Source organism: Kogia breviceps, chromosome 3 (genome assembly GCF_026419965.1).
Source record: "Kogia breviceps isolate mKogBre1 chromosome 3, mKogBre1 haplotype 1, whole genome shotgun sequence".
Lineage (NCBI taxonomy): Eukaryota > Metazoa > Chordata > Mammalia > Artiodactyla > Physeteridae > Kogia > Kogia breviceps.
The window spans coordinates 28754052-28815377 of record NC_081312.1 but is presented as its reverse complement, the minus strand read 5'-3'; the positions used below and the strand labels follow the sequence as shown (position 1 = coordinate 28815377).

General features: G+C 38.9%; 2 protein-coding genes across 3 annotated transcripts; both read left to right on the top strand.

Annotated features, from left to right (window-relative positions):
- Positions 1-1253: 1253 nt before the first annotated feature.
- On the top strand, positions 1254-9332 carry ACOT6 (acyl-CoA thioesterase 6). Of its 2 annotated transcripts, XM_059055889.2 has the most exons (4): positions 1345-1878; positions 4060-4262; positions 6103-6679; positions 9197-9332. In XM_059055889.2, exons 1-4 carry the CDS (start codon positions 1422-1424, stop codon positions 9265-9267), a joined length of 1308 nt encoding a protein of 435 aa, XP_058911872.1. In that variant the 5' UTR covers positions 1345-1421; the 3' UTR covers positions 9268-9332. The 2 variants fall into 2 exon arrangements, with proteins under 2 accessions (XP_058911864.1, XP_058911872.1); XM_059055881.2 differs by lacking the exon at positions 9197-9332 and having other exon boundaries at positions 1254-1878; positions 6103-8086.
- An 11433-nt stretch (positions 9333-20765) lies between these two features.
- On the top strand, positions 20766-60469 carry DNAL1 (dynein axonemal light chain 1). The gene is made up of 8 exons (XM_059055917.2): positions 20766-20832; positions 29571-29609; positions 33871-33980; positions 37452-37507; positions 43745-43800; positions 53689-53815; positions 54689-54829; positions 57922-60469. The coding sequence occupies exons 1-8, from the start codon at positions 20830-20832 to the stop codon at positions 57960-57962; spliced, it is 573 nt and encodes a 190-aa protein (XP_058911900.1). The 5' UTR covers positions 20766-20829; the 3' UTR covers positions 57963-60469.
- Positions 60470-61326: the final 857 nt, after the last annotated feature.

Sequence of the window (61326 nt, the reverse complement as noted above, 5' to 3'; positions counted from 1 at the left end):
CCGCAATGAGAAGCCCGCACACCGCGACGAAGAGTAGCCCCTGATTGCTGCAACTAGAGAAAGCCCACACGCTGCAACGAAGACCCGACGCAGCCAAAAGTAAATTAATTAATTTTAAAAAGACGAAAACAAAACAAAACAAAAAACCACTGACACTGCCAGTGACCAGATTTGTGAGTTGAAGAACAAAACTCTTACTGAGCACCTACTACAGTATCAGTGCACTGTCAGGCCATATGTTTGCCCATTTAACCATCACAATAAATCCTTTACAGATAAGGAAACTGGATTCAGAGGCTTAATTAGTACCTTGCTAAGGATCACCACGCTATTAAGCAGCAGGATCAGACTGGAACCCAGGAAGTTCTCTCTCCAGAAACATCTCCCTGCTCTGGAAGCCATTGTAGGTACCCTCAGCTCTAGGAAAAAGGCTCAGTAAAGGATTGAGGGTTAAGGGTAGGATTGGGACTATGTTTCCAGTGATCCCCTGAATTACAATCACCTGGGATGCTTTTTAATACTGATAAATCAAATATTTATAAATCGAATGGAATATTTATAAATGGAATATTTCCTGCCATATCAATAAACAAAGGATGTCGCAGTCATCAACGATTGCAACCCTCCAACGTGAGCCGGTGAGCCCTGAGGAAACCCAGGGCTGAAAAGAATACCTGCCATCTAGCAGCCATCAGACTGCAGCCACTTCCTGCAATGAGCCCTGAGGAAACTCAGGATGTGAAAACACAGGGTACTGGCCCCAGATAGCTGAGGTGCATATCAAAGGAATGAGTTCAGTGAGCCCAGACTCTTGCATCTTCCCATGCATGGAAAAGCGCTAAATTCCTTAACTTGCGATGTCTGGTTTTCTTTAATTAACAATAATCTTTTGACTTCCCGACTACCTTCCCTTGGTTGCAAACTCATATATCCGGGCTCCTCACCACCACCACCCCGCCCCGCCTCCTTGGAGCAGTTTCCAGAGTTATCTGAAATGCTGTCTCCCCGGCTGCAGTCCTCATTTTGCCCCAAATAAACCCCCAATAAAACTTAACTCATAACTCTTCACGCTGTGCATTTTTTTAAGTCAACAATACTCAAGCTTCTTGGAACTGCCCGGTATCTTTCCCAATCCTTTAGCTGTCCGCAATCTTTGTACTTCTATTTCGACACTCGCCAAATTGGACCGCAGGATTAATAATTACCATAAAACTCTTATTTTAGCAGATATTCTTCCAGGCAGGCAGTAGTGGATTGCACAAACTCCAGGAGACCTCACAAAGCGGTTTAGCAAGTGTCCCTTCGGCCGCCCAACGGGAGTAGCGCAAACGTTCCAATTGCGACTGCCTCCCAGGGAGGTGGAGAGACGCCAGGCCCTGCCCTTGACTCCGCCGGGCCGCCCCTTCTCCGCTGGGATCCGGATGGCGGTGACGGTGACGCTGGAGCCTGCGGGCCTCTGCCGCTGGGACGAGCCGGTGCGCATCGCCGTGCGCGGCCTGGCCCCGGGGCAGCCGGTCACGCTGCGCGCGTCCCTGCGCGACGAGAAGGGCGCGCTCTTTCGAGCCCACGCGTGCTACTCCGCCGACGCCCACGGCCAGCTGGACCTAGAGCGCGCGCCCGCGCTGGGCGGCAGCTTCACAGGGCTCGAGCCCATGGGGCTCCTCTGGGCTCTAGAGCCCGAGAAGCCCTTGCTGCGGCTGGTGAAGCGGGACGTGCAGACGCCCTTCGTCGTGGAGCTGGAGGTGCTCGATGGCCACGGCCCGGAGGCCGGAGGGCTCTTGGGCCGCGCGGTGCACGAGCGCGACTTCCTGGCGCCGGGAGTGCGGCGCGAGCCCGTGCGCGTGGGCCGGGTGCGCGCCACGCTCTTCCTGCCGCCAGGTGAGCAGCCCACTTTCCAGGCTGTTGTGGAAAGCCAGGTAGAGTCCTGAGACCCTGGGCGGCCCCTTGCCTGGCTAGGGAACCCCGTGGTTGTGGAGCTTCCCTAAATTCATCCCCAAGCTCCAAAGTCTGTCATGAATTCTGGGTGGAAGTTTCTCCTCTAAATTTCAGGGCACTTCCTGGAGGTACTGCCATTCCCTTAGCTATATGCTAAAAGTTCATTCAGAGTACTCGAAAAGGGTATTTATGCTGCTATGTGCCTGCCATGCAACTGTGTCTCCGATACTGATATTAGCCAGTGACTTCTGCTGCTGTGCAGGAGTGATTTTGGCCTTCTTTCACATCAAACTTCTAAGGAAACTAAAACCCAGAGATAGAGGCAGTGCCCCATAATACTAAAAAACAAACAAAAAACTCCCTGAAGGTCCCCTCCCCCATAATAAACAGTCTGGCAGTGGCTCTCAACCTGGGATGATTCTCCCCCACTCCAGGGGCATTTGGTAATATCTGGAGACATTTTTGTTTGTCACAACTGGAGAGGGTGCTATTGGCATCTAGTGGGTAGTTGCTAAACATCCACAATCCATGAGACAGCCCCACAACAAAGAAATATCTTACTCAAAATGTCTATAGTGCTAACGTTGAGAAACCCTAGTCTAAGTAAAAACAAGGTGCTTGGTAGGTAAAAGTGGTCTGTAAACAAGACAACTGACCCACCCCTTCCAACCAAATTCCTGACTGAGACCCCTGCTATATAGAAATGCTGGAGTTGCCACTGCTCACAGAATTCCTAAACTGAATTCTGTGATTATTCTCCAAAACAGGAGGCCCTGCTTTATTCTTACAGCTCTTCAGCAATTCACAGCTTTAACTAGCACTGCCCACTCAACTGTGAACTCCTGGGTCTGGAATTGGGACTTATACATCTCCATATCTCTGTATGCCTAGAGGCTTACACAGGGATTTAATAAGAGCTCAATAAATCATACTGACTGATTCAATAAGAATCTCCTAAAGACTTTTTTTTTTTTTTTTTTTTTTGCCGTACTCAGGCCTCTCACTGCAGTGGCCTCTCCCGCCGGAGAGCACAGGCTCCGGACGCGCAGGCCCAGCGGCCATGGCACACGGGCCCAGCCGCTCCGCGGCATGCGGGATCCTCCCGGACCGGGGCACGAACCCGTGTCCCCTGCATCGGCAGGCGGACTCCCAACCACTGCGCCACCAGGGAAGCCCAAGACTTTAATTTTTAAAAAAATCTTTGAAAAAAAAAACACCTTTCACTGCCCAGTTGCGATATTTCAATCAAGTCAGTTGTTAACTATTTTAGTATCTACTCTGTGGCCCATTTAAAATTTGTTTTCTGACTCAAAGACTTTTTGTAAATAATGCAGAAAAGTTCAATTATTTAACAAATATGTGTTAAATCAAGGACTATGCTACATACAGTAGCTAGCAAATTCAGACATGGGCCTCACTGTACCTATTGCCTAATAGAGGATGCCGGCAACTATACTTGGATCTGTAAGTGTGGTAAGTGCTATGATAGGGGAGGTACAGGCTCAGGGTGCTGGTGAGAACATATAAAAGGCTATGTAATTCAACTCAGCCTTGGAGGGCATCTGGGAAGTCTTCCAGGAAGGGAGATCTAAACTTAGATTTGAAGACTGATGAGTCAACCAGTTCAGAAATGGTGGAGAGGGGAGGAGAATAGTGTACACCATTTTCAGGGCCAAAGAGAGCATAGCACATTTAGGAAAGGCGTTCTTTAAGACTGGAGCAGAGGGTGTAAAGGTGGTGGGGAGTATATTCTAATAATCCCCTGTATATGTGGAGTGCTTTACAGCTGTCAAAGCATTCTCAGTTTTTGGGGGGTTTTTTGAGGAAAATTTGGTGGAAAATGTACATTTCATCTTATGTTATTTCTAATTTGGTTTATATTATCATTGTTGTTTTTTGCAAATATGTGGAAACTTATGGAGAAAATAAGGCATTTTGTTCCCCCTCCCTTCTCCCCAAAGTTTATTTAAAAAAAAAAAGACAAAGTAAAAAGGGTCCTTTTCCACCAAACTCCCACCCACAACCTTCCTTGCTTTAAAACCTTCTCTTTGCTGACTGCCAAAATCTGAAACCCAAGAATGTCTTTTGTTTCTAAAACTCCTTATGATTTGTGGTGCTCTCCAGGCACAGGACCATTCCCTGGAATCCTTGATCTTTTTGGAAGTGGTGGTGGCCTTTGTGAATACAGGGCCAGCCTCCTGGCTGGACATGGTTTTGCTGTGCTTGCTCTGGCTTATTTCAGATTTGAAGACCTCCCGGAATATTTGAATAACATGTGCCTGGAGTACTTTGAAGAAGCTGTGGACTTCATGCTGCAACATCCAAAGGTGGGTTCTGGTGCTCACCTGAATGCAGAGGAGAGGGGGTAGAGCAGACACAGGGCTGGATCCAAAAGCTCTACCAGGACACCCAGGGCTGGAAATATGCCATGAGACACAAAGGCTCCTTCAAAAGTTGTTAGGATTATTATTTTCATTTCTGCCCATCTCCCTCCAATCCCTTAAGACTCAACTGTTCAGTTCCCTTTAGTTCTTGACCAGAATTCAAAGAGCTAGACTAAAAAGTTACTAACCTTAAGTTCTGGTTCTGTGTCTACCACCAAGTGGCATTATAATCCTGAATAAGGCAGTTTCCCTCTCTGGAATTCAGTTTGTCTCATTTGTAAGATTAAGGTAGGGACTTCCCTGGTAGTCCAGTGGTTAAGACTCCACGCTTCCGCTGCAGGGGATGGGGGTTTGATCCCTGGTTGGGGAACTAAGATCCCGCATGCTGTGCAGCATGCCCCCCCCAAAAAAAAGATTAATGTAAATGTATAGAGAAAAAAGTTTGACTGTAAAGAGGTTTTTGAGACAATTGGTGACATTTGAATAGGGGTTGTGTATTCGATGATATTAAGGAACCATTAATTTTGTTAAGTGTGTTAATGGTATTGTGGTTTTGTAGAGAAAGTTCTTATAAGAGACTGGAAAAATTAATTAAAACATTTTGGTGTGATTATCAATGGAATACATAGTCTTTGCTACTATCTAGACCTAAAGAAACCCAAACATTCTAATGTTAAGGAGTAAGATGTACTGCAAGGTCTAACTCAGTTAGAATTCAGGGACTGGTCTCAATAGAGCTGCTAAAACCTAGATGATCATGAACTGTGACGACTGGTTTATATATGGGATATAAGCCCCCAGGAACAAGAAGAGACCAATATATACTATCAGTTCTGCTCTTAGACCTAGGCAAGGGGGGCTTCTGCTCTGGACCTTTTGTTTTAGATGACCACTCTCTGGCCTTCCTTTGGTTGCATCCCTGACCACAGGGTGCGGAGTTTGAGGGACCAAGGGAATGTGTCTACCTGGAACCCATGTGCCCCTCACACCATGCCCTTTGGATCTGGAACCCCAGAATTATCTGCCAACCAGCTGTGATCCTGCTTCCAAGCCCTATGCCTCTTCTCTGGATCCATTAATGTGAATACACCTAGGCCTTAAACATACAGGCTGGGGTGTCCAAACACATGTGTGAGAGGGCCCTTATGGTACATGATGGAGCCAGGCAGGGATGGGAAGAGAAAGAGAGTTGGCCGAGGACCAGGGACTAGGGCCAGGGGCTGGCACTCCCCCAATGCCATGTTCTAGTACATGTTCTACTACAGAACTCCAGGAAGTTCCAAGATATAAAATTTGAACCTGACCTTATAAGTTGTTATGGAGGTATATTTATCAAGGTAGCAGAAAAGAGTAGATTTTATTTAATTTTCAAATATTTATAACTTTTAAGTATTTAAGTATAGGGTATATGGGCCTCTGTGTGTACTCTTGACCTAGTTGCCATAAATGTTAGTGGAGGGCCTGTGTACCAGGAAATTAATTGATGTGTTTGGGACTTCCATGTCAGTCCAGTGGTTAAGATTCTGTGCTCCCAGTGGAGGGGACACGGGTTCAATCCCTGGTCAGGGAACTAAGATCCCGCATGCCATACCAGCGCAGCCAAAAAAAAAAAAATTGATTTGCTTATTAGAAGATACACTTGAACTTTGTGGATTGTTGCATAAGAAAGGAAAGCAAATGACATTTGAGAAAGCTGCCTAGACAATGTAAAATCACAGTTTAAGTTCTCCATTTATGAATTCTACACTTGTTCTCTCTCTCTTTCTTTCTTTCTTTTCATCAGGTGAAAGGCCCTAGTGTTGGGCTTCTTGGCTTCTCCAAAGGAGGTGACCTGTGTCTCTCAATGGCCTCTTTCTTGAAGGGCATCACAGCTACTGTAGTTATTAATGCCTGTGTGGCCAACACAATAGCTCCTCTGCATTACAAGGATATGATTATTCCTAATCTCAGCAGTGACCCAGGAAAATATAAAATCACTGAGTCAGGCCTTTTGAATTTGGTGGATATTTGGAACGACCCACTGGAGAAACCCAACCACCGAAGTCTTATTCCATTGGAAAAGGCCCAGGGACCCTTCCTGTTTATCGTTGGCATGGATGATCATAACTGGAAGAGTGAGATCTATGCTCAGATAGCCTCTGAACGGTTACAAGCCCATGGGAAAGACAGACCCCAGATAATCTACTACCCAGGAACTGGCCATTGTATTGATCCGCCTTATTTTCCTCCTTGTAGAGCCTCTGTGCATGCAGTCTTGGACCAACCAGTATTCTATGGAGGTGAGCCAAAGGCTCACTCAAGGGCACAGGTAGATGCCTGGCAGCAAATCCAAACTTTCTTCCATAAACACCTCAATGGTAAAAAATCTGTCAAGCCCAGCAAATTGTAACATTGTAATCATAGACCATATACTATTAATAAAAATCCTAGTCATACAACATGTATTAGGTTTTCCAGAGCACCTAGGAACTTTTTGTAACAAAGCAACCATCTCAGCTTTCTTGTCAGGTCCTACTGGATTCTGAGCCTTAGCAACACTACTCTCTTCACTGCTGGGTCCATCCCTTTCTCCCCTGAACTTTTCCCAGTGTATAGGCTTAACTCTGATCTTATCTGTAGGACCAGTCTTAACCTTAAGCAGGAAAAATATAAGAAGTGCCTGCCCAAGTCTCAATTGCTGGCCTAGATTTGGCCTTGTGTTCTAGTTCTGAGGACTGAGCTTTTGTACTGCTAAGAGTCCCATATACTCTTTGGGTCCTAACTGACCATGTTTGAACCTTGGGAACCTGTGCACTTGAGTCCCTTAAGGAATGGACTCTGCTTTATTCTTGTTTCTGAACCCCACTCTGAAGATTGGGGGCATTGACATACTTAGTATCCTAAGCTTTGCTTTTATTTTATGAATGAGGCCCTAGACTTCGATTTCTTCCTTACTGATAAAGTATCCTTTATAAGTTTTGAATTTAAAATTCAAAGGATACTTTACAAAGTAAAATTGAATCCTTTACCAAAAAAATTGCTGTAAGCAAAACAGTTTATTGATATATACTGTTGATATACTTCCTCTGTATTTACTGTCTGAATTCTCAATCTTGGTACTTGGCTACCTAGAGGAATGCCTTGATGCCAATAGATTTTCAGGACTTAATCTTTGGATGTCAGGTTATACCTGACAAATTAGACTTCCTCCTGGCACCATCTGTTCCTATTACCTTCCAACTGGGAAGGACTGGGATCAGTCTATCTCAATCCATTGCCTTATACTGGCCACTACCTAGAGTCATGAGACCAGAGCAGAGGGTCTTCCCTGAGTGCAAGAATATTTTTCTGAGACACATCACTTGGCTTGCTGGGCATATACTGTCTGTCACCAATTTGAGTCTATTCAAGCAAATGCCCATTAGATCTTAATCTAATGAGGAGAAGGATTCCTTAGAGATAACTTAATTTTGACCAATTGTTAAAAATACGTGTTGAGTGTATTTATTCACTATGAGTATAATTTTCTGTGATTTGAATCCTTAGAGCCTGTGCTTTAACTCACTCCGAGGTGGTCCTGCTACTCTAGAGATGCCTTTGGGATGGGGTATCATAGGAAGAAGTTATAAGGAGAATGGCTGGGAGGGTGAGAGAAGTGAAGGGCGGAAAGGTAACACCAGAAGCTTAAACATGAGGGTGATGACTAAACATATCTGTGTACTAAAGCACTAGGTGTAGGGATGGCCCTAATTTCTAGCTTACTAATAAAATAGCCTTGGAATGCCCTATACTGACTAAGTTATTTGGTCACTTTCCCCTCAGAGTTGATTATATATGGCCCCCTGTCTCTAAGATTTCAAAAAGAATTTCAGGTTGTTACAGAGCTACCTAAAATATGGTAAATGTGAATTAAAAGGGAGAAAGAGCAAAGGTATCCATAAAATGGAGCCAGAAATGAGGACAATACAATAGTGCTTATTAAGAGGCCTATATACTTGCTTTGATTGGGCCACTCATTCAGTCATTTGTTTTCTAGTGGTTTATGCAGAGAAGGAAACCTAATCAGTTACACAAAATTTACAGCCTTCATAAAATAAAATCAAAGCTTAGAAATCGGTTTCTCCCAAAGGCTGTCTTACTAAGAAACATTAAATGATGTAAAGGGTAGTATAGTACCCTCAAGGTTGCCTCTACAGTAGATATAAATCCCAGGCTCCATCGCTTACTCTGTGACCTTGGGTAAGTTATTAACCTCTCTAAGCCTTGATTTCCTCATCTATAAAGTGGGGATAATTATAGTGATAATAATAGAAACTACTTCATTGGGCTGCTATGATTAAATTAGGTCATCCAAGTAAAGCATGTAACATATTTAAACTCTCAAATATTAGCTCTTATTATTTCAGATGAGGAAATTGAGACCCAGGAGGGTTAAGAAATATATCTGAAAAAAAAAAAAAAAAGAAAATATCTGGTTGATGGGAGAACTGGGCCAGTCCAACTCCAAAGTCCATGGCCCTCATTGACCATTTGGCTCTACAGCCTTCCAACCTGAGGAGATAAGCTCAGATGGTGCAGAGCTGACTGATGAGGATTACTTAACTGGAAAGTCAAGGGTAAATTAGGGTCACATAATGGAGGCTCCATAAGCCAAATTGGAGAGTTCAGATTTATGTATTTATTTTGGAAACCACCATTTTATTGAGCTCTCCTCACCCGCAGAGACCTATTCCAGCAGAGTGTTTTTGCCACAGGCATCACAGACACGGGGGTGTGACCAGCGCTCCCCCAACTGCCCACTATTTGACCCACCATGAGAGGAAGATGAAGAGTTCAGACTTAATAAGAAATAAGAAACCATTTTTTAACATACTGATTTTTATTTTTCAATAACAGTCGTAATTTTTCCTTGATGCTTAGTGGCTCAAAGAAGTTGAAGCCTAAAAGAAACTTAGTTGGAGACACTTAAAAACACTAACAGCAACAAAAAACAAATCAGGGGCTTCCCTGGTGGCGCAGTGGTTGAGAATCTGCCTGCCAATGCAGGAGACACGGGCTTGAGCCCTGGTCTGGGAAGATCCCACATGCTGTGGAGCAACTAGGCCCATGTGCCACAACTACTGAGCCTGCGTGTCTGGAGCTTGTGCTCCACAACAAGAGAGGCTGCAACAGTGAGAGGCCCGTGCACCGCGATGAAGAGTGGCCCCCGCTCTCCGCAACTAGAGAAAGCCCTTGCACAGAAATGAAGACCCAACCCAGCCAAAAATCAATCAATAAATAAAATTTTTTAAAAATTGGATCATATTTTTTAAAAAAAATCAGAAAATATAACCAACTTCAGCCCATTGTTCTGCTTTTGTTTGTACACCTAATGCCCTTGAATATACTTCCATCAGGATGAAAGAGGCCAATGAACCATTTTGAAAGCAAATATTGACACATGTTTTTGTCAACCACTGATCCTTTAAGAAGTATTTGTATAAACCTGTTACAAATTTCAGCAAACTGAAAACCACAAACACTTCTTAATTCTTTCAGAGTATCATGGTTAAGCTATTGTGTACATTCATTTTAAATGGTCTTTGCACACTGGGAAGATAAAAGCTTGTGGAAAGTATGCTGTTTTTTCAAGTGGTACATGCAGAGATGCACAAAATCCAATATTCGTGGCCACTATAATGATGTATGTGGGGGGCAGAAGTCAAAATTATTTGAGTTAGGGACTTCCCTGGTGGCGCAGTCGTTAAGAATCTGCCTGCCAGTGCAAGAGACATGGGTTCAAGCCCTGGTCCGGGAAGATCCCACATGCCACGGAACGGCTAAGCCCATGAGCCACTACTGAGCCCACGTGCTGCAACTACTAAAGCCGGCGTGCCTAGAGCCCGTGCTACGCAACAAGAGAAGCCACTGCGATGAGAAGCCCACACATCGCAACGAAGAGTAGCCCCGGCTCGCTGCAGCTAGAGAAAGTGCTCGTGCAGCAAGGAAGACCCAACGCAGGCATAAATAAATAAATTTATTTTTTAAAAAATTACTTGAGTTGTTTTCTAAAACTGGGAGTCAGCCATGTATTCTCCAAAGACAGAGAGACTTTAAACAAGTACTTTTCAAAAAGACAGGGTTGTTGGTCCAGTAACCATGTGCTTTCACTGGCAAATATTTTCCATCCATAAATCAGAATACATGATAATTACAATCTTATTTATGGGGTAAGAGGGATAAATATATATCTGAAAATGAGATTGTTCCAAAGGGAATTCAAGATTACATATCCACACATCTTACTTGACACAGCAGTTTAATAGAATGGTTTTACCTGGGTTAATTAACCTCATTTTACATGTACATTTTAAGATAGAATTCTATACTGGAAAACAAATTTTAAATTACATATATAAGTACATTCTTCATTGTAAAAGGTTCAAGTAATACAGATAAAATTTAAAAACCTCTTAACTCATTACTCAATCGCAGTCTTCTCCCAGAGGTATTTACTGTTACCAACTTGAAGTGTAGTCTTCCAGAACCATTTTGTATACATGGACGGTTTTATTTTGTGAGTTCTATGCCTTTTTCTTTAAAAAAACAAACAAATCATAAATGTCATATAATATAAGTTTTTTTCCCTGCATGTAAAAATATACATTTTTAATAATTATGCCAGGCCACAGGACAATATAGATTATTTCCACAGTGTATACATCTATACTCTGCCTCATCTGAAACGTTTAAACTTTAATCTCGACAGTACTTTTTTCTTTTTTTCTTTTTTAACAGTCTTTATTAATCCAGGCAAAAATAACCTCAAGCAAGAAAAGGAATTTGGCGGGAGCCTAGTACTTGTAGCCTCCAACTAAGTTTAGGGAACAGTGTCCCCTGATGGCCAGAGAAGGATTTTAGAGAAGGCGACCGGAGGCATTTTCTGTCAGTAATCATTAATTTCTCATTCTCGACACGTCGAAGGGTAGGCTAGGGATAAGCTCCTGCCTCTTCCGGACGGTCCCACTTCGGGATCTCCAAAAGCACAACCGACCCCGGGCCCTCCTAAGTCGCCCCTTTTTGCAGCTCTTTACTGAGTGACGCCCCAGGAACCAGCCCAGGTCCTCTTGCGCCCCGGCCTGCTTTCTCCCCGCCAGGCCACGCCCCTCCGGGCCTCGCCCCTCCTGCTGCACTCCGGCCGGCCCCGCCCCTGCTCCTCCCGGCCCCGCCCTTCCGACTGAGCCCGGTTCCCCTTGCGCCCAAGCCAAGTCTGTGTGCCTGTGCTCAAAGCCGCGAAGATCCCCGCACCCAGTGACTGGTGGCCCAGGCCGTGCTCCGAACTCCCAGGACTCCCGTCCAGCTTCGGAAGTCTGTGTCCACATCACCCCTTTCCTCCCAAAAGGCCGCGACCCCGGCCGTCAAGCCCAAGACTGGACTAACCAATAAGCTCCTGGGTATTAAAGTGGAAGGCTTAGGCCCCAGGGAGCGGGGCCCTTTGGGGGTCAGTGATCGAGGCCGCCTCTTCCTCTCTCCGGCCGACAATGAGGCGGACGGCAGTGGGGCGGGAGGTGTTGAACCCGGCCAGGGACCGATCTCCGAGCTCTGGGCGGCGACTTCAGGGGCGTGGAGCTCATGGCGCTCCTGTGGAGCCTAACGCCGGTCGGCTCGGAGGATGCCTCCTCCGCAGGATGCCGAGGGGAGCGATGAAAACCCCCTCAAAGTGGAGGTGACCGTCCACCACGCGCCGTGTCGGCTGGCGGTGCAGCTGAGCCCGGCGCCCGCCTCCGCCCAGGTGATGCAGTCCCGTTCTCTCCGCGCCGAGCTCGGCAGCGAGCTGGCCGCCTGCGCGGCTTCCTGCTGCCCGCTAGTGCGTGAGGCCTTTTATGCAGAGGGCCTTGCAGTGGATTTAGGGACTGGACTTAAGAAACTGGCTTGCTTTGCTAGTTAATTTGTCGTCTGAGAATAACGCGAGTGTCTTTTTTTCTTTTTTAACACATGATATCGTTTATTCTGGAAGCATTTCCCCCCAAAAAGACACAGTATTTTAAAGAAAATTAGCTTTTCATAGGCACTTGTATTTCAATAATCTGGTGAAGTTTTGCATGGTTTTCTATCACATGAGAGTTATTTCTCTGAAGTGCCAGTTATGTTATTCAATAAGATACTATTTTTTTGAATTTTATTTTATTTATATTTTTATACAGCAAGTTCTTATTAGTTATCCATTTTATACATATTACTATATATGTCATTCCCAATCTTCCAATTCATCACACCTCCCCCCACGCCCACCCCATGCCTCTTTCCCCCCTTGGTGTCCATATGTTTGTTCTCTACATCTGTGTCTCAGTTCCTGCCCTGCAAACTGGTTCATCTATACCATTTTTCCACGTTCCACATATATGCGTTAATATACGATATTTGTTTTTCTCTTTCTGACTTACTTCACTCTGTATGACAGTCTCTGGATTCATCCACATCTCTACAAATGACCCAATTTCGTTCCTTTTTATGGCTGAGTAATATTCCATTGTATATATGTACCACATCTTCTTTAACCATTCATCTGTCGATGGGCGTTTAGGTTGCTTCCATGATCTGGCTATTGTAAATAGTGCTGCAATGAACATTGGGGTGAATGTGTCTTTTTGAATTGTGGTTTTATCTGGCTATATGCCCAGTAGTGGGATTGCTGGATCATAATGTAATTCTATTTTTAGTTTTTTAAGGAACCTCCATACTGTTCTCCAGAGTGGCTGTATCAATTTACATTCCCACCAACAGTGCAAGAGGGTTCCCTTTTCTCCACACCCTCTCCAACATTAGTTGTTTGTAGATTTTCTGATGATGCCCATTCTAACTGGTGTGAGGTGATACCTCATTGTAGTTTTGATTTGCATTTCTCTAATAATTAGTGATGTTGAGCAGCTTTTCATGTGCTTCTTGGCCATCTGTATGTCCTCCTTGGAGAAATGTCTATTTAGGTCTTCTACCCATTTTTGGATCGGGTTGTTTGTTTTTTTAATATTGAGCTGCATGAGCTGTTTATATATTTTGGAGATTAATCCTTTGTCCATTGATTCGTTTGGAAATATTTTCTCCCATTCTGGGGGTTGTCTTTTCATCTTGTTTGTAGTTTCCTTTGCTTTGCAAAAGCTTTTAAGTTTCATTAGGTCCCATTTGTTTTCCATTACTCTAGGAGGTGGATCAAAAAAGATCTTGCTGTTATATATGTCAAAGAGTGTTCTTCCTATGTTTTCCTCTAAGAGTTTGATAGTGTCTGGTCTTACATTTAGGTCTCTTATCCATTTTGAGTTTATTTTTGTGTATGGTGTTAGGGAGTGTTCTAATTTCATTCTTTTACATGTAACTGTCCAGTTTTCCCAGCACCACTTATTGAAGAGACTGTCTCTTCTCCATTGTATATTCTTGCCTCCTTTATCAAAGGTAAGGTGACCATATGTGTGTGGGTTTATCATGTTAAGATAAAGATGACCTTTTTGTTGTTATCTGACATATTCTAATACCTTGGAGACCTCCACCATGATGAGAAAACTGTTGTGTTGCTCATTTCACAGATCAAAGAACAGCTTCTTTATAATATAAATGAGGAAACCAAGGACCAAAGTGTTTTAACCAAATTACACAGCTAGGTGATGCTAAAATCAGGGTGCAGTCAACTCTTTGAGCTCTAACTCTGACCTTTATAAACACAGGCTGAATGAGTGAATCAGTGAGTGAAATAATTGGGTTTTTAAAAGCCCAGTCTGGCTTATCCCCTACTCTCACCCTCAGGATCCTCAGGAAAAACTAACTAATCTTTTCTTTTTTTAGTATTTTGGCTGTGCCTTGCAGCTTGCGGGATCTCAGTTCCCCAGCCAGGGATCAAACCCAGGCCACGACAGTGACAGCACTGTATCCTAACCACTTAGGCCACTGGGGAACTCCCTAAGAATCTTTTAAATGAGAGATTTAACATTTTCATGGCTGGAGTTTGAGGGCGAGTAGGTAAGATTTTTTGGAAATAGCCTATAAGGTCCTAGCAAATTTTCATACTGGGGATTAAATTAATGAATTGAAACAAAATAAACAAAATTCTGAGTTATTTTAATGTGATAAGCAGGTTAGTATTTTGAAGCCTATGGTTGGAAAAATCTATTGCCAGAAAGATTTGAGGGTCTGTACATTATGTCTTTTTCATGGTTTGCTTTAGGCTTTCTGGAACTAATCTTGAATCTAGAAATGCTTGAGATTTATCTAATTTTAAAAAGAGCAGTTCAAGATATGCTGAGATATCTAAATGTTAAGAAAACCGCCTTGTAAAGATCACTACCTCAATATGTACACCCTAGATTACATTTTGGTAGCTAGATGTGCCTAACTTGTTTCTAGATATGAGAACTTAGAAATGGCCTCTGGCACAGGAATTTTAGGCCTCTTAGTTTGGTTTCTATCCTCATGTTCTTGCCTCTTCTTCTGTACTTATATAGATTTATCTAACACTTTTAATTGGAATAACACAGAGGTATACATCAGAAAAATACTAGGAGGTAATTGGCTGGGAAATTCCTCACTTGGAGTGGTGAATGAATAACATAATCTCCGGTAGAGTTTTTTTTTAATTAATTAATTAATTTATTTTTGGCTCTGTTGGGTCTTCGTTGCTGCGTGCAGGCTTTTCTCTAGTTGTGGCGAGTGGGGGCTACTCTTTGTTGCAGTGCTCGGGCCTCTCATTGCGGTGGCTTCTCTTGTTGCGGAGCACGGGCTCTAGGCACGTGGGCTTCAGTAGTTGTGGCTCATGGGCTCTAGAGTGCAGGCTCAGTAGTTGTGGCGCACAGGCTTAGTTGCTCCGCGGCATGTGGGATCTTCCCGGACCAGGGCTCAAACCTGTGTCCCCTGCATTGGCAGGCGGATTCTCAACCACTGCGCCACCAGGGAAGCCCCAGTAGTGGTGTTGAGAGAGAAATAACAGACAAATGTTAGGGGGACTATTAGTTTGACATTTTACTACCTTTCCACACATACTGTTCACTTTATATTACACCTTTGTTAGATCCTTAAAATAGTTTAAACCTTGTTTAATTACAGATTTTGGTCACTCTGTTTCTTGTTTGTTGAGAAGTCAAAGGGCCTTTTAAAGCTGGATATTTTTAAATGAGTTATTATATTTTCATAACTCAAAGTCTGCAGAACTATTTACTTAGATTTACCAGGACTTACACTTCAAACCAAAACACTTTCCATTTCTTTGGTGCTAATTTTCATAATTTTTTCCATTTCCCAGTGATTTTCTCATGGGGGAAAAATATAAAAGCATTTGTACATTTACAGCTTCAAAATAGTCTATTTGTCTATTTCAACCACAACAATAATCCTATTTCAACCAAAACGGATGTTTTCTTTTCCAAGCAGATAGGCAAATATTTAAAAAAGAAAAAGAAAAGAATACATCATACAATTAGACTCTGATTTGGAAAATGTTAGCTGGGTATCATAGTTCATTAAATGTTCTGTCATCTAATCCAAGATTAATCCCCTTTCCTGGCTTATAGGAGATGGTCCTTTACCTGGGTTGATTGACATGGTTGGTGATGGAGGGTTAAATGAATCTTAAGAGAGTCTCCTGGCTTGTCAAGGATTTGCCGTGTTTTGGTTATAAAGATCTACCTCCAATCATGAAAGATTTAAATTTAGATTACTTTGAGGAGGCAGCTACATTTGTGCAACGTCACCCAAAGGTGAGTGGAATGGTGGAGAGAAATGTGTTTAAAATGAACTCATTAGGCAAATCAAAACCATCTCACACCTGTCGGAATGGCTGTCATCAAAAAGATAAGAAACAATAAGTGTTGTCGAGAATGTGGAGAAAAAGGAACCCTCATGCTCTTTTGGTGGGAATGTAAATTGGTACAGCCACTATGGAAAACAGTATAGAGGTTCCTTAAAAAACTGAAAATAGAACTACCATATGATCCAGCAACTTCACTTCTATATATTTTTCTGAAGAAAATAAAAACACTAATTTGAAAAAATATATGGACAACTATGTTCATTGCAACACTGTTTACAATAGACAAGATGGAGAAGTGACCATGTATTTATCCATCCATCAATAGATGAATGGATAAAGAAGATGTGGTATAAATATACAGTGGAATATTAACTATAAAAAAGAATGAAATTGTGGGACTTCCCTGGTGGTCCAGTGGTTAAGACTCCATGCTCCCAGTGCAGGAAGCCCAGGTTCGATCCCTGGTCTGGGACCAAGATCCTGCATACGCAACTAAGGGTCCATGTGCTGCAGCTAAAAGATACCACATGCCACAACTGAAGATCCCACAGGTCACAACAAAGATCCCGCATGTGGCAAAGAAGATCCCACATGATGCAACTAAGACCTGGCGCAGTCAAATAAATAAATAAATAATTTAAAAAAAAGAATGAAATTACCATTTTTAATGACATAGATGGACCTAGAGGGTATTATGCTAAATGAAATAAATCAGAGAAAGACAAATACTGTGTGATTTCACTTATACATGGAATCTAAAAAACAAAACAAATGAACAAACATAACAAAACAGAAACACAGTCATAGATACAGAGAACAAATAGGTGGTTGCCAAAAGGAAGAGGTGTTGGGGTAGGAGAGAAATAGGTGAGGAAGATTAAAAGGTAAAAATGTCCAGTTGCAAAATAAATGAGTCACAGTTGTGAAATGTACAGTGTGGGAAATATAGTCAATAATTACACCTTTGTATGATGACAGATCATAACTATACTTATTGTGATGATCATTTTGAAATGTATGGAAATACTGAATCAGTATGATGTGTGACAGTATGATGTGCAACGATGTGTAACATAGTGTTGTAGGTAAACTATACTTCAAAAACAAACAAACTCATAGAAAAAGAGATCAGATTTTTGGTTACCAGAGGCAGGGAGTGGGGTGGAAGAGAATTGGATGAAGGTGGTCGATAGGTACAAACTTGCAGTTCTAAGATAAGTAAGTACTAGGGATGTAATGTACAACATGATCAATATAATGAACACTGCTGAATGTTATATATGAAAGTTAAGACAGTAAATCTTAAGAATTTTCATCACAGGAAAAATTTTTTTGTTTAATTTTGTATATATATGAGATGATAGATGTTCACTAAACTTACTGTGATAATCATTTCATGATGTATGTTAGTCAAATCCTTATGCTGTAAACCTTAAACTTATACAGTGCTGTATGTCAGTTATATCTCCTTAAAACTGGAAAAAAAAAGACAGAAACAAGCTCATAGATATAGAGAACAAACTGGTAGTTGCCAGAGGGGGGAGGGGACAGGGGACAGGTGAAATGAGGGAAGCAGATTAAGAGGTACAAACTTTCAGTTATAAAATAAACAAGTCATGGGGATGTAATGTACAGCATAGGGAAAGTAGTCAATAATATCGTAATAACTCTGTATGGTGAACATTTCATAATATATAAAAATATCAACAAATCACTGTGTTATATACCTGAAGCTAATATTATATTTCACTTATAATTCATTTAAACATTGTTAATAAAATAAAATGAACTCATTAGGGTTCTGTTTTATATACAGTAGTGTGTATATGTTAATCCCATACTCCTGATTTATCCCTCTCCCCCTTTCCCCTTTGGTGAACATAAGTTTGTTTTCTAAGTCTATGAGTCTATTTGTTTTGTAAATAAGTTCATATGTATTTTTTTAGATTCCACATATGTGACATTATATGATATTTGTCTTTGACTTATTTCATTTAGTATGATAAATAATCTTTAGGTCCATCCATGTTGCTGAAAATGGCACTATTTCATTCTTTTTATGGCTGAGTAATATTCCCTTGTATGTATGTATCACATCTTTATCCACTCATCTGGCAATGGACATTTACGTTGCTTCCATGTCTTGGCTATTGTAATTAGTGCTGCTATGAACATTGGGGTGCATGTATCTTTTTGATTTAGAGCTTTTGTCTTTTCCAGATATATGCCCAGGAGTGGGATTGCAAGACCATATAGTAACTCTATTTTTGGTTTCTTTAGGAACCTCCATACTGTTCTCCATAGTGGTTGCACCAATTTACATTCCCACCAACAGTAGAGGAGGGGTCCCTTTTCTCCAGAGATTTTCTGAGTTTGGGGAAATGGTTTCAACAAGATTTTTAACCTTTCTCTCAACTGTCTTTTACCTAGGCCTGCAACAAGAGCAAGTGGACCCAAAGCTACATTCTCTGGTGAATAGCTTTTTGAATCTATTTTGTCATTTTGCAGGATTTAAAAAAACAAAGGAAAGATCCCAGTTACATAATTCTTTTTTCTTGTGTGACTGTTTTTAACCTTTGGGTATCTGAAACTCAAAATGTACTTGATGGAAAATGTATCAAGATATTGTGAGTTCATTTGCAGAGACAAGCAGATTTCTGTTTATATAGTGGTAAATAGTTTACATGGTATTAAATAAAACATATTTATGGTCAAAGTTTACCGCTGCAATGACAAAAAGGAAGTAGAAGTAATGTTCTGAGCAAGCATGAAGATAAAATTGATTCATTAATGATATTTCATTATTAATACCAACTCCTTATGGTATAGTCCATAGTTTTGAGTAAAAGGACTACTCTGCTGGGTTATAAGATATGTTTAAGGATTAGATGCCCATTACAGTCACATCAGCAAAACTGGTAGAGACTGTGGCAGGTGAAGAAGAATCCTAGTTTGCAGAGCTGTGGAGATCTGAAAAAAATGAAAAAAACCTACAAGAACAAAAGTTGGATATGTTATGAATATACATTTTTTTCTTCAGTAAAATTTTACTTTTTCATATTTTTAGGAATTGATTAAATTACCTTTTTCAAAGTGAAATTTATTTATTTCAAAATTTAAAACAGGCACATTATAGAACAATCAGAAAACAGACAAGCAAAATGAACCTTGTATTAGTCGGCTCAGGTTGCAAGTAATAAAATACCATAGACTGGATGCTTAACAGAAGTTTGTTTTCTTACAGTTCTGAAGGCTGGAAATCCAAGATCAAGGAGCAGACAGGGTTGGTTTTTGGTGAGGCCTCTGTTCTTGGCTTGCAGATGACCATTTCTCACTGTGTTCTCACATGGCCTTTCCTTTCTGCACACCAGTCCTGGTGTCTGTTCCTATAGGACACCAGTCCCATTGGGTTAGGGCCGCCCTCTTATGGCCTCATTTAACCTTAATTACCTCCTTGAAGGCCCTGTCTCCAAATACAGTCACACTGGGGCTTAGGGCTTCAACATATGAAATTTGAGGGGACACAATTCAGTCCATAACAAACATTAAAACCTCTTAATATCCTTTTTTAAAAAATTGCATGTAACTTTTATATATTTATTTATTATAAATTTGTTTATTTCTGGCTGCGTTGGGTCTTGGTTGCTGCATGCAGGTTCTCTCTAGTTACAGCGAGCGGGGGCTACTTTCTGTTGCGGTGCGCGGGCTTCTCATTGTGGTGGCTTCTCATTGTGGAGCACGGGCTCTAGGCCCATGGGCTCAGTAGTTGTGGCTCGCGGGCTCTAGAGCTCAGGTTCGGTAGTTGTGGCGCATGGGCTTAGTTGCTCTGCGGCATGTGGGATCTTCCCAGACCAGGGCTCGAACCACTGCACCACCAGGGAACCCCCTCATAATATCCTTAATATTACCAATTCTCTGTTGTTGACATTTGGGTTTTCTTATTGCTGTTAAAACTTTGAACATATATCTCTGTGCATTTGCCTGATTATTTCTTCAGGATGAAGTCCTAGAAGTGGAACTGCTGGGTCACAGAGGTGCAAACGTTTTTAAAGCTTTAAAAACATATTGCCAACAGCCTGAGGAAAGGCTGTATAAATTACAAACAGCAGTGTATGTATGCGTCCCCACTTCTCCATACCCCTAGCTACTCTGGACATTTTTACAGTTTTTGGCTAATTTGATAGTTGGGGGTAAAAAGACACCTCGGTTATGTAAAACCAGCATTTCATGCTTCAGCCGCCTCAGGCTGCCTGAAGGGGTTGGGAGAAGCTAACTGAAGAAATGCAGCCGTGTCTGGGTATCCTCAGTCGGACAACTAGGTAAATTACAGCAGGGAGTCAAGAGAACAGGAAGGGCAATCTGCAAAGGAAGGGAATTTTTGAAGTTCCTTTATGGGGTATGGCAGTTGTTACAGGAAGGTTTCAAAGTTTTAAACTTTAAGCCGCTACGTCACTCCAGATTAGCTGAAATTACTTTCACAATGGAAAAAGACATCTCCCAACCACTCCGCGAGCTTATGCTCTCGACTCCTCTGCGCCACCCGTTGCTGCGCTTGCAGTCCCTGGGTAGCTAGCGACCGCGGAGCAGCAAGACCCGGGCGTACGCCGCACGGTCCCACAATGCCCTGCTTGCGCCACACTGAGGGCGGAGAGAAAAGACCGCTGCCGGGGTAGGGATTCAAGGAGAGGTCCAAAAGGTGCGCATGCGCACTGACCCCGGCGGGCCCTAGCAACCAGAGCAGTGACAGTAGCAACCGCCGGAATGGTGAGTACCCTCCAGGCCTCGTAGCCAAAGCTGAGAGAAGATTGGAAGTGGAAAAGGGTAACTGGAGGGTTGAGGATGGCGGAGGTCCTCAAACAGCGGAAGGGAGTCGGTAGCGGATGCTGGCTCGGTAGATTCTGAGGCCTGAGGCGAAAGAGAAGCCCTGGCACCGGGTGGTCTGGGGCTGATTGGAGGTTGGGTTAATCTCTGCCAGAGACTCTGGCAGAGAAAAGGGAGGGCAAAGAGCAGAGGGCAAAAAGTAAAGAGCGGAGTAGAGTGGGAAAGGTGATGGAAGGGGAGTGTGAATAAGGATATCTTTTTACATGGAAGTAATCCTCCCCCGCCCCGCCCCGGCGAGATAGCGAGTGGGGTTGGTTACCAGAGGAAAGTGTGTTAACACTGATTGCTGCAGTATTTGTAACCTGTGATACGCCTAGATTGCCCTCTGAATGACTGTCAGTTCAGTTATTAGTAACATTGTAACATTATAAAACCCTCTCTAACACAGCGTATTAGGGTAGTGTTTCTCAAATTTCAGTATGCATGAGTATGATTTTGGCCTAAGTTGGAGTGCAGATTATGAATGTTTAATTGGGGGGGGGGATTCAGGAATGTGCATTTCAAGTGATTCTAAAATTGGAGGGCTCCCACAACACTTTGAGGAATACTGCTATCTTAGACTTGAAATCTGTCGGCGGGCTATCTAATCAAAGCTCTTTATGAAGTAATGGTTTTACCTAGTGATGCTCCTCAACTCCTACGTAAAGTGAGCACTCTCTTGCTTACATACTTGGTAGATCCAACTAGTAGTTGAAAAAGGGATGTTGTTGGTTAGTTACAGACCCAGCCAAAGCTATTTAGCAAATATGTGATTGTCCTGCTTGATGGAAATATTTATAAAGAATAAGTTTAACTGGTTTTCTTCTTTTTGTGATTCCATTGCTATATAAGTGGGCAGAAATTGAGCCCAGGAGATTGAAATGATGAGGAAATCATGCCTGACCTCAACCATGAAATTAAATGCTACTCTTTTTAAAAGATAAATTTGTTTTATAGTTTTTCTCTAGTTGTGGGGAGCGGGAGCTTTCTCTTCCTTACGGTGTGCAGGCTTCTCATTGCGGTGGCTTATCTTGTTGTGGAACACGGGCTCTAGGTGCGCGGGCTTCAGTAGTTGTGGCTCGCTGGCTCAGTAGTTGTGGTGCATGGGCTTAGTTGCTCTGCGGCATGTGGGATCTTCCCAGACCAGGGCTCAAACCCATGTCCCCTGCATTGGCACGGATTCTTAACCACTGTGCCACCAGGGAAGTCCCTAAATTCTACTCTTTTAAAAGCAGTTTTCCCCTCTGCCTTCCTTACTTTATTCCACAGGCATTTAGCTGAAAACCAAGGAAAGTAAAAAATTCTTGAACCTAAATTTATATTTAGGTGAAGAAATAACTAGCCCTAAATAATGCTGAAAGTATGAACCATAAGAATTATTGAAAATCTTCAAATAGAGAATCAGAACTAGTAATTAGATGAAGCTAGCTGAGGCTGCAAACTCGTAGTTCTGGGGCCCTCTAGAAATACAGTCCCACTTTTATTTTTTTTGGCTGTATTGGGTCTTCGTTTTTGTGCGAGGGCTTTCTCTAATTGTGGCAAGCGGGGGCCACTCTTCATTGCGGTGCGCTGGCCTCTCACTATCGTGGCCTCTCTTGTTGCGGAGCACAGGCTCCAGACACGCAGGCTCTGTAGTTGTGGCTCATGGGCCTAGTTGCTCCGTGGCATATGGGATCTTCCCAGACCAGGGCTCGAACCCGTGTCCCCTGCATTGGCAGGCAGATTCTCAACCACTGCGCAACCAGGGAAGCCCCCCCACATAGTTTTTTAACTTAAAAAAATTAGCTTCCAGTGTCTTAAAAATGATCATATTTTACATCAAAACGCAGATTTCTGGCTTCTCTGAAAAATCAGAAATACCATATTTCACTATTGGACACATCTTTTTCATATTTTTGTACCACTGAAATATGATGGTGTGATATAATTGGCAGCATCTTTTCTTTCTTAATGGTACATAAAATAAGGGTGTTACTTTCAATTAACAGAGGTTTCATATTTGGAGAAACGTGATATTAGGGTAACTCTTGTCCCAAGTCCACCTGCCAACAGTTTTCTAGAACCAAGTAGAGGTTATCTTCTTTACATGGCCAGCTTTACACATTAATGATGTCTATTGGTCCTTTAGGCATTTCAGGTTTTGACTCCCACTATCTGTAGGGGAACTAGTGACCTTATAAACCAATTTATAGATAACTAGATTGCTTCCAACTTGAAAGTGTTCTTATAGGTGTCTTTTTTTGGACCCATGCAAGGATTTCTCTGGGAAGTATACCCAGGAATGACACTGCAGAGTCCTAGAGTCTATGCATACTTAATTTCTCTAGGCACTGTCAGATTGCTTTCCAGAATGGCTATACTAGTTCTTACTTACTTCAGTAATGCATGAGAGTTCCTGTTTCTTTACATTCTCACTAACTTTCTAACTTTTGCCAATTTGAGGATGTATTTTAGTATCCCATTGCTTTACTCAGCATTTCTCTGATTTTCATTGAGTTCAAATACCTCACTATTAGTCATCTGGCTTTCAGTTTCTGTGAATTTTCTGTTTACATTTTTTCCTAACTTTTCCCTTTTTTGGTTGTCTGGTTTTGAATTTTAGGAGTTCCTTGGATATTCTAGATAGTAGTCCTTTGTTGGTTTTACATTGAAAATATCATCTCTTGGGCTTCCCTGGTGGCGCGGTGGTTGGGAGTCCGTCCGCCGATGCAGGGGGCGCCGGTTCGTGCCCCGGTCCGGGACACATGCCGCGGAGCGGCTGGGCCCGTGAGCCATGGCCGCTGAGCCTGCGCGTCTGGAGACTGTGCCCCGCAACGGGAGAGGCCACGACAGTGAGAGACCCAAGTACCGCAAAAAAAAAAAGAAAATATCATCTCTTAATTTTTCTAACTTGTCAACAGAGTTCTTCATTTGCTATACTCTATCTGTTCTAGTATTTGTTAGTTTATTCTATTGTGTTTTCTACACAGATGATCATCTGCACATAGCGAGTTTTATTTCCTCCTTTAATCATTCCAATTTTCACTTCTTTTTATTGTAATATTGATAAAGATCTCTTGTACTATGTTAAACAGTAGCAGTGATAGTAGCTAGGCATCCTTGATGTGTTTGGGATCTTAGAGAGAATACTTTTTTCTTTTTTATTGAAGTATAGTTGATTTACAATGTTGTGCTTTCTGGTGTATAGCAAAGTGATTCAGTTATACATATTTAAATATATATATTCTTTTTCATATTCTTTTCCATTATAGCTTATTACAAAATATTGAATATAGTTCCCTGTGCTATACAGTAGGACCTTGTTTATCTATTTTTTTTTTTTTGCTATTTTAAAAAATTTATTTATTATTTAAAAACAATTTTTTTTTTTTTTTAATGGTACGCGGGCCTCTCACTGTTGTGGCCTCTCCCGTTGCGGAGCACAGGCTCTGGACACACAGGCTCAGCGGCCATGGCTCACAGGCCTAGCTGCTCAGCGGCATGTGGGATTTTCCCGGACCGGGGCACGAACCCGTGTTCCCTGCATCGGCAGGCGGACTCTCAACCACTGCGCCACCAGGGAAGCCCCTAAAATTTATTTTTTTATTGAAGTATAATTGATTCACAATGTTGGGTTGGTTTCAGGTGTACAGCAAAGTGATTCAGCATATATATATTTATTTATTTTCTTGTTCATATTCTTTCCCATTATAGCTTATTACAAAATATTGAATATAGTTCCCTGTGCTATACAGTAGGTCCTTGTTGTTTGTCTGTTTTATATGTAGTAGTATATATATGTTACTCCCAAATTCCTAATTTATTCCTCCTTCCACCTTTCCCCTTTGGTAACCACAAGTTTGTTTTCTATGTCTGTGAGTCTGCCTCTGTTTTGTAAATAAGTTCATTTGTATCATTTTTTTAGATTCCACATATAAGTGATATCATATGATATTTGTCTTTCTCTCTCTGGCTTACTTCACTTAGTATGATAATCTCTAGGTCCATCCATGTTGCTGCAAATGGCAGTATTTCTTGTTTATGGCTGAGTAGTATTCCATTGTATATAGGTACCACATCTTCTTTATCCATTCATCTGTCATTGGGCATTTAGGTTGCTTCCATGTCTTGGCTATTGTAAATAGTGCTGCAATGAACATTGGGGTGCATGTATCTTTTCAAATTATGTTTTTTTCCGGATATATGCCCAGGAGTGGGATTCCTGCATCATATGGTAATTCTATTTTTAGTTTTTAAAGGAACTTCCATACTGTTTTCCATACTGGCTGCACCAATTTACATTCTCACCAACAGTGTAGGAGGGTTCTCTTTTCTCCACACCCTCTCCAGGATTTATTATTCATAGACTTAAAAATTTTTTTTTATTGGAGTATAGTTGATTTACAATGTTGTATTAGTTTCAGGTGTACAGCAAAGTGAATCAGTGTAGACTTTTTTTTCTTTTTTGGTCGCCACACTTGGCATGCGGGATCTTCCCCGACCAGGGATTGAGCCTGTGCCTCTTGCACTGGGAGTGTGGAGTCTTAACCCCTGGACCACCAGGGAAGTCCCAATGTAGACTTTTTAGTGATGGCCGTTCTGACCAGTGTGAGGTGATACCTCATTGTAGTTTTGATTTGCATTTTTCTAAGAATTAGTGATGTTGAGCATCTTTCATGTGTCCATAGGCCATCTGCATGTCTTCTTTGGAGAAATGTCTGTTTGGGTCTTCTGCCCATTTTTTTATTGTGTTGTTTGGGTTTTTTTGTTTGTTTGTTTTGTTTTGTTTTGTTTGTTACTGAGTTGTATGAGCTATTTGTATATTTTGGAAATTAGCCCTTGTCTGTCACATCATTTATGAATATTTTCTCCCAGTCCATAGGTTGTCTTTTCATTTTATTTATGGTTTCCTTTGCTGTGCAAAGCTTTTAAGTTTGATTAGGTCCCTTTTGTTTATTTTTGCTTTCATTTCTATTGCCTTGGGAGACTGACCTAAGAAAACATTGCTACAATTCATGTCAGAGAATGTTTTGCCTATGTTCTCTTCTAGGAGTTTGAGAATGCTTTTCATGTTACATTCCCAGTTTGGCCCACGTTGACCACGTTTTTTAAAATAAATCCTCCATACACATATACACACATCCTGATACTCTACCAAGCTCAGTTTTTTCTTTTTCCTTAGTAATTGTCACCTTCTAATATACTATATGATTTATATCTATTTATTTATTATATTATTCACCATCTGTTTCCTGCCAATAGATGTAAATTCCATGAAGGAAGGGATCTTTGTTTTGTTCACTAGTATATCCTCAGCAAGTGAAAGAATGTTTGGTACATAGGAGATAATCAATAAATATTTGCTGAAATGAATGAATTGCTCCCTTAAATGTGGTGTTTGTTGAAGCTTTTTTTTTTTTTTTTTTGTGGTACGCGGGCCTCTCACTGTTGTGGCCTCTCCCATTGCGGAGCACAGGCTCTGTACGCACAGGCTCAGTGGCCATGGCTCACGGGCCCAGCTGCTCCGCGGCGTGTGGGATCTTCCTGGACCAGGGCATGAACCCGTGTCCCTTGCATCGGCAGGCGGATTCTCAACCACTGAGCCACCAGGGAAGCCCTGTTGAAGCTTTTTGATGTGTAGCTTTTATCAAATAAGAAATTTCACTTTAACCCTTAGTTGAGAGCTTTTAATATCAGCTGTAGAACTATATCAGCTGTAGAACTTTATCAACTGCTCTTTCTGCACTTACTGAAATAAATGTGATTTTCCCCCTTTAATCCATTACTAAATGATTGATATTTATAGACTTTTCTGTTGTTAAACAATCCTTATGATCCTGGCATAAGCCATTTTTGATCATGATCATTATACACCATTGGCTTTGGAGGTCTAATGTTGTATCAAGGATTTTCAAATCTGTTTTGAAAAGTAAAGAGGGCTCCTTATCTGATTATGGCATCAAGGTTATTCTGGCCTTGTAAAATAAGTTGGAAACTTTCCCTCTTTTTTCTGATTTCTGAAACAACTTATATAACAAGGAATATCTGTTCCCTGAAAGCTTGGTAGAACTTGTAATTTATATAGGCTTGGGGTTTTAGCGGAGGAGGATGAGGGTAAATCTCTGATTATCTTTTTAATGTTTTAAATAGTAATTAGTCTATTCAAATTTTCTGATTCTTCTTGTGAGTTTTGGCACTTTTATTTTTCTAGAAATGCATACTTTGTCTACGTTTTCAAACTTATGACCATATATTTGCTTATAATATTTTATTTTTAAAATCTCTGTGATGGGACTTCCTTGGTGGCACAGGGTTAAGAATCTGCCTGCCAATGCAGGGGACCCAGGTTCAAGGCCTGGTCTGAGAAGATCCCACATGCTGCGAAGCAACTAAGCCTGTGCGCGACAACTACTGAGCCTATGCTCTAGAGCCCGCGAGCCACAACTACTGAGCCCACATTACCACAACTACTGAAGCCCGCATGCCTAGAGCCCCTGCTCCATAACAAGAGAAGCCACTGCGATAGAAGCCTGCACACTGCAATGATGTGTAGCCACCGCTCGCTACAACTAGAGAAAGCCCACGTGCAGCAAGGAAGACCCAATGCAGTAAAAAATAAATAAATAAATAAATAAATAAAACCTCTGTGATATCTGTGTTATTTCCCCTTATTTATTCTATATTTTAAATTTGTATATCTCTCTTTTTAGCTCAGTTGAGCTTGCCAGAGACTTCAGAACCTGCGTTTTTCCTCTCATTCTGTTTTTCATTGATTTCTTCCTTTGTATCTCCTTCTGCCTTCATGATGCACTTTTTCAAACATCTTGAATGCTTAACTTATTTGTTTTCTATCTCTTGTTCTCTGTTATATTTTTAAAATTTATTTTATTCAAGTATAGTTGATTTACAATGTTGTTAACTTCTGCCATACAGCAAAGTGATTCAGTTATATATGTGTGTGTGGTGTATATATATATACATATATATACATATACATTCTTTTTCATATTCTTTTATATTATGGTTTATCACAGGATATTGAATATAGTTCCCTGTTCTTTTTTTAAAATTTTATTTATTTATTTTTGGCTGCATTGGGTCTTCGTTGCTGTGTGCAGGCATTCTCTAGTTGTGGCGAGTGAGGGCTACTCTTTGTTGTGGTGCACAGGCTTCTTATTACGGTGGCTTCTCTTGTTGCGGAGCATGGGCTCTAGGTGCGCGGGCTTCAGTAGTTGTGGCTCACGGGCTCTAGATCGCAGGCTCAGTAGTTGTGGAGCACGGGCTTAGTTGCTCCCCAGCATGTGGGATCTTCCTGGACCAGGGCTCAAACTCATGTCCCCTGCATTGGCACGTGGATTCTTAACCACTGCGCCACCAGGGAAGTCCCTCTCTTATTTTTAAATTAATGTATTTGAAGCATAAGTTTCCTTTTAAGTGCTATATTCCTCAAATATTGACATTCTTTGTCTTTAATTTTATTATTTTACTTAAATTTATTATTTTATTTTTAACTCGTGTTATTTGTTAGTGTATCTTTATTTCATAGACATAATTCCTTTTGTGATTGTTTCGGGCTCTCTCTTTTTTTTTTAATGAGCTCCAGCAATGATTCAAAGAATGTCTTCCTTTTCTTAACTTTAAAATGTTTAATATCATATAAATTGAATCTAAGATACTATTGATTATAAGGTGCGACATTATATTTTGTTCTACTTAGAAAGAAAAATAAGAAGTTAGAATTAAACTATGGCATAATTTCCTATCACTTAGAACTTTTATTTTGTACTTATTGACAGTTATTTTAAATGTATTTAGGCATATAGATTTTTATATGTTATCCTTTGATAAACATAAAAATGCATATAGTATATACGTATATTAAATAAGAAGGTTAATTTTTTTAATTTTATGTATTTATTTTTGGCTGCATTGGGTCTTCATTGCTGTGTGTGGGCTTTCTCTAGTTGCGGCGAGCAGGGGCTACTCTTCATTGAGGTACACGGGCTTCTCATTGCAGTGGCTTCCCTTGTTGTGGAGCACGGGCTCTAGGTTCATGGGCTTCAGTAGTTGTGGCTCATGGGCTTCAGTAGTAGTGGCTCGTGGGTTTTAGAGCGCAGGCTCAGTAGTTGTGGCACACGGGCTTAGTTGCTCTGCGGCATGTGGGATCTTCCTGGACCAGGGCTCAAATCCGTGTCCCTTGCATTGGCAGGCAGATTCTTAACCACTGCACTACTAAGGAAGTCCAAGATGGTTAATATTTTTCTAAAACTTCATCAGTGCTACCTGGCTGCAGCAATTATAAATTGTTCCTGGTTGTAAGATGTATCCAAATTTCAAAGATATTAAAATATAAAAGAAGATATAAATCTTAGAATCAATGAAATAAGATATATTTTAATGTCAGTGTTGAAAGCTATATGTTTTTTGTAAACCAAGTGGGAGTGAAGTATCTGACATTACATCACGATTCCTTAATTTCTCTGAGAGGTATTTAAATGAGTATTTCTGATTTCAGGAAATTAAAACACTGTTTGCATATAAAGTCTCAAAAAAAGAAGTTAATCTTTTTAATGGTAGATGCCAGGGCTAATAATTATTGCATGAAAATTGAGTCAACAAATCACACCAATAAAGACAGCTTTGTTTTTTCTTCTCTTTTTAAGGCAAAAGCAACAACAATCAAAGAAGCCCTAGCCAGATGGGTGAGTTTATGAGTTTTTACTTCTTCTAGAAACCATACAAAGAGAATTTTTAGATAATTATTTAAATATGACCATTCAGTACAAGGGATCTTTGTGATATTGGAACTGTTTAGCTATCTTGACGGTGTTAGTGGATACATGAGCCTGCACAGGTGATAAAATTGTATAGAACTTAATATGCACATGCAAACACATTCACACTCGTATGTACAAATGAGTAGAAATAAAATTGGGAAAATCTGATTAAAATCAGTGGATTGCATCAATATCAATATCCTGGTTGTGATATTATACTATAGTTTTGAAAAATGTTACCATTGGGGGAAACTGGGCAAAGTGTATAAGGGATCTCTCTGTATTATTTTTTATAACTGCACATGAATTTTCAAGTGTCTCAATAAAAAATTCAATTTAAAAAATCTGACCAGGGCTTCCCTGGTGACGCAGTGGTTGAGAGTCCGCCTGCCAATGCAGGGGACACGGGTTCGTGCCCGGGTCTGGGAAGATCCCACATGCCACGGAGAGGCTGGGCCCGTGAGCCATGGCCGCTGAGCCTGCGTGTCCCGAGCCTGTGCTCCGCAACGGTAGAGGCCACAACAGTGATAGGCCCGCGTACCGCAAAAAAAAAAAAAAAAAAAAAAAAAAAAAACCTGACCATTGGAAAATTTAAATATGGAAAAGCTGATTCATCTGTTACTGTAATGGTTGGAATCTCTGTTACAGTACATTTTCTTTTTCAACTTTATCATCATTAAACTACATGTCATTTTCAGGTGATATTGATATGTGTTGTAGATTATCTAGGTTTTAGATAAATCATGGTTTTAGCCTCTTGGAGGTTAGAACAAGGACAGACAATGTGGACAAACGAAAATCATGCATAGACAACTGAAAAAACATTGAATAAAAATACTAAAATGATGCTTAACATCACTGATCATCAGGGAAATGCAAATCAAAACTGCAGTGAGATATCACCTCACACCTGTTAAAATGGCTATCATCGAAAATATGAGAGAAAAGTGTTGGTGAGGATGCAGAGAAAAGAAACTCTTTTGCACTTTTGTGGGGATGTAAATGTAAATTGGTACTGTGCTATGGTAAATACTATGGAGGTTCCTCAAAAATTAAAAGTAGATCTACCATGTGATCCAGCAGTCCCACTTCTGCATATATATCTGAAGGAAATGAAATCACTATCTCGAAGAGATACCTGTATCCCCATGTTCATTGCAGCATTATTCACAATAGCCAAGACATGAAAACAACCTAAATGCCCATCAATGGATGAATGGATGAAGAAAATGTATATTTGTATACAATGGAATATTATTCAGCCATAAAAAGAAGGAAATCCTGCCATTTGCGACAACATGGAAGGACCTTGAGTGCATTATGCTAAATGACATAAGTCAGGTAGCTAAAGACAAATACTGTATGATCTCACTTATATGTGGAATCTAAAAAAGCCAAACTCATAGAAATAGATTAGAATGGTGATGGCCAGAGCTGAGTGGAGGAAATGGGGAGAAGTTGGTCAAAGGGTATAAACTTCCAGTTATAAGATCAATAAGCTCTGGGGATCTAATGTATAGCATATTTAATAATACTGTATTATGTACTTGAAAGTTGCTAAGAGGATAGATTTTTTTAAAAAATAAATTTATTTATTTATTTATTTTTGGCTGAGTAGGGTCTTTGTTGCTGCACGCCAGCTTTCTCTAGTTGCAGCCAGCGGGGGCTACTCTTCATTGTGGTGTGCGGGTTTCTCATTGTGGTAGCTTCTCTTGCTGTGGAGCATGGGCTCTAGCCACGTGGGCTTCAGTAGTTGTGGCATGTGGGCTCAGTAGTTGTGGCTTGTGGACTCTAGAGCACAGGCTAAGTAGTTGTGGCGCACGGGCTTAGTTGCTCCACAGCATGTGGGATATTCCCAGACCAGGGCTCTGGCCCATGTCCCCTGCATTGACAGGCAGATTTTTAACCACTGCGCCACCAGGGAAGTCTGGTGAGTAGATCATAAATGTTCTCAGCACACACAAAAATAATTATATGAGATGCTGGATGTGTTAACTAACCTTTTTCTGGTAATCATTTTGCAATGTATACATGTATCAAAGCATCACATGGTATACCTTAAACATAATTTATATGTCAGTTATATCTCAATAAATCTGTAAAAAATAGTGATCATTTTTTAATGTATAGAAATAGTGAATCACTATGTTGTACACTGGGAATTAACATAGTATTATAGGTCAATTATATTTCAACTAACAAATTCATAGAAAAAGGCATCAGATTTGTGGTAACCAGAGCCAAGGAGTAGGGGTAGAGGGAATTGGATGAAGATGGTCAATAGGTACAAGCTTCCAGTTACAAGGTAAATAAGTACTAGGGATGTAATGTACAACATGATTAATATAATTAACACTGCTGTATGTTACATATGAAAGTTAAGAGAGTAAATCCTGAGTTCTCATCACAAGGAAAAATATTTTTCTTTTTCTTTTATTTTGTATCTGTATGAGATGATGGATGTTCACTAAACTTATTGTGGTAATCATTTCATGATTTTGTAAGTCAAATTGTTCTGCTGTATATATTAAACTTATTCAGTGCTATATATCATTACATCTGGAAAAAATACACAATACATACACAAAATATGTCCTTTTTTAGATGTTGGGGGTAGGAGTTTATTAGTTTTTATTTTATTATTTTTTTTGCTGTGTTGGGTTTTCATTTCTGTGCGAGGGCTTTCTCTAGTTGTGGCAAGTGGGGACCACTCTTCATCGCGGTGCGCGGGCCTCTCACTGTCGCGGCCTCTCTTGTTGCGGAGCACAGGCTCCAGACGCGCAGCCTCAGTAGTTGTGGCTCACGGGCCTAGTTGCTTCGCGGTTTGTGGGATCGTCCCAGACCAGGGCTTGAACCTGTGTCCCCTGCATTAGCAGGCAGATTCCCAACCACTGCTCCACCAGGGAAGCCCACAAAATACATTAAAAAAAAGCATATAGTGGGCTTTTGCTTTTGTAGCTGGGCTTTAAATAAAGTCTTTCAAGAAACTTGGTGTCTAGGGAAAATACACAAAAGGGTAGGATAATGAAATATTTGAATTTTTGTTTTAGTGCTTATAAACTTCTTTGTACTCTAATTACATTAAAAAAATTTTTTTCTGCTTAGTTAGTGAAAGATCTGTTTTGTTTAATTAAAAAGTGTGGAGGAGGCTTAGTATTAGATTTGATTTCCTTCCATCAGATTTTAGGATTTTATTTTATTTATTTATAATAACAAGTGGTTGATTTTTTGGTTTGGTTTGTAGGTTCTATTTCTAGATTATATTATGGCCATAAATCTTTGACCTTAAGATTATTTGAAGACATCATGCTCATTCTTGCACTCATTAACCCAACATTTATTAAGGATCTACTTGGTGTCAGTCTCCCATCTCCTAACCTATAAATGTATGGCACAAAAAAAATACTGAGTGAATGTGTATTAGATCTCTTTCAACTGGTTATATATTTTCTGTTATTGATGTGTTATGATTTGATTTTTTAAAAACAAGCTCCTTTTGTGTCTAATATCAGTATAGAAAATATAGGAAAGCAAGAAAATGGTCCCTGAGCTGTAGGATCTTCTTGTTTTGTTGGAGAGATAGAGCTAACTCTAAATACTGAGGTACTTAGAAACTATTATTAGACAGCATATCCTGGTAATTAAAATTTAAACTGCGTACTTAGTACTAAAATTAAACTCTAAGGTAGAATTTAGTAGTAAATTATTGTAGAGCAAATAAATTTGACCTCAGCTTTGTGGTTCTAGCTCTGACTAAATTGTATATAGGAACAGAAAGATGACAGAAAGAGTTGATCTTATAGGTCTGAATCTGATACTTAGGAAAAGTGTGTTTAGGGACAAGGAATTCTTCCCAGGAAAATGTTTTTGTTGTTGTGTTTTACTTTTGTTTATTAATTGATAGGCTCTAAAAGGATTTTTTAAATTACGGAAATAAAAGTTGTTTTCTTTCCTCCTCTTTTCCATTTGGTTGAGACCTAACAGTGAATTATCTGAATCAGCCATGTATAAGGCTAGTTATCAGGTTCAGTAAGTAAATGTTGTCAATAAGTGAACTGTCAAGAATGTACAGAATTATTGAATTTTAATAATTGTTTTAAAATAAACATTGAAAAGCCTTGAGAAATTTTGGCCTTTATTAGTTCCACATTTGGATTATTTTCTTCCCAATTAATTTTTAACATAGGAAGAGAAAACCAGTCAGAAGCCATCCGAAGCCAGAGAGATAAAGCTGTATGCCCAGATTCCCCCTATAGAGAAGATGGATGCATCCTTGTCCACACTTTTTAATTGCGAGTAAGTTCTCTTGTCTTTTTTTGTCCTTTCTAGTATTGCTGTTAAGTTTCACTTCCTTTTCTAAATGCACAAACTAAAAAAATATATTTATTTTCTTGATCTTCATTTCCCTTCCTTCCTTCCTTCCTTCCTTCCTTCCTTCTTTCCTCCCTCCCTTCCTCCCTTCTTTCTTTCTTTCTTTTTCTGATTCTCACTTTGGCCAAGCCAAACATAAAAGATTATTGGTTTCTAGGATTATTAATAGAGTAATCCTGAATAATCCTGTACTGTATTTTTTTACAGTACAATTTTTACAATATTCCTGGAGAATAGAAATTTCCTTGTCTCTTAGGAGAAGCTAAATAACACAATTAAACTATTTCTCTGTCATAAAATCTAGTACTTTCTCTTGTAAGATTATCCACCAAAGTCAATACTATGCTTACTCAGAGGCATAGAGATACTGCTTTAAAAAATACTTTTCAAACTATGAAAATACACTGTAAAGCACCTAGAAGGGCTTCCCTGGTGGCGCAGTGGTTAAGAATCTGCCTGCCAATGCAGGGGACACGGATTTGATCCCTGGTCTGGAAAGATCCCACGTGCTGCGGAGCAACTAAGCCCGTGCGCCACAACTACTGAGCCTGCGCTCTAGAGCCCATGAGCCACAACTACTGACCCCACATGCCACAACTACTGAAGCCCGTGTGCCTAGAGCCTGTGCTCCGCAACAAGAGAAGCCACTGCAATAAGCCCGCACACCGCAACGAAGAGTAGCCCCCGCTCACCACAACTAGAGAAAGTTCGCACACAGCAACGAAGACCCAAAGCAGCCAAAAATAAATAAATTAAATTTTAAAAAAGAAAAAGAGCCCTCTTTAAAAGTCATGAGGGACACAAAATAATTTTTTTTAAAAACCTAGAAAATATTAAAAGCACAAAGAAAGGGAAATAATATCAACCAAAATAGCACACCCTTTGAGGACCAGTGTTAGCATTTTGTTTTTTATTTTATTATTTTTTTAACTTTTTGGCCACATGCAGGGCATGTGGGATCTTAGCTCCCTGACCAGGGATCAGGGATCTCACCCCTGCCCCCTGCAATGGAAGCGCAGAGTCTTAACCATTGGACTGCCAGGGAAGTCTCAGCATTTTGATATAGAGGCTTCTAATTTTTTTTTCCTAATTGGGATCAAGTTACATTTATTTGTAATCCTATTTATCCAAGACTTTAAGTATCAGATCTATATTTATTCCTTTTAACTTATTTTCTAAATACACACTTTTTAGCAGGGTTCTGTGGCTAATTTGAGGCAATTATACCATGACACCTTGTAACCATGCTCTCAGGCTGCAGTGTCTTGTCGGGGGTGTAGAATGTTACAGAATCACTTGGGGTTCTTTCTGATTTCTTCATCCTGTGTTTTTCTAACTGTGGTCCCCTGACTACCTATATAAGAATCTCCTTGTGCAGTAGATAAGCCCCACTCCAAATTTATAGAAACAGAATCTACTGATGAAACTAGGTATCTGTATTTATAATAAGCAATCTGAATGATTCTTAGATGCATATTTTTGAACTCATGCATTAGACTAATATCTGTCTTTGGCATTAAAGGGAAAAGCAAACGTATTTAGTTTTTTTTTTTTTTTTTTTTTTTTTTTTTTGCGGTATGCGGGCCTCTCACTGTTGTGGCCTCTCCCGTTGCGGAGCACAGGCTCCGGACGCGCAGGCCTAGCGGCCATGGCTCACGGGCTTAGTTGCTCCGCGGCATGTGGGATCTTCCCGGACCAGGGCACGAACCCGTGTCTCCTGCATCGGCAGGCGGATTCTCAACCACTGCGCCACCAGGGAAGCCCCGTATTTAGTTATTGTATGCAACTTGTCCTTTGTGATGAGAACACAATGTATTACATAAAAACCCACCTTAGATGTGTTTTTGGCTTCAAAAATCATGATTTCAAAGAGCATTATTTCAAAGTGGTCAAATATCTTTTTATCATAAAGCCATTTCAAAGACAAGCATTTGAGAAGGTTCTGTACCCCATACCAAAGTACCTTGGAAACTGCTTAGAAAGAGTCACCCTGTTCACATTTTTGCTGACACTCTTTGAGCAGGTTGCCTAAACAACAATTAAAGAATCATGCCCCAACCGTAGACCCAGATTTTCCAGTCCATTTTTCACTTTAACTGGTTGTTCTTGAGAATGGAGAATGACTAGAAAATACACAGATTTGACCAGTAATTTACAGTGTACAGTAATTGCTTTTAGTGTTTCAAGCAAAAAAAAAAGAATTCCTCTTCAGGTCAAATCAGAAGGATAAGATCATATGTTCTAGAGTCAGTTTTTTGGCATCTTAAATTTGCCTGTGCTACTTTCTGGTCGTATAATATCAGGCAAATTGCTTAACATCTTTGTGCCTCAGTTTCCTAATTTGTAAAATTTGGATAATAATACTTATTTCATAGGATTGTTCTGAGGGTTAAAATAGTTAATACATGTAAAATACTTAGAAGAATACTAGGCACACATTAAGTGTTCGATAAAATTAGCTTTTATTATATTCTTTGCATGAAATTTACTAAGATATTAAACATTTTTGTCAAGAAAGGAAGATTAATAATGTGTAATTATGCTCCCTTAAAAATTTTGTTTTTATACAATTAAAGTATGTATAGGAAAAAAATCTAGAAAAATATATATGAACTATTAAAAGTCATTATTTCTGGCTTCCCTGGTGGCGCAGTGGTTGAGAGTCCGCCTGCCGATGCAGGGGACACAGGTTCGTGCCCCGGTCCGGGAAGATCCCACATGCCGTGGAGCGACTGGGCCCGGGAGCCATGGCCGCTGAGCCTGTGCGTCCGGAGCCTGTGCTCCACAGCGGGAGAGGCCACAACAGTGAGAGGCCCGCATAACGCAAAAAAAAAAAAGTCATTATTTCTGGGGGAATGTGTGGGGTGGTTAGGATTACATAACTTTTTATTATACACATATCATGGACATTTTCCCAAGTTGGTGTGAGTAGCCCAATCTTGTTTGCTTTAGTGGCAGATAGTATTTCATTATCTGTATTCCTCAGCTAATGGGTATTTATAAATTTTTTCCCACTTTTTTGCTATTACAATAATACAGTAAAAAATCTAATTTATATCTTTTTTGGCATTTGTATTAATATTTCAATAGGACATATTCCTAGAAATGAATTACTGGGTCAAAGAATACATGCTTTTAAAAATTTAATAGATAACACCAAATTACCCTCAAAAAGGTTTTTTTGATTTTATACAATAGTGTATATTAACTTTTGTAATCAGTATGAAGATTTCAAAATGAAGGAATACATGTCATGTCTGAGAGGGAAAAAAGGATTCAGTGTAAAAGGAAATGTGACTTAAATATCATCTTCTGTGGACACTTGAGGAATAATTTCTGATATACCATTAACATTTTTTTCTTATTAATTCAAGTGTTCCTTTTTTTTTTTTTTAGGAAGCTTTCACTGTCTACAAACTGCATTGAAAAAATTGCAAACCTGAATGGCTTAAGTAAGTGATCCACAGTAACAGACGGTTCTTGGATTTTATAGTTATTTGGAATATACATTCCAGGGGCACTACATAATCCTAGAAGCTGGCACCTGTTTTAACCACAGTAATTGTCAGATGTCAGAAAGAATATATAAACCATGTGTCTTATTTAATTATCCAAAGAAAAGTAGAGATAACATGAAACCTGAACAGTTTAAAGACATTATAAAGTTTTTGTAGTATTAGAATTGAAATATCTTAAATAGAAAATCAGTTTTTAATATTTTTTTGTTCAGATTTATCTTGTGTTTCATACTTATTATATTTAAAATTTTATTCTTCACCATCCCTGTTTTTCCTGTGCTGCTTGTCTTTGTTAATGACATTGACACCTTCCCAGTTGCCAAGGCTCCTTGTACTAGTTGCCTGTGGCTGCAGAAACTTGGTGGCTTAAAACTGCAGAAATGTATTCCCTCACTGTTCTAGAGGCCAGAAGTCTGAAATCAGTTTCACTAGGCCAAAATCAAGAGGGCCATACCTTTCTCTAGAGGCTTCAGGGAAGAATCTTTTCCTTACCTTTTCTAGATTCTGATGGCTGCCAGATTCCTTGGCTTGTGACTGTGTCACTGCAATATCTGCCACTGTTGTCATATTGCCTTCTCCTCGTTTGTCTCTGTCATATCTTTCTCTGTCACCCTCTTAAGAGGATACATGTGATTGCATTTAGAGAACACCTGGGTAATCATGGATACTCTCCGCATCTTAAGATCTCTAACTTAATCATATCTGCAAAGTACTTTTTCCCCATATATAGTAACATTCACGGGTTCCAGGGATTAGGATATAGGTATCTTTTGGTGAGCCATTATTTAGCCTATCATATTTCCCTTTACTTCCCTCAAGCCCTACATGCGAGTTCATCAGTAAGTCCTGTTAACTCTATTCTTTGAAAGAGCTCTCAAATAATTTGTTGCTTTTCCATTTCCAGAAGCTACAGCTTTAATTTAGACCCTCATCATCTCCCCCTTAGGTCATATTTTTCAAATGTTTTTTTACCACTTCCCACAGTAAGAAATACTTTTGAATCAACGACTCAGTATATATATATTCATATGAATACACATATCAAATATAGCATATGCATATGAACTGGATTAAAATTTGTAAAACAATATTTACCCTTATAGCATAGGTTCCAGTATAATTTTTTTAGCATGATTTCATTGTTTTTTAAATGCTTGTCACAACCCACTAAGTTGATTTCACATGAACCACAGTTTGAAAAAACACTGCCTTGCAACTTCTGTTATAGCCTCCCAATTGATCTCCTTGTCTCCTATCTTTCTGTTTTTCCATTGACCTTCAGCACTGACACCAGAGTTTTCTTTTTAAAAATATTGTTCTCATTATCATTCCTCCAGATCAGAGATCTTTAATGCCTCCCCTTTGCCTAGTAAAGACCAGATGCCTTAAGGTTGCATTCAAGGTCATCTAAAAGCTTGTGACATCCTCTTCACACCCAAACATATAATTCTTTTTTTTATGACTTTGTGCACTTGTTAATGCAGTGCTTTTCATTGAGAACAGCCCCTTCCTCTAGCAGGAAAACCCTACAAGAAACAAAATTAAGATTAAGAATGCCAAGTTTAAATGCCATTTAGAGGGAGACCCCTAAAGACTTCTTTAATCTCCATCATCATAATAATTACTCTTTCTTGGGAACATTTATAACAGTCTACCTTAGATTATAATAATAATTACTTCATATAGTTATTGTAAAGATTAAATGAGTAGTGTGTATAAAGTTCTTAGAATAGTGCCTAATGCATATAAATGCTCAAGAAATATTAGCTGTTATTATAGTTAGTGAGGAATATGTTCTGTCTCTTCAGATAATGAGCTCCTTGAGGGCAAACATCACATCTTATTAATCTTTCTATCTTCTATTCCAAATCTCCATCGCCGCCCCCCCCCACAGTACTGTACTCAAAGTTACACTCAGGATTTATATAGTGCTGGAGAGGAAGTGTTTACTATTAGAGTTGTATATAAGATGATCCAGTCTATTCCATTTTTCACTGACTCATTAAACAATTTATGTTTCATTTAATTCCCTATTCTTTGTCTGTATTTGAAATAACTTGCTTAAAGGAGACTAAATTGATAACATATTATTTATCAGTATGGATAACATGCTTTTCTTTCATAAAAACATGACTGTGACAATATGAAAATGAAAATATGGAAAACCTATATAAGGCTGGTAATGGGTTTGAACTCATATTCTCTTTGGTCAATTGGTAGTGACTCTCAGGAAAGTCATATGAAGAAGAGTTCCAAAAATTCAGTGGAAAAGAGTACCTTGATCAATTATTGATGTCTGGTGTAGGCATGGAATGAGAGAGAATAGGCATTTGTACCATGTATTTGCTATATTAGATGCATCTCACTTTAGTTCTGCTTATAACAAATGGTATTTCTGCAGTCTATGGAGAGAATACACTTTGTCTGTGACTATGAAGCCAACTGATTCATGCAAAAGACTGAATATAGGACGCTAGCTTGCCTCCCACCCCTTTCCTTTCATGAGCACTATAGTCTTACCTACTATGCTGTGATAAGAGGATCTGAAATAAGTAGGTGTGGCGAGCATTGCCCTCTGAGGAAGGCGCCATTAAGACCCTCATAAGCCTCAGGGCCCGATTGTACTCTCCTTTGTATGCATCCTGGACTTTATGGTATGAATGTAAAAAAGGAGATGGCCTTTGGCCAAATCGCTCCAGGGACCTGCTCAGTTACTGGGAGTCCCTGGTTGTTCCCTAAAGCTAGGAAAAGCAACCCTGGAGGGGAAATTGGTGCCTTTGAGGGAGAAGCCGAGAAGCCAATCAACCAGCTGATGCCGATAAGGCGTGACTAAGCCGAGAAGCCAATCAACCAGCTGATGCTGATAAGGCATGACTAAGCAAATTCCCTGCTTTAGGGGTATATAGATGGCTATGCTTTGTTATTAAACTTGCCTTGCAATCATCAGTTGCTTGTGCCCTTCTGATCTCATACCTTGGTGCGTTCAGTTCCCTACCCCCTCTCGTCGATCGTTGCTACACTTTGAGGACCCGCCGCGGCTGGCGCAAGTAGGTATTTCTATTTAACAGCGAGGTAATAAGGCAGAATAACCCTAACAGCAATATATATTGTTTCAAAACTGTGACTAGAAAACTGTATGACATGACTATGTTCAAAACTGTGACTAAAAAGCTGTACAATGTGAATACTAATACTCTCATATTAATGATTAGAAAGTAAAGTTTCTTGGTAAAAAAGTATACTCCTTCAGTTTACTAAATAAATAAACATAAAACTTTAAGATATTGTTTTGATTTCGTCAGGACCTAAGAAGAAAAAAACAGTGTTTTCCTTCTAGTGGTGCTCTCTACTTATGCAGCATATAAAATATGGAAAATACATAATTCTGTAATGTTAGAAGGGTTAATCTATTAAGTTTGATATCATAATTTACTTCCCCGTACAGCAATAAGTAAGATCTCTTTAGCCTTTCATTGCCATTTTCATGTGCATTTTTTAAAAAGGAGTTGTATATATTTAAGTTAGATACTATCTTTAAAAGATTTTTATATATCTGTTATCTCTAATTTCTGAGATCAGTTCTTATCTTAGTTAACCTAAGTGTATTTTGACATGGATGATTTCTTTTCTCTTTGAAGCAATTTCAATATTGGATTTCTAGGACACTGTACCCTTCTGATTTTCTTCTGCCTTTTTGGCTACTTCTTCCCAGTCTCATGTCCTCAAATTTTAAATGTTGGAGTATGTGGGGACTCAGTTCTTGGATCTCTTCTCTTTTCTGTCTTCACCTACTCCCTAGATTATCTCATCCAGATCATGGCTTTATCATCTACATGCTGGTGGCTCCGAAATTTATATCTCTAGTCCATACATCTCCTCTGAACTCCAGATTCACACATTCAGTTGCTCGACATTTCCACTGGATGTCTACTGGACATCTCATACTTAACATGTCCAATACTGAGTCCTGATGTCCTTCCCCAGCCCTAGTTAACCCAACTTCTTGTGTGTCTGTCTCAGATAGTGACAACTGCATTCTTCTAGTTGCTCAGGCCAAATTCCTTGGTAATTTCTTGACTCCTCTCTCACTATATATGCCTGATACACACACACATACATCATTTATTTGTACTTACCATGGATTAGGCCTTGTGCTGAATATTTTAGACAATTATCTCATTTAATCCTTATACTCTTATAAGGTAGATCCTATACTTCCTCATTTTACATATGAGAAAACTGAGATTCAAAGAGGTTTGGTTACTTCCCTAGAGAGTTAGGATTGGAACTCAGTTATGGATTTGTGCTCTTAACCATTGATTTATGGATGTTATAGAACAGTACCATCCAACAGAATTATCTGCACTGTACCAATACAGTTGCCACTAGCCGTATGTAGCTATTAAGCTCTTGAAATGTGATTAATGTGATGGAGAAACTGAATTTTTTATCGTATTTAATTTTATTTAAATTAAATAGCCACATGCGGTTAGTAACTACCATACTGGAAAGCATAGTTATAGAAGTTTAAGTTGTGAAAATTAAATGTATAACTTATGCATAAGTAATCACAGTAGTTTTTTAGGACAGAAGTGAGGTTTCCTGTGTTTTACTAGAAATCTTTTATTTTAATTTTGAAAAACAATGTATGTACATGGTTTTATGTAAATAGTTCAGAAGAGGGTACAGTTAAAAATATCTTCCTCCAGGGACTTCCCTGGTGGTCCAGTGGGTAAGACTCCACTCTCCCAATACAGGGGGCCTGGGTTTCATCCCTGGTCGGGGAACTAGATCCCGCCTCCATGCTGCAATTAAAGAGTTTGCATGCAGCAACTGAGAGTCCGTATGCTACAACTAAGAAGCTCACATGCCTCAACTAAAGATCCCTCATGCCGCAATGAAGATCCCGCATGCCGCAACTAAGACCCGTTGCAGCCAAAATAAATAAATAGATAAATAAATATTTAATAAATAAATAAATATAAATAAAAATATCTTCCTCTGACCATAGACTGACTCTCAGTTCCTCCCCCAAACCAACCACTGTTTCTACTTTTCTCTTCCAGAAATAGCCTATAGATATAAAAATAGAAAATTTTAAAAATACAAATAGATATTTTTTAACCAATCACAATTTAATTATTTTGAAAAATGAAAGCAAAAGATTTTAAAAATACTGATTCATTTGATTTCACTTCTAATCCTTTGTGGAGCACGGTGGACCAAACATGAATATGTTTTCTATTTTCTAGTGTAAGTCCTCAAATTATAAGAGATTTGAAATATATATGCTCCCAAATTTAAAGTTCAAATCTTCTTTACTCTTATTTTATTCTTGTAATATTAAAACCATGCATTTCAAATAGCTAACCATTTAAAATTTAACATTGGCATGATGTGCAATTGTAGTGTTTACCTTAGTGATATGTCTGTTATTTCTTACTTGATTACCATTTTTTATTAATACAGCCTTTTTTTATTATATAAGGATATTTATTATATAAATGTATTTTTTTTTTTTTTTTTTTTTTTTTTTTTTTTTTTTTTTTTTTTTTTTGGAGCACAGGCTCCGGACGCGCAGGCCTAGCGGCCATGGCTCACGGGCTTAGTTGCTCCGCGGCATGTGGGATCTTCCCGGACCAGGGCACGAACCCGTGTCTCCTGCATCGGCAGGCGGATTCTCAACCACTGCGCCACCAGGGAAGCCCCTATAAATGTATTTTTTAAATTAAAAATTATTATAATTTTTTAAATTCTTGGCTGCATTGGGTCTTCGTTTCTGCACATGGGCTTTCTCTAGTTGCAGCAAGTGGGGGCTACTTTTCATTGTGATGAGTGGGCTTCTCATTGTGGCGGCTTCTCTTGCTGTGGAGCATGAACTCTAGGCACAAGACTTCAGTAGTTGTGGCAAGCGGGCTCAGTAGTTGTGACTCAAGGTCTCTAGAGCACAGGCTCAGTAGTTGTGGCACGTGGGCTTAGTTGCTTTGTGGCATGTGGGATCTTCCTGGACCAGGGCTTGAACCCGTGTCCCCTGCATTGGCTGGCGGATTCTTAACCACTGCGCCATCAGAGAAGTCCCTATATAAATGTATTAAAGCTTTATTATATTAGATTTATAACAATTGTGTAATATGATTCTAATAAACCAAAATTATTTTCTTTCCTCTACAGAAAACTTGAGAATATTGTCTTTAGGAAGAAACAACATAAAGAACTTAAATGGACTGGTAGGTTGTTGTTTATTACTTTAAAAACCATACACTCTTTTTCTTGAGTATGCAAATAATACTTGTCTATTGCAGAAACTTTACAAAATAGGAAAGAAAATATAAAAATTACCTATAAACCACTGCTAACATTTTGATTGACATCTTTCTTGCCTTTTTTCCTATTCTTTGGTGGGTATGTAGAGAATGAAATCATACCATATATATTGTCTTGTATCTCTTTTTTTTACTTAGTATATATAAAGATCATTTTTTCCATGTCATTCTTTCATTCAGCAAATTCATTCAATGTATTTCCTGAATGCCTACTTTTAGCCAGGCACTGTTCTAGGCATTAGAGATACAGCAGGATATAAAATAAAGTCCTTGCTTTCATTGAATTTAAATTACAGTGGAGGGAGACAGACTAGAAAATAACTGTATAATAATATATCAGGTGGTGATGAATGCAATGGAGAAAAACAAGGCATATATATTCCAAATAGATAATTATTTCTATTAAATTTTACTGTTAAAAATTATCTCAAGTTTCTGCCTGGCCAGAAAATTTTAAATTCTAATTTTATATTTTCCTAATTTATGTATTTTTCCAAATTTATGTTATCTTCCTATGTGGTTAACATGCCATCTCTATCTTTTGTAACATTTATATGGATTTTATGGTGATCGTGGAATAAAATATAATTATTGATTTTTAAAAAACAAAAACGAGGCATATAAGAGAACGTAGATTGATGGGAAGTCCTCTCTAAAAGTGAGAATGTAGGCTCTAGAGCTGACCAAGGTACCAGTGCTCCAGACTGGCGAGGGACAGCAAGTGCAGATGTCTTAAAACTGAAGCTCCTTGGTATGCTTGAGTAAGAGCAAGAGTTGAATGAGGGAGAATTGTCCTCAGTGAGGTTGGAGAGGGAGCCAAGAACCAATCCTTATAGGACTTGGTAAGATTTTAGATTTTTTTCCAAGATTTTGTTTGTTTGTTTGTTTGTTTGTTTTTGCGGTACGCGGGCCTCTCCCTGTTGTGGCCTCTCTCGTTGTGGAGCACAGGCTCCTGACGTACAGGCTCAGTGGCCATGGCTCACGGGCCTAGCTGCTTCGCAGCATGTGGGATCTTCCCGGACCCGGGCACGAACCCATATCCCCTGCATCGGCAGGCGGGCTCTCAACCACTGAGCCACGAGGGAAGCCCTCAACCATACTTTTTTAATGACAGCATAATATTCTATTTTATTCATGTACCATAATTTATTTAAATAAGTTATTATTAATTATTTATTTCCAGTTTGGAGTTATTGTAATCAATGCTGTCATAAATCTCCTTTTAGCTATATTATTTCACACATCTATGAATAATTCCTTGGATAAATTCCTTGAAATGGAATTGCTGGGTCAAAAGTATGAATTAAGGCTTTTGTGACATATTATCAAGTTACCCTTTGGAAAGCTTGTAACAATTTATACTACCATCAATAATGTATGAGGGTTTTCATTTCCCTTTACCAACCTTGGGCATTTTTAAATTTTTTAACATTTTTCACAGTGTATTTTATTTGTATATTTATTGGCCACTTGAATTTCCTTGCAAAGCTGAGATGAAACAATATTGTAAAACTAGGCAGTTTCAGAAAAGATGAAACTAATTTCTTTTTCTTGTGTATGTTCCCCAAAAGATAATAATTTTTTTTAAGTGCTGATTGTTAAATACTTCATAAAAACCCTGAAATATTTTGTAACTCGGGTTTCCTGTCCCCCCGCCAAGCCCTATAATTCTAGCTGTTCTTCATAAGAGTCAATGAGGCTGAAACTGCAGTGCTTCCCAACAATAACCTCCCAAAACCAGACAGGCTAAAATGACCATTCCCCTCCCCCATCCATTACAGAAACAGCTAAAACACATGAATAGGAGTCAGTGTTCAGAGGTGCAATTTTGGAATTATCTTGAATTATCTGATAATATTCCCACAACTACATGTCTGCTTACTGACATAAATTTATAAAATGCTTGGAAATTCTTAGAGATTGCATTCTGTAGTTAAATAAAGGGAGTTTTCTCCCACAAAACAATAACCAATAGATGAATTATTTGCTTTCTAGCTAGATGTGATGAATAAAATGATCTATGAAAAAAATTTTTTTTGATGTTCTAAATGATTGGTAAATGTAACGACATTTTGCCTTCTCTTCATTCTGTGAGCCTTAGATGGTAAAAATGTCATATATAGGGACATTATTCATAATGGATTAAATATTAAATTATAGTACAAAAATCCAGAATTTATTATACGTCAGGCTAAACATTACTTTGAATTATCTGTAAAGGAAGAGTTTGCAAATAAATATACCCCTAAATTTTTAGGGCCAATATGATAAATGCCTGATGTTCCCCCAGGTATTTACAGAATACCAGATTCTCAACTATTGATATGGTGTATAATTTCTCCCATGAAATGTAATATATACCTAGAAACAACAAATTGTAAATATAGGATTAAAGGCATGTATGGAGATATTATGTAGCTGAACCATTACTTACTTAGATCTCTTTACTTTCTATAGACTGCTATCAATAACCCCCAACAGTTGGTTTTTTCCCCAGGATGTGTGTGTGTGTGTGTGTGTGTGTGTGTGTGTGTGTGTGTGTGTGTGTGTGTGTGTGTGTGTGTGTGTGTGTGTGTGTGTGTGTGTGTACATACACCAAAAACATTTAACCAGTACAAAAGCTTTACTACTTATGCAAAGACTAAAGAAAAATATGTCTGCATAGGGATACAGATGGTGGACTTCAAATAGGTTCACATGCTGGGTTATTCATCTAGACACATCAGCCTCATAGCATGATTTGAATAGCTGCCTCAGTAAGTTACAAATAACTACTATAATATGGAAACATGGAATGTTAAATTGAAGAAAAGGAGTCTATCTAAAACTACTTAGGGAAACTGACTATTAAGATACATTATAAGCCTGTTCTTATATATGATTGGCTGACCTCTGCTTTCCTTTCGGATCTCATTTCATATTACTCTTCTTCCTAGTTGGTAATCTCCAGCCACTGGCTTTCTTTCTCTTCCTTGAACATGCCAGGTTAATTCCCACCTGAGGACATTTGTACTTGCTGTTTCCTCTGCCTTAAACTCTGTTACCCTGGATTTCCACATTACTGGCTCCTTAACTTTCACACTTCAGTTCAGATATCTAAAGCAGTCCTCTAGGCAATAACTCTTATCACCTATAATTTTTTTCCATTTTTCTTATTTGTTTGTTCTCTTCCCCTCTCTGTCTCTTCCTCTGTCTCTGTCTCTTTCTCTCTGTGTCACACACACACAAATCCTGATAAGCACGTCAGTTCTGTTCATCACCATCTACATTGGTGCTTTATACATGTAGTAGGCACTCTATAAATATTTATTGTGACTTAATGCTTTGTAATATTACTAATTAGAAAAACTATTAGGTTAAAATTTTAATTCTAAGAGTAATAGATGTAATTGTATTTAAAAAACAAATCAAGCAATTAATAAATGTATGAAATACACTGTGAAAGTCTTTCCTCTCCCTACCTCCTCACCTCCATGAGGTAACAGAAATAATATTGGTATACTTTAAATTTTTTTCTGTGCACAAATAAACAGATATCTGTGTGTGTGCATGTGCATGCATGTGAATGTGTGTGTAATATATATTTGTACTGATAATATACTGGGCATATTTTTCCTGTTTTTTCATTCAATAATATATCAGGAATATCCTTCCATGTAAAACCAGGCAGATTTAATGCATTCTTTTCAATAGCTGTTGTTTTCTACATTATCAGTATATGGCAATGTATTTAACTATTCATATACTGCTGAACATTTAGAGTATTTCCAGATATTTTATTGAAGAAAGGGCATCTGTCTGTCTGTCTCTCTTTTTTTTGCTATTACAAATCATGCTGTAGTGAACATCTTTTTACATATATCCTTTAGCAGTTATTTGAATCTTTACATGGGCTAGATTCCTAAAAGTAGAAAAGCTGAGGGTTTTTTTGTGCATTTAAATTTTTGACAAGTACCTCAGATTGCTCCCACAATATGCCAGTTTCCGCTTCCATCAATGGTATAAGGGTGAAGATTACTCCCTCCACCCTCAACATCCCTGAGTATTATCCATATATATATATATATATTTTTTTTTTTTTGGTGGTACGCGGGCCTCTCACTGTTGTGGCCTCTCCCGTTGCAGAGCACAGGCTCCGGACGCACAGGCTCAGCGGCCATGGCTCACGGGCCCAGCCGCTCCGCGGCATGTGGGATCTTCCCAGGCCGGGGCACGAACCCGTGTCCCCTGCATCGGCAGGCGGACTCTCAACCACTGCGCCACCAGGGAAGCCCCATATTTTTAATATTTGCCAATATAATAGGCAAAAAGGGAGTATTACATTGATTTAATCTGTATTCTTTAGTTAGTTGTGACTTTGAACATCTTTTTGTATACTTATTGGTTATGCATGTTTCCTCTTTTGGAAATTGACCTAACATTTTTTACCCATTTTCTACTTTTATCTTTTTCTTATTAAATTCTAGGCACTCCTCAATATTCCTAATATTTATCCAGTATTGATAATGTTATTACTATTATTGTTGTTACATTTATGAACTGTGTAGCAGACTCTTTACATGCATTATCTCATTTGAAACTCAAAACAAGTAGATAATATCCTCATTTTAAGATAAAAAATCCTCAGTCCTCATTTTAAGATAAAGAAACTGAGGCTCAGGGCTTCCCTGGTGGCGCAGTGGTTGAGAATCTGCCTGCCAGTGCAGGGGACATGGGTTCGAGCCCTGGTCTGGGAAGATCCCACATGCCGCGGAGCAACTGGGCCCACGAGCCACACTTACTGAGCCTGCGCGCCTGGAGCCTGTGCTCCGCAACAAGAGAGGCCAGGATAGTGAGAGGCCCGCGTACCGCGATGAAGAGTGGACCCCACTTGCCACAACTAGAGAAAGCCCTCGCACAGAAACGAAGACCCAACACAGCCATAAATAAGTAAATAAAATGAATTTAAAAAAAAAAAAAAAAAAGAAACTGAGGCTCAGATAGTTATGTAAAATGCCCAGGTATAGTGAACAGGCGCTGTTAAACCCTATTGCTGAGATGAGCAGTCTGTCAATAACTATCAGTGTCTTCAATGTGTATTTACTTTGTCCCAACTATTCTATATCAAGGAGTTTTTCATACTCACATACATGAACAAAGATGGTGGACCAAGTACATTCATTGAAATATATCTTGTATAAAAGACTGCAACAATCTAAGTAGTAGCCTATCAGTAGTAGACTAGCTAAACAAAATATATCAAGGGGGAAAATGAGGTCATATGAGGACTTATCTATATGTGCTGAAATAGAATAATTTGCAAGGTATATTATTAAATGAAAAGAAGCAAAGTGGATATTTCTGTGTACATATATGCATAGAATATTTCTGATGATAGCTGTTACCTCTGGGGAAGGGAACAGGTGTGGGTGAGAAAGAGACTTTTCATTATACTTGTTTTCACTATTTGATTTTTGTTATGTTGTTATCTTGTGTGTTACTCTTTCTAAAAAAATATTTTATATTTTTATTTAGGTGATGATTATGTATGTTACTCTTTAAATTTAAAAAAAACAACTAATGATCCCCCCTCAAAATACAAACAAAATATTTGTGCACTTATATTCATAGCAGCATTATGCACAATAGTCAAAAGATGGAAGCAACCCAAGTGTCCATCTACAAATGAATAGCTAAACAGACAAAAGAAAAGATGATGAAGGAGAGAAAAAGGGCAGGAGGGAAAAGGAAAAGGTGGAGGACTTAGTAAAATCTAGGCAATCTGATTGCAAATTCCACACTGCAATTTAATGCAAAGTTTTCAGAATTATTTAATATATTTTCTCTTAGTTTGTCACTTGTCTTTTTATTTTATTCATAGTTGCTGTATGGAGTTTTTTTGTTGTTGTTGTTGCGGTATGCGGGCCTCTCACTGTTGTGGCCTCTCCCGTTGCGGAGCACAGGCTCCGGACGCACAGGCCTAGCGGCCATGGCTCACGGGCTTAGTTGCTCCGCGGCATGTGGGATCTTCCCGGACCAGGGCACGAACCCGTGTCTCCTGCATCGGCAGGCGGATTCTCAACCACTGCGCCACCAGGGAAGCCCGCTGTATGGAGTTTTAAAATTTTTATTTGTCAAGTCTTTATAACATCTGTGTTTTGTATCTTATAGAAGGTCTTCACTTCTAGATTATAAAAAAATCATCTTATATTTTCTTTTAGTACTTCTATTGTTTTTTAAGTATAAATTTTAAAAGTTTATACCTTTAATCCATCTGGAGTTTATTTTTGCAAATTGCATGTGACAGATATCAGACCTTATTTGTTTTCCTCCAAATGGTTATCCATATATTGAAAAGTCTCCTTTTTCTATTGTTTGGAAATGCCACATATTAAATAAACTCTTGTATATGCATGGGTAGGTTCCTGGATGGTCAAGTTTCTTTCTTTCTTTTTTTTTTTAAGGCTAATCCTTTTGGCAAGTGCTTTTTATTTATTTATTTATTTAAAATATTTATTTATTTATTTAGGCTGTGCAGGATCTTTAGTTGTGACATGCAGACTTCTTAGTTGCAGCATGCAGATCTTAGTTGCAGCATGTGGGATCTAGTTCCCTGACCAGGGATCGAACCTGGGCCCCCTGCACTGGGAGCGTGGAGTCTTACCCACTGGACCACCAGGGAAGTCCCTCAAGTTACTTTCTGTTTGTTGTTTTACCTATATATTTCAGCTCCAATATCATGTTGCTTTACTTTTCTTTCGCTTTATAATATGTTTTGATATCTATTGAGACAGGTCCTCTCTCTTTGTTCAAAACATTTGTGGCTTTTCTTGGACATTTACTCTTCTAGAGAAACTTGAAAATCAGTCTATCAAGTTCGTAAAAAATAAAATCCCATTGGAAGTCTTAGTAGAGTTGCATTGAATCTATAGATTGACGTGGAGAGAATTGATTTCTTTTCATTTTAGAAAACCAAACATCTATACCTATTAAACAGTAAATTCCCATTGTCTCCTACCAGCTCTGGCAACCACCATTCTACTTTCTGTCTCTATGAATTCGACTACTCTAGATATCTCATATAAGTAGAATCATACGGTATTCATCTTCCTGTGACTGGCTTAGTTCACTTAGCATAATGTCCTCAAGGTTCATTCATGTTGTAGCACGTATCAGAATTTCTTTCCTTTTTAAGGATGAATAATATTCTGTTGTATAAATAGACCATATTTTGTTTATCCATTCATCCATCAACAAACACTTGGGTTGTTTCTTCCTTCTGGCTGTTGTAAATTATGCTGCTATGAACATGGGTATCCAAATATCTTTTTGAAACCCTACGTTCAATTATTTTGGATATATGCCCAGTAGCGGGATTGCTGGTTCATATGTTTTTAATTTTTGGATAAACTGCCAAAATGTTTTCCATAGCATCTACACCATTCTACATTCACACCAACAGTGCACAAGGATTCCAGTTTCTCCATATCCTTGCCAATACTTGTTATTTTCTGTTTGTTTGACAGTAGTCATCCTAATAGGTATGAGGTGCTAGCTCATTGTGCCAGCCTCCTTATTTTACAGAGTTAGAAACTAAGAAGAGAAGTCATTTATTCACATGCGGAAGCAGACCAGTTGGCTAAATGCCTGTTCATTCGATGTACAGTTCTCCAAAGGGCTAGTTTACTGAATGACAGATTTCACTGAATTGAGTCACACAGACTTAGCCAGTTTTTATTGATTAACATTCACCAGATTGCTTCACCAAAATTATGTCTTTATTACCTACTTACAAATATATAGAAAATTGTGTTGCTTGGAATGGTTTCAACACCTTTTAAGCTTTTCTTTAAGATTTTATTTAGTATTAATTTTAGTGCAGCTGTCTTATCCCAGCTGTTAGATTCGTCAGTCCATCTTTGTAGAATGTCAGTTTCATATTTTAGACACTGATCACTTCTCAAACGATTAAAACACATAAAAATAGTAATCTAATTGAGTTGGTTAGTGAATTGTTATATTTAGGGAAGTAGGAAAAACAGTGGAATAGATTGAAAATGTACTGAAAGACAAAACTATGCCCTGGACACCCAAAATCTATACAACATTTGTTAGTCAATATACATAAGAAATCCTCATTCTGCAATGAGAATTTATATTCCCAAGTAAAGTCCCCAAATGCAAAGAAATTTGGTCGTGGCAGAACAGCTGCATCAAATTGGCTGAAAACTAAACTGAAACTCAATTAATGCTTGTAAGGAATGAACGAAGCACAACAGACATCTTCAGAAGTTATCCCGTCTAAAGTAATTTCTGTCCTATCCTATCTAAAACAAATTGCTATAATTTGTAAGTAGTTAACCAGTTTTTCAGTAAATCAGTAGAAGAGTAAATTCAGCAAATTGGCTGTTTGGAGAATTGATCAAATTGGCTATGTGAAAACTGACCAAGAGTCCTCATCTGCACATGTAAAATGACACTAAGTAAGTGGCAGAATCCAGAATTGAGCCTAAACTTTCTAATTAGTATTATTTAGTCACTACTTTTTCTGCTGCCTCACACTTTCAGTGCCAGGGTGGACTGATTTAAAAGTTTCTTTTACTTCGAAATTGTTGTTTCTCCTACTTAGAAAGTTGAAACTAAGATGAATTATGGGCCTTGGGATGACACACAGAACTAACTCAGACCACTCCATTCTCAGCTTTTCCCCTTGGTTCCATCTCTATGGAAAATCCATTAATGATATTTATCCCGAGTACATTTATTCTCTTTATAGTCTTTAAAGGTACATTTACCAGTACATAGACCTGGGTCCTACATTCTAGCATTACCATGTGGATGTAGGTAAATTCTTTTGGGTTAAGAGGGGATTGAACATCGAATTGATTCTGCCTAGTCATTTTTTTGTTTTTTAAGGAACAAATAATCACTACATTTTGTCTTTTGTATATGAAAGAAGGAAAAGTTTTTGTGCCACTATTGATTGTATCTAGCATTTAAGAGTCAGTATGACATAATCATTATAGTATAATGAAAAGACTATGGGTTTTAAGTTGAGTTTTATACATCAGATAAAATAAAGTGAATTGGTGCATAGATAGCAGGATGGATAGATGGACCAGATATGTGACAGGAAAAGGATAGTAAAATGTTAATGGTAGAAGCTGGGTAGTAGATATATGGGTATTTACTATAATATTCTTTCAACTTTTTTTTTCAACTTTTTTATGTTTGAAAGTTTTCATAATAAATATTTTTTAAAAACACTGAAATTTAGACATAGGTCTACTATTTAATAACATTGTTGGGAATTCCTTGGTGGTCCAGTGGTTAGGACTGCGTGTTTTCACTGCCGTGGGCTTGGGCTCTATCCACAGGGAACTAAGATCCAGCATGCTGCGTTGTGCAGCCAAAAAAAAATTGTGATCTTAGAAAAAGCCCTTAATCTATCTAGGATAGAAATCAAATAACCTGCTTTGCCTATCTTAATTAAATAAGGATCAAATAATACAATGTATAGGGAAGTAATTTGAAAAGTATATTATTCAAGAAAAATGATAAAAGAGTGCTCTTATTTCCCCTCTTGGTGATTTCAGTAGCTATTCTTAGTTCAGATCATTTTGAAGAGAGGAAAAAAATGTTCAACTTGGCTTTCTTAATGAGAAAAAACTCCCACACAGCCTTCAGCTCTCCTGCCAGTGGACAGTTTGGTCTCAGTTCTCTCTGAAGGCCATTGTCTTTATGTTTATGAGGAAGGGGACAGAAGGAAAAGCTTAAAAATAAGTATGTAAATCAAATTGCTTTCTTTTTCAGGAAGCAGTAGGGGACACATTAGAAGAACTGTGGATCTCCTACAATTTTATTGAGAAGTTGAAAGGGATCCATGTAATGAAGAAATTGAAGATTCTTTACATGTCTAATAACCTGGTGAAAGACTGGGGTAAGTGAGGCTGGCTCTTTGCTAACCTTCTACCTCATGTTTATAGAAAATAGCCCTATAGGGAACAAGATACGAAATGGGGACATTTCTTTCTAAGCACAGAGGGAAATAGCTATAGGAGTTCCTATATTTCATCTAAACACTTGAAATTTACATTTAAATATTTACTTAGAATGATTATAATTGAATAGGTCCTGGTCCTATTAATCATGAAAAAAATTAAACTATCGTCCAAAGGCCAAAAGGAATTGGTTTAATAATTCTTGGGTGGAAGACTTATTTAACACATATATTGCTTTTCTTTTTTCTTGTACATTATCCATTTAGCATTTTAAAGTCCTATTGTGTGCCATGAACTATGCCAGGCTGTTGAGATACATAGTTGAATAGGACATTATCCCTGCCCTCAAGGAGTTCACAGCTTAGTGGGAAAGATTAGTTTGTGAGTTAGTTAGAGAACTGTGTGATAAGTTCTACAATAGAGGCTTGAATGAGTTGCTTTAAGAATTTACAGATGAGGGAATGGGTAGAGACAAAGGCAGTTTAGTTTAGCTGATACTGATGTAGTACAGTATAGAGAAGACCTGTCACTGGAGATTGATTTGTTGATTCTGAACCTCATTTCCTCTTCTTATCCCATCCTTAGATTAGCATAAAGGTAGAAGAGGTACGTCTCGCTTTCCCTCCCTTTCCATAATGTCTTCAGAGAATGACTTCATATGGTATAATTTCCCCTACTTCCTTCAAAATCTTAAACAACGAATTTCTTTGAATAGTCACAACCTGAGGGCTAGTGATACGGGGATTCACCCTTCAAAATCATAAGAGTAAAACTTGCCATTTTAATATGGAATGTATTCTTTGTACTTGTAGGTGAATTTTTGAAGCTGGCAGAACTACCATGCCTAGAAGACCTGGTGTTTGTAGGCAATCCCTTGGAAGAGAAACATTCTGCTGAAGGGAACTGGATTGACGAGGCAACCAAGAGAGTACCCAAACTGAAAAAGCTAGATGGTGAGTGACTCTGGGCCAGCTTGGAAATGTTTTCTGGGTGTAAGAATTGAATTTGTAGCACGGAATCATGAAAAGGAGCAAAACTAAAGAAAATGATAGGTTATCTCTGGTCTCCAAGGCTATTTCTGTCCGTAGGAAATTTTGTGGTCCCAGTTTGGGCCAGAGTGAGATGAAAGACTTCTAGAATATTTAGACTGGTATAAGATCATCCCTAAACCAAAAGCTTATAAGACAGCTGGGTTTATTCTCAAGTCCCAAACGTATTATTTTGCAAAATAATTAGACATAAATAGTAAGGAGTTGCTTTTTCACAATTGGATCAAAATTGTAATGTTCTCTCTCCCTCTCCCCCCTAATTTTAGTTTCTCAATACCTAAGATAGGTGAAAATGTCAGGAGAGATCCCTGACTGACTGGGTTCAAGTCCCAGTTCTAGCTTTTTTGTCATTGGGCTGGTTAATTCATCTCACCAAACTTTGTTCTTTTGTCATCTGAAAACCAGAAATGATAAAAGAATCACAGACCTCTCTGGGTCTTTCCTCCTTCCAGTGGTCCTATGAGGAAGCCAGGCCATTTTTACCTTAAAACCTACACAATGTTATATATCAATCATATCTCAATAAAGTTGGGGGGAAAGATAATGAACATATATATCACCCCAAAAAGTTTCCTTTTGCCTCTTTGTAATCCCTCCCTCCTGCTGCTCACCACCATCCCTCCCAAGGCAGTCACTGATCTGCTTTCTGTCCCTATAGATTAGTTTGTATTTTATAGACTTTTATATAAATGGAATCATGCAGAATGTTCCCTTTTTTCCCTCTGGCTACATACCTAGCAGTAAAATAACAAAGACACTAGACTGCCTCTTGTGGGAGGTACAGGAATAAACAGGAAGAGGCAAACAGGTTTCTTAGATACTGGTGATGTTCTGTTTCCTAAATTGGGTGGTGGGTATACAATAATTGGTTTTGTTAATTTTTATTTATATTGTATCTATATGAATGAATATTTCATAAGTTAAAATAAAATAGAACAAAAGAGAGGGTACATTAGAGCCTTGGACTTCAGCCTTTTTATGTTCAACTTTGACCTCTAGAAACCATTTGAAATCATTTGTCTTCCTTTCTCATTGTGCACAGGAAGTGAACCCCTTCCATTAAGAATGGAAAAGAATCCCTTATATAGACCCTTAATATACCAAGTCACATTATATACAGCCTTTTGGACCAAATATTGACTTCAGGCCAATCTGAACAGCCCCTAGAAAAACCAGCTGGTCTATCCTAAACCAGTGAGATGGACCAGAACACAGGTGGCCGCAGCTGCTAGCTTGCCTCGTTTTGCTCCTCTTCAGTTGCTTGTAAGAAAAACTGAGGGGTGTTAAAGAGCTGAAATGAAAAAGACAGACAATACCAAATGTTAGTGGAACATGGAGCAACTAGAACTCTCATACCCTGCTGGATAGTAATGTACCTTGGTATAACTTTGGAAAACTGGCATTATCTACAGAAGCTCTACATACATATCCCACATGACCCAGCAACTTTTCTCCTAGCTATATACCCAGAAGAAAAGAGCATGGATGTTTACCAAAAGACTTGTATGACAATGCTCATTGCACCACTATTTTAATAGCTATAAATTGGAAACAACCCAAATGCCCAACAACAATAGAACAGATAAGTAAATTATGACATATTCATACAATGGAATATTAAACAGCAATGAGAATGAATGAACTATAGCTTCACACAATATACATGAATCATATAAACATAATGTTGAGCAAAAGAAGCCAGACACAGAGCGCACACTACATCATTCTATTCATATCAGTTTCAAAATCAGGCAAAATAATCCATGGTGTTAGACATTAGGATAGAATATACCGTTGTTTTTTTTTTTTTTTTTTAGCTATACGCGGGCCTCTCACTGTCGTGGCCTCTACCGTTGCGGAGCACAGGCTCCGGACGTGCAGGCCCAGCGGCCATGGCTCACGGGCCCAGCTGCTCCACGGCATGTGGGATCTTCCCAGACCGGGGCATGAACCCGTGTGCCCTGCATCGGCAGGCGGACTCTCAACCACTGCGCCACCAGAGAAGCCCAGAATATACCTTTTGTTGGGGGACAGTAACTGGAAGGGAACCTGAGGAAGTTTTGGGGGTTCTGATAATGTTCTCTTCCTAATCTGGGTGCTGGTTACCAGATGTGTTCACTTTGTATACATTTATCAATCTGTACACTTATGATTTGTGTACTTTGTATGTATATTTCAATAAAACATTCACTACCCCCCACAAACAGATGCTGTGGGGAGTACAGAGGGGTAAGACTCTGCTCGTTGCCATAAAGAAGAATCACACAGGAAGAGGCACTGGAGATGGCTCTTAATTTAAGGGTAGGGCCTAGATGGAAGGGGTGTTATGGGGGGCATTCCAAAATGGAGGAACTTTGTTAGCCAGGAATCCAGAGGTAGTAGTCTGCAAGATGAGTTTAGGAGACAATGAGTTGATCAGTTCATCTGGAGTGGAGGGTGACTGGCTGAAGAGTTAAGACAGTTGACTAGGGTCAGATTGTGGGCATGCTTCAAATGCCAGAGCTCAGAAATGGCTGGCTCTTGGGCCAGTGAGAACCTGCAGATGTATTTTATTTTCTGTGCTTTGGTTCTTTTTATTTTTTCCCAATTTATCCCCAATGTTTAGTATTTGGGGGAATAACATAAAAATTCAGATTCTGGCAATACTGGGATTGCATATTTTATTGTGAAAAATGAATATTTCTTTGTGTTTAACATACAAAGTTTTTAGTTTGTATAGGGCCTTATTTTTCTGCCTGGTACCTGTAGGCATTTTTATTTGTAACTCTGCATTTGGGGACCTGAATATTTATAATTACTTATATTAATCCATTTGGGAATTCTCCTGAGAGGCTTTTTGGATAATTAGAAATTTTAAAGATTATTTTATGATATTATTTTTATTATGGCACACTTCTCAGCATCTCAGAACTCCTCAGGTTAACAGAAAAATATTTTCATTTAGAATTTAACAGTCTCTTGAGAATGACCAGTAATAATTTTCTTTTTCATTTTAGGTACCCCAGTAATTAAAGAGAATGAGGAAGAAGATAACTAACACCACATTTTTCACTTTGTGTAACTTATTTAAATGTCATAAGAACAATAGATAAGTTTTGTATAGTTGTCTATTTTAAAGATTCTGTGTGGGGCAAATGGTTCTTAAGATAAAACAAATCTTTCATTCCTTTTTTTCTCCTAACCTATTCAGTGTTTCTCCCCCAAAATGATAACACCAACTTTATATATTCTAGTTCTCTTTTTAGAAGCTATAAATTTTCAATTGTTGTCTTCAGTCCCAGTTATATACTGCGTGGCCCCATCTACTGAAACCTTTATAGACCAGTCATTTTTAACAACAAAGGAACAAATGTGATTCTTTATTCAGTTTGTTTAGTTTTTTCATTTTTGTTTCTGTTTTTTTTAGGCCAGGCATTTAAATATATACACTTAACTTTTGAATCTGTAGGCCATCTTTCTTGAAGGTCCATCTCTTTATGACTCAGAAGCACAAATGTGTCATGCCTTTGGTTTGGGAAGAGCTCCTCTTAGAAATATAGCAGCAGTCCTAGAATCAAGACTCCAAAGTCCAGTTGGAAAAACTATGGTGAAAAAAGGAAAAATTAGTACCTTGGAGGCCTTATAGCCCATGTTATATTTACTTATTTGTTGTTCCAAAAGTGTGTGCATTGTCAACCGGAATTTTGTTGTGTTTACCTGCATGTCCACTCAAGTCCTGCAAACAGTCAGCCAGTCATTCCGTGATCCAGGTCAGTGGTTAAAATGACTGTTATAATCACTCCTTTGACCAATACTTTGGCCTTATTACACATATGGACCTGATCTTGGGCATACTTTTTGGTTATAATTCCTTATATTGGGTTGGCCAAAAGGTTTGTTCGGTTTTTTCCGTAAGATGGCTCTAGTAGCACTTAGTTGTCTTTAACTTCATTTGAAACAATTTTGTTAGATTGTATTGTGACAGCTGTCATATCAGCATGCATTTTAAAAAAACTTATCAAAATTGGTGAATTTTTGTGTAGCCATTTTAATGTTGAAGATGGAAGAAAAAAAGCAACAGTTTTGGCATATTATGCTTTATTATTTCAAGAAAGGTAAAAACGCAACTGAAACACACAAAAAAAGATTTGTGCAGCGTATGGAGATGGTGCTGTGGCTGATCAAACGTGTCAAAAGTGGTTTGCGAAGTTTCGTGCTGGAGATTTCTCGCTGGAAGATGCTCCACGGTCAGGTAGATCAGTTGAAGTTGATAGCCATCAAATCAAGACATTAATTGAGAACAATCAACGTTATACCACGTGGGAGATAGCCTACATACTCAAAATATCCAAATCAAGAGTTGAAAATCATTTGCTCCAGCTTGGTTACGTGAATCGCTTTGGTGTTTGGGGTTCACATAAATTAAGCGAAAAAAACCTTCTAGACTGTATTTCTGCATGCAATTCTCTACTTAAACGTAACAAAAACGTTCCATTTTTAAAACAAATTGTGACGGGCAATGAAAGGTGGATACTGTACAATAATATGGAACGGAAGAGATGGTGGGGCAAGCGAAATGAACCACTACCAATCACACTAAAGGCCGGTCTTCATCCAAAGAAGGTGATGTTGTGTATACGGTGGAATTGGAAGGGAGTCCTCTATTATGAGCTCCTTCTGGAAAACCAAACGATTAATTCCAGCAAGTACTGCTCCCAGTTAGACCAACTGAAAGCAGCACTCGTCGAAAAGCGTCCGGAATTAGTCAACAGAAAACACATAATCTTCCATCAGGATAACTCAAGACTGCGTGTTTCTTTGATGACCAGGCAAAAGCTGTTACAGCTTGGCTGGGAAATTCTGATTCATCCACTGTATTCACCAGACATTGCACCTTCAGATTTCCATTTATTTTGGTCTTTACAAAATTCTCTTAATGGAAAAGATTTCAATTCCCTGGAAGACTGTAAAAGGCACCTGGAACAGTTCTTTGCTCAAAAAGATAAAAAGTTTTAGGAAGATGGAATTATGAAGTTGCCTGAAAAATGGCAGAAGGTAGTGGAACAAAAGGGTGAATACGCTGTTCAATAAAGTTCTTGATTAAAATGAAAAATGTGTCTTTTATTTTTACTTGAAAAACCAAAGGAACTTTTTGGCCAACCCAATATGTTAGATAAGTAAATATATATAAGCAGTAGTTATATTTGAGTTTCCAGCCTAAATGTTGGCCATTCATACTTTTAAAAATTTGCCCTAATAACTTTGGTCTGTTGACCCTCATGTTGAGAGAAGTGATTGTTGTAAGGGTGTAGAACTTGAAAGACTGGATTTGGTATCTTTCAATAAGTGAAATTTAGTATTTCAAAATATATTTTTTCAAAAAGTTTAAGTTAAACAGCTCTTAAAATGAATTATGTATATGGTTGTGGATGGAAAAGAGATGTTTCATTATGGAATCCCAGGCAAACGGCATTATTTTTGAGGATTGCCTCTTCTGTGAAGCATAGCAGGTGATGTAACCTCAGAATTGCAAAGCAATAGTTGGATACAGAGCTTGGAATTTATCATAGAAGAAAATACTGTTTTTGGAAAATGCAAGATACGGTAGTCAGTAACCCGATGAAGTCCATAGTAGGCTGTGACTGAGTCACTGATAGATTGCAAAAAAGACGTCAGAGGCCCTCTGTCATATTGTGCCTAAAGTCCCTCAACCAGAGACTATTGGTTCCTATTTCCCCATTTACTTGTGTAAAACTAGTCAGAGGGAAGAGTCATTTTTTAAAAGTGATTGCATAAGTAGTCCTTGCTTTCAGAAGTTTTCAGCTGTCATTTAAGTAGGAATTACATGATTTCTCTGAGTCACTCTGATCAAAAGGGACCACTGCTTTGACAATCAATTCTAAATAAAGGTCCAATACTATTTTTAGCTTCCTTTTGCTCTTCCTTACAGTCTGATAGGAAGAAATCTTTACTCTGACTGGCTTATACATTCAAAGCCCTTGACTATTTCTTTTGTGAACCATAGGCAATGAGAATTTTCCTTGGTGATGTTTAAACTAAGAAGACGATCTTCTTTTCTTGTACTCTGCACTTCATCTAGTAGGTAAGCTTAAAGCCCTATTGCTAGGTATGGGTGTATTTTCTAAAAGTTACGCTGGAAGTGAATATAGTAGGGAATGAATGAATGACTTCATACTGAATTTATTTATAAAATGGCTTACAGTGTTGGTGTTTGGTTTTTCTGAATTCTTAATATAGAAACTAATTTTCTCTGTTTCTCCTTGTTTCTTAATGTCTTTTAATCGCTGGTAGTTCTCAGAGAAGTGTAAGGTGCTTTTCTGTGTCCATTTCACACAAAATTCATAATTCAATTCCACTCAACAAATATTGAATGACATCTGTGCCTCCTTTTCTTGGAATTA

Excerpts from the sequence above, each read along its gene's own strand:
- DNAL1 (XM_059055917.2), top strand. Across the intron at positions 29,610-33,870 it reads AAGAAGCCCTAGCCAGATGG|GAAGAGAAAACCAGTCAGAA; the intron begins GTGAGTTTATGA and ends TTTTTAACATAG. Across the intron at positions 43,801-53,688 it reads TAAAGAACTTAAATGGACTG|GAAGCAGTAGGGGACACATT; the intron begins GTAGGTTGTTGT and ends TTTCTTTTTCAG.
- ACOT6 (XM_059055889.2), top strand. The coding sequence starts at position 1,422 with ATGGCGGTGACGGTGACGCTGGAGCCTGCGGGCCTCTGCCGCTGGGAC. Across the intron at positions 4,263-6,102 it reads TCATGCTGCAACATCCAAAG|GTGAAAGGCCCTAGTGTTGG; the intron begins GTGGGTTCTGGT and ends TCTTTTCATCAG. Across the intron at positions 6,680-9,196 it reads CCATAAACACCTCAATGGTA|GTAATTTTTCCTTGATGCTT; the intron begins AAAAATCTGTCA and ends TCAATAACAGTC.